General features: G+C 45.9%; 3 non-coding genes and 2 pseudogenes across 3 annotated transcripts; 3 read left to right on the top strand and 2 right to left on the bottom strand.

The window, feature by feature from the left end:
- Positions 1 to 27,859: 27,859 nt before the first annotated feature.
- On the top strand, positions 27,860 to 28,067 carry LOC125966035 (U2 spliceosomal RNA; annotated as a pseudogene).
- Positions 28,068 to 32,685: 4,618 nt separating this feature from the next.
- LOC125966039 (U5 spliceosomal RNA) lies at positions 32,686 to 32,770 on the bottom strand (annotated as a pseudogene).
- Positions 32,771 to 34,071: 1,301 nt separating this feature from the next.
- Positions 34,072 to 34,237, bottom strand: LOC125966056 (U1 spliceosomal RNA). The gene has a single exon (XR_007480034.1). It is a non-coding gene; the product is annotated as a U1 spliceosomal RNA (small nuclear RNA).
- Positions 34,238 to 53,380: 19,143 nt separating this feature from the next.
- Positions 53,381 to 53,490, top strand: LOC125966046 (U5 spliceosomal RNA). Its single transcript, XR_007480025.1, has one exon. It is a non-coding gene; the product is annotated as a U5 spliceosomal RNA (small nuclear RNA).
- Positions 53,491 to 60,214: 6,724 nt separating this feature from the next.
- On the top strand, positions 60,215 to 60,326 carry LOC125966055 (U5 spliceosomal RNA). The gene has a single exon (XR_007480033.1). It is a non-coding gene; the product is annotated as a U5 spliceosomal RNA (small nuclear RNA).
- Positions 60,327 to 72,089: the final 11,763 nt, after the last annotated feature.

Raw genomic sequence — 72,089 nt, 5'->3', positions numbered from 1 at the left:
TTTTCCCGCTTTGTTTGTGTGACAGCTGTTGTGAAAATTTTATACAAATAAAGTTGTATAGTACAGGTTTGGCCAAGCCGCAACTCCCGAACCGCATGCGGCTCTTTTATGTTCATATCAACATTTGTGTGTGTGGGGGGGGGTTGTGCGTGTTGGCTTCACTTGAGTTCAATTTGGTATTTTGGTCAAAAGCGCATGTGGTGAAATTCCACAAAGTAGGATGGGCAAACACATTTCTTTAAACTATGAGTGTCAATTGGGCTCTCGAAATGGCAGGGAAAAGATGCACAGCAAAACGAAAATACGTAGATGAACACAGGACGTTTTAATCAGAGTGGGAAAGTTTCTATTTTTTGTTGAACGTGATGGCAAACCATTCTGCCTGATATGTCAGACCTCAGCGCATTTCAAAGATTCAAATCTTCAGCGCCATGCGCTTCAGCTCACTCCATGCTAACATTGATCAGGCGTCGAACCCGCAACATCATGCTTAAGAGGTGGCCATGCTAACCAGTGCGCCATTATGTCAACGCATAATAACTAAGTCTACTGATCAAAACAGCGGTTACTATATGACGTCACTACGTCGTGGTCACGTGACGCAGACAAGACGTCAATGGACGTGGGCAGAGTTAACTTGTTTAAAAGGGAGTGGGCAGAAGAAATATTTAATTTATTTAAATCTATTTTGAGTGCACACCATTATGCCAATGCATAACAACTGTAAATCTACTAAACAAAACAGCGGTTGCTATATGACATCTGCCACGTCGTGGTCACGTGACATACGTGACGTCGATGGGCGTAACTTTCGCCGGAATTCAAATCCGCGGGGAGAGTTAACTTGTTTAAAAGAGAGTGGGCAGAAGAATTATTTAATTTATTTAAATCTATTTGGTGTGTGCGCCATTATGTCAATGCATAACAACTGTAAGTCTACTAAACAAAACAGCGGTTGCTATATGACGTCTGCCACGTCGTGGTCACGTGACGCGGACGTGACGTCGACGCCTACTTTACATCCCACCGATCACAGGACCCCTCGGCTGCATAACCGTGCCCCCTTCCCAACCAATCGGATTTGCTATACGCGAAAACGACGCCAATGGAAAGAGCTTCCGCCCAAATTTAAATCCGTGGGCGTGGCTCGCAGCAGGAAGTAGGAAAATGGCGGCGATGTTGACAAAGACACAGCGGATGGTAACATACGACTAACAAGAGAAATATTTTTATTTTCTGCTTGCAACTGGACCGTCCAGAGCGTACACGGTAAGTACAACTCATCGTTTTTAAAAAGAAGTACTTTTGTTGCCCTGAAAAGCGAGTGAGCGTGGCGTTTGTGGGGGACGTCGAATTTCGACGATTCTTTCTGGTCAACGGTTGTAAATGATTGTGTTGATTAAAAAAGAAAACTTGATGTAACTCTACTTTTAACTGCCGTTTCAGATAGATTTGGAATTGCATCACATCCAATTTTGCCTAGAGCGTACACGGTAAGTAACACTCGTTGTGTTTAAGGAGATTTACGTTTGTAATAGCAGAAGTGTAGCCGCGTTGCGTTGTACGTGTGAATGTTGGTCCAGGCGAAATGTTAATGTTTAATTTCATTCCTGTAGGTTCCACGGTGTTTGTTGGCTGCAAGTTTTCCACTGCAAGAAGAGGCTCATATCATTGACCAGGAGCGAGCTACAATGGTGAGTAGCCATAACATTTATGTTAAACACTTCCTATTTCATGTCTAACAGTACTTGATTTAACAAATAACCATAAATAAATACAGTGTGGGCACTGAAGTTAACATATGTGATTATACTGCCTAATCTGTCACCGAGTAGATTGTTGCAAAGTAATATAAGATCCAAAGTTGTAATTCAGAATAGTTTTCAAAAGAAGGCCATTAGAATTATATACAAGTCTGATTACCCTGAACAAGCTATTAATTAAATCACAAATTCTTCAATTCAAAGATTTGGTAGATTATCAGACAAATAATGTCTAACAGTAATTGATTTAACACATCACGATAAGTAGATTGAGTGTGGGCACTCTCAAATTAACATATATGATTATACTGCCTAATCTGTTACAGAGTATGTTGTTGCCAAGTAATGTAGAATAGATCCAAAGTAGTAATCCAGAATAGTTTTGAAGAGGCCATTAGAATAATAAACAAATCTGATTACCTTGAACATAATAACAAGCTAAGTGTTTAATATGTCCTATGAAGTCGAAATTGGGCACCGTCATGTGGTGAAATTTGGAATTGCATCACATCCAATTTTGCCTGGGAACAAACAGATTAAATAAATCTTAGTTTTGAATAAGCCACTCCTTCTCAAACAAGTAAACTCTGCCCATTTCGCGCAGTAGATGTTCTGTTAATATCTAGTATTTATACAAAGTCATAATTTAAATTGCTTTCAACCTTCATTCATCGGTTCAACCAACATTACTCGCTCTTACTACCAACTTGTATTGATTTAACTAAGCGTTTAATACTTCCTATCAGGTCTCAAGGCAAGATTTGGCAAAATACAGTTTCAGCAAATCCAATTTTGCCAGGGAACAAAAATAGATTAAATAAACTAAATAAGTCTTCTTCCCAATAAATAAATCAGAAAAGTCTGTCTTGTAACCAGTCCTCTTCAAACAAGTAAAGTCTGCCCATTTTGTGCCGTAGATTTTGTGTCCATGCCTAGTATTTAAACAAAATCATAATTTAAACGACTTCTTGCCTTCATTCACTTTGGAAATTTGGAATTGCAGCAAATCGAATTTTGCCAGGGAACAAAAATAGATCAATTAAACTAAGTCTTCTTCCCATTAAATAAATTAAAAAAGTCTGTCTTGTAACCAGTCCTTTTCAAACAAGTAAAGTCTGCCCATTTTGTGCCGTTGATTTTGTGTTAATGCCTAGTATTTATACAAAATCATAATTTAAAGGACTTCATTCCTTCATTCACTTTGGAAATTTGGAATTGCAGCACATCAAATTTTGCCTGGGAAGAAAAGTAGATTAAATAAATTTAATAAGTCTTACTACTTCCCATTAAATAAATTAAATACGTCTTACTTGTTCCCACTCCTTTTCAAAACAGTAGTTTAAAACGAGGGCCCTTCACTCAACCTTTAACCCTATTTATTCACCTTCTAGGCTAAGTGTTAAAGGCTAAGTGTTAAAGGCTAAGTGTTAAAGGCTAAGTGTTAAAGGCTAAGTGTTAAAGGCTAAGTGTTAGAGGCTAAGTGCCAGAGGCTAGGCGCCAGAGGCGAGTTTTTGTGGGCTGAAGTTTTAGTGGGGTTAGTGTGAATACAATCCAAAAGAATACAACAGAATACAATACAATAGAATATAATACATAGATTAAATTCAATAGCTCTTACTACCGTAATTTCCGGACTATAAGTCGCGCTTTTTTTCATAGTTTGGGTGGGGGGGCGACTTATACTCAGGAGCGACTTATATATGTTTTATTTCACAAATTTTTACTTGAGCATTAAGACATCACTTACTTACAAGTATAGTTGACCACTTCCCATGTTATTTTTAGTATAGTTGATGCTTTTATATCTTTATCTTTATTCAAAACATAAAAAAATGGAGAAAACATCAAATAAAGCTATTAACACTTTAAAGCACCATATCCAAGTCCACTGTCTGCTGTATGTACACTTGCTCTATTTTTGCTCCTCTTATATTTATTATTATTATTTATTATTATTTGGCCTGTTCTCAGCTCTTTGTTTGTGTTTGTCACGTTAGCATACCTATCGTTTAGCCTGTTGTTGCTATTTAATGAATTGGAGTGACACCGATGGTTTTATAAACATGTTATTCATGTAATAGTTGTCCTTAATCACTCTATATGTTACGTCAGGCCCGTTCTCAGCTCTTTGTTTGTATTTGTCACGTTAGCATACCTATCATTTAGCCTGTTGTTGCTATTGTTTAGCCTGTTGTTGCTCGTTCATGACTGTTTTTGGTGTGGGATTTTGTCGAATAAATTGCCCCCCAAAATGCGACTTATACTCCGGAGCGACTTATATATGTTTTTTTCACTTTTTGGGGCATTTTATGGCTGGTGCGACTTATACTCCGGAGCGACTTATAGTCCGGAAAATACGGTACTTCCCATTAAATAAATTAAATACGTCTTACTTGTTCCCAATCCTTTTCAAAAAAGTAGTTTAAAACGAGGGCCCTTCACTCAACCTTTAACCTCAACCCCGCACGTCACATTGTGTTGTATCTGTGAATGTTGGTTGTGGCCAAATGATAGTTTTCTTTCATTCGTTTAGGTTCCACGGTGTTTGTTGGCTATGTTTTCCACTGTCAGAAGGATGAAAATACAAAGTACAACGCTTGGACGTGGGCGAAGACGTCACCGGTGAGTCCTTCCTTCCTATTTATTTACCTTCTAGATGCTAGAGGCTAAGTGTTAGAGGCTAAGTGTTAGAGGCTAAGTGTTAAAGGCAACACAATACGAACAACACAACACAATACGAACAACTCAACACAATATGAACAACACAATATGAACAACACAACACAATACGAACAACACAACACAATACGAACAACACAACACAATACGAACAACACAACACATTACGAACAACACAACACAATACGAACAACACAACGATACTGCACTGAACAACACGATACCGCACTGAGAAACACGATACCGCACTGAACAACACGATACCGCACTGAACAACACCATGCCGCACTGAACACCATGCCACACTGAACAACACCATCCCGCACTGAACAACACCATGCCGCACTAAACAACACCATGCCGCACTGAACAACACCATGCCTCACTGAACGACACCATGCCGCACTGAAAGACACCATGCCGCACTGAACGACACCATGCCGCACTGAAAGACACCATGCCGCACTGAAAGACACCATGCCGCACTGAACAACACCATCCTGCACTGAACAACACCATCCCGCACTGAACAACACCATCCCGCACTGAACAACACCATGCCGCACTGAACAACATTATGCCGCACTGAACAACATTATGCCGCACTGAACATTATGCCGCACTGAACAACACCATGCCGCACTGAACAACACCATGCCGCACTGAACAACACCATGCCGCACTGAACAACACCATGCCGCACTGAACAACACCATGCCGCACTGAACAACACCATGCCGCACTGAACAACACCATGCCGCACTGAACAACATTATGCCGCACTGAACAACACCATGCCGCACTGAACAACACCATCCTGCACTGAACAACACCATTCCGCATTGAACACCATGCCGCACTGAACAACACCATCCCGCACTGAACAACACCATCCCGCACTGAACAACATTATGCCGCACTGAACAACATTATGCCGCACTGAACAACACCATGCCGCACTGAACAACACCATGCCGCACTGAACAACACCATGCCGCACTGAACAACATTATAACGCACTGAACAACACCATCCCGCACTGAACAACACCATGCCGCACTAAACAACATTATGCCGCACTGAACAACATTATGCCGAAATGAACAACACCATGCCGCACTAAACAACACCATGCCGCACTGAACAACACCATGCCGCACTGAACAACACCATGCCGCACTGAACAACACGATCCCGCATTGAACACCATCCCGCACTGAACAACACCATGCCGCACTGAACAACACCATGCCGCACTGAACAACACCATGCCGCACTGAACAACACCATGCCGCACTGAACAACACCATGCCGCACTGAACAACACCATTCCGCACTGAACAACACCATGCCGCACTGAACAACATTATGCTGCACTGAACAACACCATGCCGCACTGAACAACAACATGCCGCACTGAAAAACATTATGCCGCACTGAACAACACCATGCCGCACTGAACAACACCATCCCGAACTGAACAACACCATGCCGCATTGAACAACACCATGCCGCACTGAACAACACCATCCTGCACTGAACAACACCATCCCGCACTGAACAACACCATGCCGCACTGAACAACACCATGCCGCACTGAACAACACCATGCCGCAATGAACAACACCATCCCGCACTGAACAACATTATGCCGCACTGAACAACATTATGCCGCACTGAACAACATTATGCCGCACTGAACAACATTATGCCGCACTGAACAACATTATGCCGCACTGAACAACATTATGCCGCACTGAACAACACCATGCCGCACTGAACAACACCATGCCGCACTGAACAACACCATGCCGCACTGAACAACACCATGCCGCACTGAACAACACGATCCCGCATTGAACAACACCATGCCGCACTGAACAACACCATCCTGCACTGAACAACACCATCCCGCACTGAACAACACCATGCCGCACTGAACAACATTATGGCGCACTGAACAACATTATGCCGCACTGAACAACACCATGCCGCACTGAACAACACCATGCCGCACTGAACAACACCATGCCGCACTGAACAACACCATCCCGCACTGAACAACACCATGCCGCACTGAGCAACACCATGCCGCACTGAACAACACCATCCCGCACTGAACAACACCATGCCGCACTGAACAACACCATTCCGCACTGAACAACACCATGCCGCACTGAACAACATTACGCTGCACTGAACAACACCATACCGCACTGAACAACACCATGCCGCACTGAACAACACCATGCCGCATTGAACAACACCATGCCGCATTGAACAACACCATGCCGCACTGAACAACACCATCCTGCACTGAACAACACCATGCCGCATTGAACAACACCATGCCGCACTGAACAACACCATCCTGCACTGAACAACACCATCCCGCACTGAACAACACCATCCCGCATTGAACAACACCATCCTGCACTGAACAACACCATGCCGCACTGAACAACACCATGCCGCACTGAACAACACCATGCCGCACTGAACAACACCATTCCGCACTGAACAACACCATGCCGCACTGAACAACACCATCCTGCACTGAACAACACCATCCCGCACTGAACAACACCATGCCGCATTGAACAACACCATCCTGCACTGAACAACACCATCCTGCACTGAACAACACCATGCCGCACTGAACAACACCATGCCGCACTGAACAACACCATGCCGCACTGAAAAACACCATGCCGCACTGAACAACATTATGCCGCACTGAACAACATTATGTCGCACTGAACAACACCATGCCGCACTGAACAACACCATGCTGCACTGAACAACATTATGCCGCACTGAAAAACACCATGCCGCACTGAACAACACCATCCCGCACTGAACAACACCATGCCGCATTGAACAACACCATGCCGCACTGAACAACACCATGCTGCACTGAACAACACCATGCTGCACTGAACAACACGATCCTGCATTGAACAACACCATGCCGCACTGAACAACACCATCCTGCACTGAACAACACCATCCAAACAAGACACAGCGGTTAGTAACACGACGACTAACAAGACAAATATTTTTGTTTTCAGCTTGCAACTTGACCGTCTAGAGCGTACAGGTAATTACAACTCATTGTTTTGAAAAATATGTTTTTTTTGTGTAGCCCTGAAAAGCGAGGGAGTGTGGCGTTTGGGAGGAACGTCGAACTCGGCGTCTGCTTCCAGCCACAGACGCCAAATTTCGACGATTATTTCGACTGGTCAACGGTTGTAAATGATTGCGTTGATTAAAAACGTTAACTCTACTCTTAACTTTGCCGTTTCAGATATGCGGGTATTACACCGCGGAAATGATGTCAATAGGCTGAACTCTCGCCAAAATTCAAATCTGTGGGCGCAATGGCCTTGAGCGAGACAACAGATACAAACACGACGATTATCAACAGAAATATCTTTATTTTCTGCTTGCAAGTGGACCGTCTAGAGCGTACACGGTAAGTACAACTCATTGTGTTTAAAAATATTTACGTTTGTGAATGTTGGTTGAGGCTAAATGTTAATGTTTAATTTCATTCCTTTAGGTTCCATGGTGTTTGTTGGCTGTATGTTTTCCACTGCAAGAAGAGGCTCGTATCATTGACCAGCAGGAGCTACAATGGTGAGTACCCCTTTCGTCGTCCATTTATGTGAAACACTTCCTATTTCACGTCTAACAGTACTCGATTTAACAAATAACCATAAATAAATACAGTGTGGGCAGTCAAGTTAACATATGTGATTATCCTGCCTAATATGTTTATCACAAATATGTCACTAATCACTAAAATGTTTGTTTATCACAACACCTTTGGACCTTCAGCAATCGATTATTTCCCTTCATCTACATAGAGACAGAACGATGGTGTCATAAACATCTCATTCATTTCACCAAATAACTTCACGCAGGTGGATAACGGCCGTCTCGGTCACGCTATGTTGCGTGATGCAGTTTTGAAGAACTAAATGCATTTATTCAATGAATAAGTCAAGCTAGATCTATGTTTACGATGTTGTAAGTTACGGTACCGATTGAAGTTGAGTCCGAAGCCAGTGGAAAACAGCACTGCGTTTGTGCTCTCCAGGTACAAATGTTGTGATCTCTGACTGACGACCGGGCGAGACTCGAGTAAGAGATGTCCAAACGAGCTCCGGCAGGGCGGGCCGAGGCGGAGTGAACGGGCACCCTTCAGGCCGCCAATGACGAGCTGAGAGCCAAACTGATGGACGTCCAGTTAGAACTTCAGCAGGAGAAGAACAAGGTGAAAACCTCAACAGACAGACACTGCCTGCCTCCAGTGGCAGAGTTTACTTGTTTGAGAAGGAGTGGCTTATTCAAAACTAAGATTTATTTAATCTGTGTGTTCCCAGGCAAAATTGGATGTGATGCAATTCCAAATTTCACCACATGATGGTGCCCAATTTTGACTTCATAGGACATATTAAACACTTAGCTTGTTATTATGTTCAAGGTAATCATATTTGTTTATTATTCTAATGGCCTTTTCAAAACTATTCTGGATTACTACTTTGGATCTATTCTACATTACTCGGCAACAACATACTCTGTAACAGATTAGGCAGTATAATCACATATGTTAACTTGAGAGTGCCCACACTCAATCTACTTATCGTGATGTGTTAAATCAATTACTGTTAGACATTATTTGTCTGATAATCTACCAAATCTTTGAATTGAAGAATTTGTGATTTAATTAACGGCTTGCTATTATGTTCAGGGTAATCAGACTTGTATATAATTCTAATGGCCTTCTTTTGAAAACTATTCTGAATTACAACTTTGGATCTTATATTACTTTGCAACAATATACTCGGTGACAGATTAGGCAGTATAATCACATATGTTAACTTCAGTGCCCACACTGTATTTATTTATGGTTATTTGTTAAATCAAGTACTGTTAGACATGAAATAGGAAGTGTTTAAGATAAATGTTATGGTTACTCACAATTGTAGATTGCTCCTGGTCAATGATACGAGCCTCTTCTTGCAGTGGAAAACTTGCAGCCAACAAACACCGTGGAACCTAAAGGAATGAAATTAAACATTAACACTTCGCCTCGACCAATATTCACACGTACAACGCAACGCGGCTACACTTCTGCTAGGGTTAGCGCCTCAGCTACACGTTGCTATTACCGTGAACGCTAGCTACATCGACAACTTTAGTCAAACTACACAAACGTAAATCTCCTTAAACACAATGAGTGTTACTTACCGTGTACGCTCTAGACGGTCCAGTTGCAAGCAGAAAATAAAGATATTTCTGTTGATAATCGTCGTTGCTCAGTGGCTCACGGCCATCGCGCCAACAGATTTGAATTTTGGCGGAAGTTCCGCCAATTACGTCATATCCGCGGCACATGACTGCGACGTAATACCCGCTTATCTGAAACGGCAGTTAAAAGTAGAGTTACATCAAGTTTTCTTGGAACCTAAACGAATGAAAGAAAACTATCATTTGGCCACAACCAACATTCACAGATACAACACAATGTGACGTGCGGGGTTGAGGTTAAAGGTTGAGTGAAGGGCCCTCGTTTTAAACTACTTTTTTGAAAAGGAGTGGGAACAAGTAAGACATATTTAATTTATTTAATGGGAAGTAGTAAGACTTATTAAATTTATTTAATCTACTTTTCTTCCCAGGCAAAATTTTATGTGCTGCAATTCCAAATTTCCAAAGTGAATGAAGGAATGAAGTCCTTTAAATTATGATTTTGTATAAATACTAGGCATAAACACAAAATCTACGGCACAAAATGGGCAGACTTTACTTGTTTGAAAAGGACTGGTTACAAGACATACTTTTATAATTTATTTAATGGGAAGAAGACTTATTTAGTTTAATTGATCTATTTTTGTTCCCTGGCAAAATTCGATTTGCTGCAATTCCAAATTTCCAAAGTGAATGAAGGAAAGAAGTCGTTTAAATTATGATTTTTTATAAATACTAGGCATAGACACAAAATCTACGGCACAAAATGGGCAGACTTTACTTGTTTGAAGAGGACTGGTTACAAGACAAACTTTTCTGATGTATTTAATGGGAAGAAGACTTATTTAGTTTATTTAATCTATTTTTGTTCCCTGGCAAAATTGGATTTGCTGAAATTGTATTTTGCCAAATCTTGACTTGAGACCTGATAGGAAGTATTAAACGCTTAGTTAAATCGATACAAATTGGTAATAAGAGCGAGTAATGTTGGTTGAACCGATGAATGAAGGTTGAAAGCAATTTAAATTATGACTTTGTATAAATACTAGATATTAACAGAACATCTACTGCGCAAAATGGGCAGAGTTTACTTGTTTGAGAAGGAGTGGCTTATTCAAAACTAAGATTTATTTAATCTGTTTGTTCCCAGGCAAAATTGGATGTGATGCAATTCCAAATTTCACCACATGATGGTGCCCAATTTTGACTTCATAGGACATATTAAACACTTAGCTTGTTACTATGTTCAAGGTAATCAGATTTGTTTATTATTCTAATGGCCTTTTCAAAACTATTCTGGATTACTACTTTGGATCTATTCTACATTACTTGGCAACAACATACTCTGTAACAGATTAGGCAGTATAATCACATATGTTAACTTGAGAGTGCCCACACTCAATCTACTTATCGTGATGTGTTAAATCAATTACTGTTAGACATTATTTGTCTGATAATCTACCAAATCTTTGAGTTGAAGAATTTGTGATTTAATTAATAGCTTGTTATTATGTTCAGGGTAATCAGACTTGTATATAATTCTAATGGCCTTCTTTTGAAAACTATTCTGAATTACAACTTTGGATCTTTTATTACTTTGCAACAATATACTCGGTGACGGATTAGGCAGTATAATCACATATGTTAACTTCAGTGCCCACACTGTATTTATTTATGGTTATTTGTTAAATCAAGTACTGTTAGACATGAAATAGGAAGTGTTTAACATGAATGTTATGGCTACTCACCATTGTAGCTCGCTCCTGGTCAATGATACTTGTAGCTCGCTCCTGGTCAATGATACGAGCCTCTTCTTGCAGTGGAAAACTTACAGCCAACAAACACCGTGGAACCTAAAGGAAGGAAATTGAACATTAACATTTAGCCTCAACCAACATTCACAGATGTAACGCAACGCAAACTACACAAACGTAAATATTTTTAAACACAATGAGTTGTACTTACCGTAGAGTTGTAGACCAGGGGTGTCAAAGTCAAATGGACGGAGGGCCCAATAAAAAATTTAGCTACAAGCCGAGGGCCGGACTGATCGAATGTTCATTGAATTTTTTTTTTTAAATGACGCATGTAGTCTAGTGAACCTAATTGAACCTACTGAAAACCTAACAAATATATTCCAATATGATCAGATAAATAAAGCAATATTTTCTTATGGCTTTGTCAATAATCTTTAATTTTCAACAGACAGAAAAGACAAATTTCCTTTATATAAAAATCCCCATAACATGAACATTAAATGAAAGAAACCTGTATTATTCAAGGCACCACCAGTAACCTATATTTTCTATTTTAGCAAAAGTGAGCTAAATTTACTTCAAAGAAAAAAATAATAGCAATTTTCTATTATCCACTCAACTGAAATATTTTAAAAATATAATTGGATTGAAATACAATAAAATAAAGTGCAGAAATCTGTTAATCAAAAACAACACTTTCCTCAAGGATAAGTAACATGCAGTGAAAAAAATATTAAACTTTAACTTTTAAACTTGAACTGAGTAAAAACACAAACTTTAATCAGACAGTTTTTGATGAAATCCCCCTCCTTAAATGGCCGGGCTAATTTAGCGATCTCTTCTGCCAAAATAAAACTGGCCTTGACAGCAGCCTAGCCTTGTGTTTTGGCTTTTTAGAACAGAGCCTGTCGAGATTTGAGGCCTCGTTTTAATTCCTCGGCCTTCTGTAGCCTTTGTTCCATGTCTATATTCTTGTTTTTGTCCGCGTGTTCCGTTTCATAATGTCTCAGATAATACTCTTTCAGTACCGCCACACTTTCTCCACACAGAAGACACACAGATTTTCCAGCTACCTCCGCGAACATATACTCCGACTCCCACCTTGTTTGAAACCCCCGGTTCTCAGTGTCCACCTTCCTTTTTGCCATTTATGATGGGTATCTGAGGGTTAATTTTACAGTTATGCTGACGACTGCTTTGCTAATAAACACTGAAATCAAGCAGCCTACTGCTCGGTGCTTCAGCGTTGCATTGTGGGAAAATATAGTATTGGTGCGTGTGAAAGATCTGCGGGCTGCCGGCTTGCTGCGGTCTGCGGGCCGGTTCTAATAATAAATCAAGATCATCCCAGGGGCCGTACAAAACCTTCTCGCGGGCCGGATGTGGCCCGCGGGCCTTGACTCTGACATATGTGCTCTAGACGGTCCACTTGCAAGCAGAAAATAAAGATATTTCTGTTGATAGTCGTCGTGTTTGTATCCGTTGTCTCGCTCAAGGCCATTGCGCCCACAGATTTGAATTTTGGTGACAGTTCAGCCTATTGACGTCATTTCCGCGGTGTAATACCCGCATATCTGAAACGGCAAAGTTAAGAGTAGAGTTAAATAAAGTTTTTAATCAACGCAATCATTTACAACCGTTGACCAGTCGAAATAATCGTCGAAATTCGACGTTCCCCCCAAACGCCACACTCACTCGCTTTTCAGGGCAACAAAAGTACTTCTTTTTAAAAACGATGAGTTGTACTTACCGTGTACACTCTGGACGGTCCAGTTGCAAGCAGAAAATAAAAATATTTCTCTCGTTAGTCGTATGTTACCATCCGCTGTGTCTTTGTCAACATTTTCCTACTTCCTGTTGCGAGCCACGCCCACGGATTTAAATTCTGGCGGAAGAGCCCGCCCATTGGCGTCGTTTTCGCGTATAGCAAATCCGATTGGTTGGGAAGGGGGCGCGGTTATGCAGCCGAGGGGTCCTGTGATCGGTGGGATTTAAAGTAGGCGTCGACGTCACATCCGCGTCACGTGACCACGACGTGGCAGACGTCATATAGCAACCGCTGTTTTGTTTAGTAGACTTACAGTTGTTATGCATTGACATAATGGCGCACACTCCAAATGGATTTGAATAAATTAAATAATTCTTCTGCCCACTCCCTTTTAAACAAGTTAACTCTCCCCGCGGATTTGAATTCCGGCGGAAGTTTCGCCCATCGACGTCACGTCTGTCACGTGACCACAACGTGGCAGATGTCATATAGCAACCGCTGTTTTGTTTTCAAAGTCAAAGTCAAAGTCAGCTTTATTGTCAATTTCTCCACATGCCAAAGACACATAAAGAAACCGAAATTTCGTTCCCCCCTATCCCACGGTGACAAGACATGAAGAACAATGAACAGACAAACAAGTAAACAAGTATAACAAAAGCGTGCTGAATAAATAATGAATAAATAACACAACAATAAATAAATAAGTAAGAGGAGCAGAAAAAAAAGGAGCAAGTGCGCGTACAGCAGACATTCCATTTAGTAGATTTACAGTTGTTATGCATTGGCATAATGGTGTGCACTCAAAATAGATTTAAATAAATTAAATATTTCTTCTGCCCACTCCCTTTTAAACAAGTTAACTCTGCCCACGGATTCTAATTTCGGAGGAAGGTCCGTCCATTGATGTCTTGTCTGCGTCACTTGACCACGACGTAGCGACGTCATATAGTAACCGCTGTTTTGATCAGTAGACTTAGTTATTATGCGTTGACATAATGGCGCACTGGTTAGCATGTCCACCTCTTAAGCATGATGTTGCGGGTTCGACGCCTGATCAATGTTAGCCATGGAGTGAGCTGAAGTGCATGGCGCTGAAGATTTGAATCTTTGAAATGCGCTGAGGTCTGACATATCAGGCAGAATGGTTTGCCATCACGTTCAACAAAAAATAGAAACTTTCCCACTCTGATAAAAACGTCCTGTGTTCATCTACATATTTCCGTTTTGCTGTGCATCTTTTCCCTGCCATTTCGAGAGCCCAATTGACACTAATAGTTTACTGGAATGTGTTTGCCCATCCTACTTTGTGAAATTTCACCACATGCGCTTTTGACCAAAATACCAAATTGAACTCAAGTGAAGCCAACACGCACAACCCCCCCCCCCCCCCACACACACACACACACACAAACAAAGCGGGAAAAAACGAAGACGTGCGTGTTAGGGTTTTCCAGGTTATCTTTATCGTAGGATTATGTTGGAATGTAGACTGTAATGATTAAATCAATCTTGTCTTGCCCTCACAATGTAATGATTAAATCAATCACGTCTTGCCCTCACAATGCAGAGTAAGATGAAGTGGTTGCTTCCTCTGCTTGATTGACCAGCTGCAGGGGAAGCAATCAAAGTTGTTCTGTTTCCCACAACAGTGTAAAACACCCCCTGCTCTGATCTTATCAGAGCCCGGGGGTTCACCAAACCTGTCCACTCACCCCCACTCTGTTCCTCCTAATAAATATGCCCTTGCAGGGAGGAGATTTTTAGACTTCATTCGATAATCGCTGTTCAGACAGCGACGAATGGACTCTCCACCTGCAGGTGTCTAAAAGAACTTGCTTGTCTTCTGTTTGGTTCTTGCAAAATAAGTTGGAGTGAGCAAATCTCTAACATTTTGGTGCCGTGACCCGGGATCCTCATACCCACCATCTGACCGGCGAAGGAGGACGTGCTGCATTGTCGACAAGCCAGCGTCCATTAGGAGGACCTGGAAAAGAAAGTCCTGGGAAGAGAATTCTTCGCTGGGCCAGCATCTTAGGTCTGCCTTCGTCTGACAGAGGTGGATTGACGGGATCCGGCGGTGCAATGAACCAGGGGACAAGTAAGTTAAAGCGCTAAAGATACGGCTTTGGTTTGTCCGAGCTATGAGATTCGGCTTTGGTTTGTCCGAGCTATGAGATTCGGCTTTGGTTTGTCCGAGCTATGAGATTCGGCTTTGGTTTGTCCGAGCTATGAGATTCGGCTTTGGTTTGTCCGAGCTATGAGATTCGGCTTTGGTTTATCCGAGCTATGAGATACGGCTTTGGTTTGTCCGAGCCATGAGGCCTAAAAAAGCGCTGGAGTTAGTGTGATTGAGTGTGTGACTGGTAGGATAAATTGACTAAGAAGCAGTTCTAGCGTTGATCCATGGCAAAAAAACAGGCTAGTAATTTGTTGAAAGGTCAATTTAAACCTGCATTGAGGATCCTCAAAGCAATAGTTAAAGAAATAAATAAGTAATAATAGTAATAATAATAATAATAATATTTTTGAGACAAAGAGATTGTATAACCTAAAACTACTAGAATTAATATGGGAAATAAAAACGGTAAATCTCTTGCTCTGCTCTTCTTTAAAACGAGAAGTTCATGGCAAGTAGATTTCTTAATTGTATGCAATATATGCCGAAGTGGAAGAGAAAGTATGGAGTAGAAAGGAAGTTGAGAGTTCAAGTGGTAAAGAAATGCAACTTGCTTCTAGAAGATAAATAAATAAAATTAGAATGTGCTGTCCTCGTGTGCATGGGAGGGACCAGCTCATGATCGACCACAGGAAATGGCCAGCCTGTGACGAATCATTGGTGCTGGGAACTACCTTTTGCGTGCGAGAGCTGTGCATGTGTGTGCGTATGTTAAAATGATGAACATTGGCTAAAGTTTTAGTATAAAAAAAAAAAAAAAAAAAAAAAATTTTTGCTAGACTGTGGTCTATCCAATTTGCACCGCAGAACAGAAATGATTTTGAAAGATAAAAATGAGAGGAAAAAGAGAGAAATCTGTTTGCAAGCAGAAACTAATCCACATTAGTGCATGTTAAGTGTCGAGCCCACATGAGAAATTCGAAGAAAAAAAAAAAAAAAAAAAAAAAAAATGACAGAACATGCTTTCAGGAATTGGAAGAAGCTAAATTGTGAATTTAAGATTTTGCAACGCTACATTTAATAGGAATAATTGATTGGTTGTGTTATAAGATTATGCAAAATTCTAATTGCAAGCTAAATCTGAGAGATTGAGTTCTTCAAATTTAAAAACAAAGAAAAAATTCAGATTAATTTGCCAATTGTTTGTTTTAGTTAAGTTTTTTTGAATTGGTGGATTGTTCTACCAGGAAACCTGAGTTGAAAATGATATATGAATGTTGTGTGGTGAGCTTGGATGAATTGGGACCAATGTGATAGGAAGACTCCTTTTTGGAGACTGTGTGAGATACATATGATGAGCATTGATGAATGATTGCCTGAATGAAAGGTTGAATGGTTGAAGTCGTTGGCGACTACTATGGAAAATTAGTAGAACGACTTTGATGAAAGAATGATTTTGAGCAGGTTGAATGTTAGAAAGAAACACGTAACTTTTGGATTGATAATTAACTAGAAAAAAAATGGAGAACCAGTAACACATGTAGAAGATGTGTGAACTGAGAAATTAAGAAGCGTTTTGGAAAGAAAGTCAAACTAAATGATGATGAAATCATATGTAGTACTACAAAACTTTACTACATATGGATTCTCTAAATCATACAATTGAGTAAAATAAAACATACGTTTTGATTTGTATTCAAATTTCTAAGATTCTTGTGATAAACAATGAGAAAACGATTGAAAAGTAACTAAAGAAACTACAACAAAGTGAAAATGTCTAATCATTTGCTAGCTGAGTCGCTCCCCATTCGGGGAGGCCATCCATTTACTTGCTAAGCTAGTTGTCAAAACAGGGGCAAGATTAGAGAAGGGCATCTATAAATGACCTACCCTACCAAAGAACCTATGCAAATGGGCTGCAATATTGAGCCATGGTGCGCGTCACATGGCTCAAGAGGAGGGATAGTGGGGCAGGTCAGTCAGCTTTATACAACATATGGATTTGATTCATATTCAAAATATTTTCAAAACAAAACAAACATTTTTTTTTGTAGAGCTTGTTTCAAAAAAAAAAACAAAACAAAACAAAAAACAAACAAAAAAAAAAACAAAAAAAACAAAAAAAACTCCTGTTTGCCAGTTAAATGGGCACTACAATTGACTACGAGAGTTGCAAGCAACAGATGAAGAGCAGTCCTGGGCAGATTATCTAATCAGGACGCTCAAACTGAAAGATGTGTCCAATGCAAATTTACTGCCGCCTGATCTCTCCCCCTCACAGGTGGACAACCCTCAGGTTCACTGTGAGAGCTCACACACAGGAGGCGTGCTATGCGTGTTCGAAACTCCCCCCTTCCTCCACGCAAGTTCGCTTGGAGGCCAGAGCAATGAATGTCACTGAAGCGAAACGTATGGCATCCATGGGAGGAGTTGGATATCAACGCCGAGCAGTCACAATCAGTGATGCCGACCCATCCCACTCTGGACTTGCAGACGGTGCCTATGATGAACACTTCTGGGCAAATCTCAATGTGACTGTTAAAGGACGAACAATACCACAAGTGGCCTACACAGAGAGACCAGCTGGAGTGAATTACACATGTTACATCCAAGGTAACAAGACCCACGTCTGCATTAACGACGACTGCTCTCCAGGAGGAAACTGGATGGGAGCTCTGGACATCACCGATGAGTGTCAAGATAAGAGAGCCATTTCAGGTGGTCAGGGCTCTCCAACCAACATGGCTACACCATCAAACGGAACATACTTCATACAGAATGGCTGGTGGCTTTGTGGTCACAAGGTTTATCCGATGCTGCCCGCCAACTGGACAGGAGTGTGTGCACCAGTGTGGGTGACAGACCACACCTACAGGATATGGCATCATCAGCTGACAGGAGCACACAACTCTTCTGGACTCGACGCAGAGCAGTTGCAACCTTTGACCCTCATGACCCTGTCTGGGGTGCGAACGTTCCAGATGACCATAAAGTATGGTCCGTCGGAGACAAAGTTGTCCTTGCGCTCTTCCCTCAGATGTACTGTTTCTGTGTTTTTCTTTTTCTTTTTTATTGATAGCATTCTGGTCGCCTGTGGCAACGGGGCCGTGTAAGAATTTTCCTGCTAATGACATCTGGCCAGCAGGTTTTTCGCTTACACAATAAGTTTGATCTGGGGTATTGAGGTAATGCCTCATCTTCACTGGAAAGTGTTGCTATCATTGTTTGTTGTTTTTATTTTTACCATTCTACTTTCTTCATTATACGTGTATATATATATATATATATATATATATATATATATATATATGTGGTTTTTTTTTTCTTCTTGCTTATCGTTGTTGTTTGGGGTGGCATAATCATATGATAAAACAGGAGGGAGATGTTAGGGTTTTCCAGGTTATCTTTATCGTAGGATTATGTTGGAATGTAGACTGTAATGATTAAATCAATCTTGTCTTGCCCTCACAATGTAATGATTAAATCAATCACGTCTTGCCCTCACAATGCAGAGTAAGATGAAGTGGTTGCTTCCTCTGCTTGATTGACCAGCTGCAGGGGAAGCAATCAAAGTTGTTCTGTTTCCCACAACAGTGTAAAACACCCCCTGCTCTGATCTTATCAGAGCCCGGGGGTTCACCAAACCTGTCCACTCACCCCCACTCTGTTCCTCCTAATAAATATGCCCTTGCAGGGAGGAGATTTTTAGACTTCATTCGATAATCGCTGTTCAGACAGCGACGAATGGACTCTCCACCTGCAGGTGTCTAAAAGAACTTGCTTGTCTTCTGTTTGGTTCTTGCAAAATAAGTTGGAGTGAGCAAATCTCTAACAGTGCGTGTTCCGCCCACGCTGGATTTATTTGCACCTTTGAAAAGACACCGTATTGCCGCAGATGTGGCAAAGAGTACTTTTGGGCATCTGAGACGGAAGGATGTCCAAAGCATCACGTCACCTGCTCTGGTCGGCATGGTGGTGGGACGTTGAGGTCAACCGCTTTGGGGTTGGCTGAATCTTTGGTCGCAGGATGCCACACACTTGAAGACAGAAGCAGAAAAGCAGAGCTAAATGCAAAATGTACTCACCGGTGACTCCAATTTTTTTCCCCCCTGAAGAAATGGATGGACGGGTGGCCCCGGCTGGCCGGTGGGACTCTTGTTATTCTGACCCTTTTTAGTGCGCGTTTGGGGCAACAACCGTTTTTTGTGGCGCTCTCTTCTGGTTCAAGAGTGCCCTGCATGTGAATTTGCCTTTCCTGCCTTCTGATTGGATGAGCGCCGGTGTGACGCGGTGCCTCTGTCACTGTGGCGGGGGGTATACGTCGGCATCGGAGCGTCTGCCAACGTCTGAGACCGGCTGGCGGTGTATCGGAAGTGTCGAGTGCGGTGCCGCTGGAGCTCACTCACCAGCTGGTGTTAGGGCCACAGAATGAAGGCCAAGGAGAAGAATAGAAAGAGAAACAGAAACTTCTCCTCCAATTGTTTGATTTGTCTCTTCTGAGCTTCGATGAATTCTTTCAGCTCTTTGTTCCTCTAGGACGGAGAAATGGAAAGCGGCCTTCAAAAGCCAGTAAGCGTGCAAGTAAGTGCCGGGCTGGCTTTGGGCCCTTACCTGTTGCGCGCTGTGCAGCAGATCCATTCTCTCTTGGAGGATGCAAGCGTCGCGCTCCCTTAACTCGCACATCAGGGCTCGCTTCCATTGGTCCACGGCGCTCCTAAGCTCTTCTCTCTGATCCGGCGTCAGCACGTCATTCACGCCAGCGTGGCTGGCTTTTTCGCCGTCCGTGGCGGGCCAGTCCCGCTGCGGTAGCGCCTCGTACAATATGGCCTCCAGCTCCAGGATCCTCTGGGCCGCAATCCTTGTCCATCAGTGGTCCGGCGGGAGATTTGAGGGCGGCTTACCTTATGAGCCTGGTCCATGGAACGCTTCCTGAAGTCCAACTCTTCATCCAGGTAGCCCTTCTGCTTACAGAACATATCCTAGCACAGCTCAAGGTCAGAATTGTTGGGGCACATTGCCGGAGTTCCCCTTGGCTGATGTCGCGTGTCTGTCTACCTTCTCACTTTCAATGTCCAACATCTACTGTTGAAGTGCTGACTTGGTCACTTTGATGTATTCTAACCACTGAGGAAAGGCTGCTGTCACATAAGCAGAATGCGAGAGCGTGCGTGGACGTGCCCGTTACCTTCTCGGCTAGGGTGAGAAGGGTCCTGGCGTGAATCACGACCACCTGCTCCTCGTTGGTGAGATTCTGCAAGAGCCCAAAGGCACAGCGTCAACAAGCTTCTTTCAGCGCAAAGCCTTCCAAAAGTCACATTTGAGCCGCCGAGTCTCGTGGAGTGCGAACATAAGGAGTTCGACATACACTTACGGCGTTATCGCCCAGGATGTCCAGCTTCTTCATCAGATCACTGATGACGATGTCCGGGGGAAAGGCGCAAGGAGCAATGTAAGGTGTTCTGGGACCTCGGGTTAAGGTTAGGGTTGCGAGGGACGCCTTACGTACGCTCACGCCCTCGGCCTCGCAGTAGATCTGCAAAGGACTGAGGCTGTCTGGGAAACGGACTTGCAGAAACTTCAAGACGGGGGAGCGCCATTCCCTCTCCTGAAAGGCAGAGGCATGCATCCGTCCGTCCGTCCGTCTGTCACATCTCTGGCCTCAACACGCTTGTGCGAGTCTTCCCACCTCCAGCTCCAGGATGCGGAACTCAAGCAGTTCGTTTTGGTCTCGGATATCCTGGATGTGCTCTTTCAGACGCGCTTCTTCCGCCTCCATCCGCCTGACCTGAAAAGACAGTCAGACCTCATCTGCGGGGCTTCCCGACGGGTGTGACGCCAAGCGACTCCGCCCAGCGCCTTTCTTTCCGTCACCTTTTCGGCCAACTGCTGATTGCTCTGACGCAGCAGCTGCTTCTCCTCCACCCACTTGACATTCTAGAAGAGACAAACGCGTGGACAGCTTTGGAATGTTGTGTCATTTTCATCCACAAATTCTTTGTTTGACTGGAAAATGACATTTGCTTTTCTCCGCATTTTCCCAGCCACGTTCAGGGAGGGGTTGGTCCAGTAATGCCAGACGAATGAATGACTGAAGAATGTAGCTATTTTGTCTGAGAAAAAGGTGTGCTCATTGATGAGCTTACCTGTCCTTGTTGCTTCAGCGCTGACTCCAGATCTGCTACTCTGCTTTGATAGTGACCCATTTCTACCACCAGCTTTTCTCTGGTCTGAAAGGAGGAGGAGGGAGGCTCCTCCTCCTCCTTTCAGACCAGAGAACACCCGAGGCTGGGTGAGAACGGGGAGGCTGCGACCCGGCCGGGGGTTGCGGGAAGGGGCGCCACCTTGATCTCCTTCTCGGCGTCGTAGTCCCCTCCGCTGGTCTGGGCGAGAAGCGCGTAGGCTCGTTGCAGCGCTTGATATTCTTGCGTCAGCTGGCGGTAGCGAAGCTCCGCCTCCTCATGCACACACCAATGCAACACAGCACTAGTGTTAGGGTTTTCCAGGTTATCTTTATCGTAGGATTATGTTGGAACGCAACAGGTAATAAATACCTTACCTTGTCCTCCTTATCTCAAGGTCGTAAAACATCCCCTGACATGTTTAGACTAGAGGACAAGGGCTTTAGCCAGCCTACCCATACCCCCACTCTGTTTCTCTTAATAAATATCCACGTGCAGGAAGGAGGGCAGATTTCATTCCTGAAGCGAGTGATCTCTCCACCTGCAGGTGTCTAAAAGAACTTGCCTTGTCTCCTGTGTGGTTCTTGCAAAATAAGTTGGAGTGAGCAAATCTCTAACATTTTGGTGCCGAAACCCGGGATCCTCATACCCACCATCTGACCGGCGAAGGAAGACGTGCTGCATTGTCGACAAGCCAGCGTCCATTAGGAGGACCTGGAAGAGAAAGTCCTGGGAAGAGAATTCTTCGCTGGGCCAGCATCTTAGGTCTGCCTTCGTCTGACAGAGGTGGATTGACGGGACCCGGCAGTGCAACGAACCAGGGGACAAGTAAGTTAAAGGCCTGAAGTTGTGTGATTGTGTTGTTGCTTGTGAAACGCGTAAAAAGGAAGAAGTGCACAGGAATAAGTTTTGTGGAAGGAGGGGGTGTTGTAGAGTCCCCCTCTGGATGAGGTGTCTCTTTTGGAGCAGTGGTTCTCAAACTGTTTTAAAATCTCAGTACCTCCGTGAATCATTATTTGACGACCACTGTTCTAGGGAGTACAACCTCGCGTTGGCAGGGCTGGGGACAAGGACTTTTGTCTTTAGTTCCCAGGGAAGGTGGGGGGTGTTGTAGAGTCCCCTCACTGGATGAAGCAGCTCCTTTTTTTAAAAAAAAAGGAGGACTTCGCGTTGGCAGGGCTGGGGACAAGGACTTTTGTCTTTAGTTCCCAGGGAAGGTGGGGGGTGTTGTAGAGTCCCCTCACTGGATGAAGCAGCTCCTTTTTTTTTTAAAAGGAGGACTTCGCGTAGGCAGGGATAACTTGCGTGATTGAGTGTGTGACTGGTAGGATAAATTGACTAAGAAGCAGTTCTAGCGTTGATCCACGGCAATAAAACAGGCTAGTAATCTGTCGAAAGGTCAATTTAAACCTGCATTGAGGATCCTCAAAGAAAAAAAATTGGAAAAAAAATGTAAAACCTTAAACTACTGAAATTAAGATGGGAAAAAAGAACGGTAAATCTCTTGCTCTGCTCTTCTTTAAAACGAGAAGTTCATGGCAAGTAGATTTCTTAATTGTATGGAATACATGCTGAAGTGGTAGAAGTGCTAGAGTGTGGTTGAAATCTTCACAAAGAGATGAGAACGAATTCAAGAGACAAAAGCTAGAAAGATGAAAACTGATGTGGTCACAAGTGTTTGTCAGACCAGGAGACAATAAGGCCCCTGTGAGCAGGTGCAAGGCCGCAGCTCAAGCCGCGGCTCAAGCAAGGGGCAAGAGGAGTTTCCGGTCCTATGCAAATCATGTATCGAAATTTAAAAGATCTGAAACCTCTCCCATATGACAGCAAAACATGTCATTGTCAGGTTATCAAAAATCGTTTTAGATTGTTAGAGCCCCTGTCCACACAAGAAGTATGACAATGCTGTTTGTAGGCCCAATTACAAATGAATAGGGATCAAATTGTGTTACACTGAAGTTAAAATATGCAAATCAAGTGGTAAAGAAATGCAACTTGCTTCTAGAAGATAAATAAATAAAAGTAGAATGTGCTGTCCTCGTGTGCATGGGAGGGACCAGCTCATGATCGACCACAGGAAATGGCCAGCCTGTGACGAATCATTGGTGCTGGGAACTACCTTTTGCATGCGAGAGCTGTGCATGTGTGTGCGTATATGTTAAAATGATGAACATTGGCTAAAGTTTTAGTATAAAAAAATTTGCTAGACTGTGGTCTATTCAATTTACACCGCAGAACAGAAACAATTTTGACAGATAAAAATGAAAGAAAAAGAGAGAAATCTGTTTGCGAACAGAAACTAATCCACACTAGTGCATGTTAGTGTCAAGCCCTCATGAGAAATTCTGAGTTAACAAAACAACAGAACATGCTTTCAGGAATTGGGAGAAGTTAAATTGTGAATTTAAGATTTTGCAATGCTACATTTAATAGGAATAATTGATTGGTTGTGTTATAAGATTATGCAAACTTTTAAATGCAAGCTAAATCTGAGAGATTGAGTTCTTCAAATTTAAAAACAAAGAAAAGAAATTCAGATTAATTTGCCAATTGTTTGTTTTAGTTAAGTTTTTTTGAATTGGTGGATTGTTCTACCAGGAAACCTGAGTTGAAAATGATATATGAATGTTGTGTGGTGAGCTTGGATGAATTGGGACCAATGTGATAGAAAGACTCCTTTTTGGAGACTGCGTGTGAGATGCAAATGAACATTGATGAATGATAGCCTGAATGAAAAGAAATTACAGGTTGAATGGTTGAAGTCGTTGGCGACTACTATAGAAAATTAGTAGAGCGACTTCGATGAAAGAGTGATTTTGAGCAGGTTGAATGTTAGAAAGAAACACATAGCTTTTGGATTGATAATTAACTAGAAGAAAAAATACTGGAGAACCAGTAACACATGCAGAAGATGTGTGAACTGAGAAATTGAGAAGCGTTTTGGAAAGAAAGTCAACTTAAATGATGATGGAATCGTATGTAGTAAAGAACGCATTCTCCCAAAAAGTTTGTCAAGGTGTGAGGCATGGGCGTTGCCAAGCCTCAAAAAGGGGGGAGTGAGTAGGACAGATAGTGGAAGATAGTAATAATACAACACGTTATGACAATGAATTTTCAAATACATTTGGTGTTATATTGTGGTAATTTTTTTGTTCTGGTGTAGATAGGTTAGCAACACGAGAGATTTAGAGGTTCAAAAGAAAGACAGTTAAAAGAAAACATTTTTGATTTGGACAATTGCAGGCTAACAGGAACATGAGAACGATAAGAACTACGAGGTGGGATCCAATTTCATTGGGGAGATTGAGAATTCACAGCACCATACTCTAAGTCACATTTTTGAGCAAGCATGACAATAACATGTGAGAGGTCAAGACATACAGATCAGGGCTTGATGTGGAAAGCAGACCTCGATGAGTTGATTTTCAATAATGATACTGAAGACAACATACTGTCCGATTAAATTGGAACTATAGATAAAATGTAGCTCAAAAATAGGATGAGTTGCAGGATTTACGATATAAAACCGAGACCGCTGTTATTAGGAGAATTTGAAGTTTGGTAAATAAACGTTACCAGCAAATTGATGGAAGCAGCTACATTTGGAAATAGTCTTACAAGTTTGATGTCCCAGCCTGTCATTCTCAGTGTCAGAGTCCCTGAAACCCAATCCGAGACTTCGCCTGCAGCCGTGAACAACTACAAAATGGTGCCTGGCTCTGAAGCACCTTTGACCTTTGGCGAAGGACAAGAAAAGACTGCTGTTGTGCTTGGAGGAGGACAAGTACACTCCGGAGGACAGACAACATCCTCGGGGACGAGAAAAGACAGTGAAAAGCGGAGGAACTCACAATGATGAAAATTGACTCATTTGAACAATGGACTCATTCAAGAGTGATGGATGGGGTCGCTCTGAAGCAACAACAAAAGAACACCAACTTGAGAGGGTGAAGTGCGGCAAAAAGATATGGACTTGGAGTGTCCGACAACCAAATCGCACTCCTTGCTACGGCGTTCCCAAATTTGGTGAAGCTTGGTTCAAAGTGGAAGGGAGGTTCATTGTGCACTGAGTTTGACAGAACTGAGGAGATTTGATAAATAAATAAATAAAAATTTGAAAAATACGTAGGGCTACAGATTATAATCAGAGATTGAACAGATTTGGATAAAACAAATAGGCTAAAACGGTAGGAAACAAGAGCAAGATCTGATATTTTGGCTCATCAAGCTTAAAACGTAGAGGTCGAGTTATATAAATTCAATGACCCCCGCCTCCCCCGGGACGTGGGAAAAGCTCTGCCGGAGGTGGGAGTTGAAGCTCTTCCTGACAGGAGATTCTGCCAGACGTTCCCAGCAGACCCTCACAGAGTGTTTGGGTCTTCCAGGTCGGACCAGCATCTTCCCCCACCATCGGAGCCAACCCACCAACAGGTGGTGATCAGTTGACAGCTCCGCCCCTCTTTTCTCCCGAGTGTCCAAAACATGCGGCCGCAAATCTGATGACACAACTACAAAGTCCTGGTGCCATTGCCCACGTGAGCATTGAAGTCACCCAGTAGAACGATGGAGTCCCCAGAAGGAGCGCTCTCCAGCACTTCCTCCAGGGACTCCAAGAAGGGTGGGCATAGACACAAACAACAGTCAGGACCCGTCCCCCCACCTGAAGGCGGAGGGAAGCTACCCTCTCGTTCACCGGGGTGAACCCCAATGTGCAGACGCCCAGCCGGGGGGGCAATAAGTATACCCACCACATCTGCTCGACACATCTCACCGTGGGCAACTCCAGAGTGGAAGAGAGTCTAGCCCCTCTCGAGAGGGCTTCTACCGGAACCCAAACTGTGCGTGGAGGCTAGTCCGACTATATCTAGTCAGAATTTTTCTGCCTCGCACACCAGCTCGGGCTCCTTTCCAGCCAGAGAGGTGATATTCCATGTCCCAAGAGCTAGCTTCTGCAGCCGGGGATCAGACCGCCAAGGTCCCTGCCTTTGGCCACCGCCCAGCTCACACTGCACTCGACCCCTTTGGCCCCTCGCACAGGTGGTGAGCCCATGGGAAGGGGGACCAACGTTTCCTTTTCGGGTTGTGCCCGGCCGGGCCCCATGGGCGAAGGCCCGGCCACCAGACGCTCGCCTTCGAGCCCTGCCTCCAGGTGCAGCACAACCAACGTGTGGAAAAGATAATGCGCACGACATTTTTTCTCAAAAGCATGACTTGAAAGAAGGTCCAAACCAGACAAACAGCAGAGGATGGTTTTGATCTATCCACCTCTGGGTTATGGGCCCAGCACGCTCCCGCTGCGCCACTCTGCTGCTCAGTGCTAGCAATTCATCAAGTCCTCTAATCGGCTAACAAGCATTCGGTTCCAACTCGTAACTGGATTCTGACTGTCACTCATTACATTATGAACAAAGCTCAGTCGGGCAGCACTAACCTGGATGCTGGTGGAGAAACCAACTTTTTATCCACTTTCACATTTTATTAGAAATGTCAACAAAATTCAATGTTGAAACTGCAGTTGGTAGGTAGTGTCGCTGAAGCGCTGGATTTAGGCTCTCAGTCTCTACTAAGGCGTGCGTTCAAATCTTGTGTTAGTTCCGCTGTATTCTTCTGGCCTGACTCCTTTTGGCGCAGCCGTTGTACATATGATGACCCTGGAAAGTTCTTGGCAAATTCTCATTTGCCTTTCATGTTCATCGGGTCTACCATTTTAATAGGTATCTACACTGTGTATTTGGATAGAGACTGGTCAAAGGGGACACATATATGCCTCGTGAACTACTACATGCATTACTGCGGATGAAGAAGAGTGAACAAATAAGTCATCAGACAAGTTTGCCGATTTTTTAGTGCCCATTAGAGCAGCACTCTGTTCCGTACTGTAACCTGTTAGGTTTGTTCCCAGTTCTTTATCTTTAATGCTCGATATGCTAACAGTAATTACCAAGAGAAAGCCTTCACAGTTTAACTATTTAATGTATGCCAAAATGATTGATGCACAGCTGTGGAGCCCTTTCTGCGAGATGCAGAAGAAGGTTCCTCTCCCAGCGCCAAGGTTCCTGCTCTTATACTACTCTGGCCGCCTTCCTGCAAGGAGGCGACTGCCTAGCCTGTGTGATAATGTGTGACCTTGTCATCTTAACCGAGAGCGACTTCTACATATGTGCAAAGGGTTTCATAGAGTAGAGAAAGCTAATAAAGCAAGAGAAGTGTTACAGCGATATAATGGCATAGCTCAAGCTCCCTAGCTAATCACATGTGCCAAAGAGGCCTATTCTAACAAACCGTTGGTGAGAATGGGTAGACGGGGAAGCCTGTAAGCGAGTCCCTCACTCGCATACTCCATCGCTTCTCTGCCTTTTGGCTAAGATAAAGTGTAGTATCTGTTCTTGGGTTTGGGGGATTAAGAGAGCTGACCGTAGAAGAGAGAATTTTAACCATAAAAGTGGTGATTTTACCCTTGCTTTTACTAATCAGTTCTGTTTTCATCCCAGCAAGTAAGTTGCTTTTAGAATTGGACCGAGCCATTTTTTACTTCACCTGGAAATCCAAGTCAGAGGGACTGAAGAGGGACACCATGAAGAAAAAGAAAAAAAATAGAGGAGAAGGAGTCCCGAACTTAAAACTCTTCCTCGGAAGCAGATATGTTGCCCTGCACCTGCGAAGCGCGCTCGTTACACCAAATGCATCGAAAAGCCAAGCAATGACACGATTCTGGATGGGCTCATACTGTCACGGTTGGGTGGTGGAGCATGGAGCAGGACGACCAAGTGCAGCTCGGACCAGGGTTTATTGAAGCAACTCAAAATACAGACTCGGTAAACTGACATGACTTAAACAATAACTTGACTGACTGACCGGGACGTGGAACAAGAAGACAGCAGGACATGACGGCACCAAGACAGGACGACACACCGAACGACAGGAACCAAAACCAATGACCAAAACCAATGACCAAAACCAATGATCCGACAGGGAGAGAGGGGCAGACAGGACTTTTATACACGACAGGTAACGAGAGGCAGGTGGGAACAATCACACTGATCATGGGCACACAGGAGGGGAGGGGCGAGCACACAGACAGAAACCAAGACAGACACATAGTGGAGCAGGGCGAGACGTGACACATACCTCCGGAAACTAAAGCTAATACCCATCGACCAATGAATTCCTGTGTCTTTTAACGCGCCACCTTCTTATTTCTTCACCAAAAAGTTTTTGAAGAACTTTAAATTAGAGCAAGAAAATAGTGACATTTTAACAAGTCACAGATCTATGATCTCTGTCGTACAGCGGGAAGTGGTTTGTCCAGTGCTCGGACCCGCATTCGGCGAGCCCACAACAGTTTGGCACAACGTCAACCACCCCGCCCTCTCGAAACAAACTTGTTGGGACCTGTCGTGGATGGTGGCCCATGATGGCCTCCCAGTCAGGTCCGTTATGCACTCCCGGGGCATATCAGCGCTCTCAACGTGCCCCCGACCTGGCTGTGGCGCCCAGGAGTCAGTGTGGCACCTGCTCAGGTAGTTCATGGCTGCCGTATACCTGTGGGCGACCTGCAGTTCCCGGCAAGGGAAGTGTTGAATGCAGACATCAACATCTCAACAGACCCTTCGCACCCAGGTTGCAGCCTGTTTGAACTACTCCCCTCCGGACGCCGTTATAGAGCTCTGTACACTAAAACCAGCAGACACAGAGACAGCTTCTTCCCCCAGGCTGTCGCTCTGATGAACTCACACCACTCTTAGAGTCTCAGAGTCATTACTGTGCAATAACATCCCGCTTTCCACACCTTTTTTGTTTACACTGTTTGTACTATGTGTCCTCTCTGCATCCATTGCAGCCTGGTCATCCTCGAAGAGGGACCCTCCCATCTGTGGTCTCTTCTCAAGGTTTCTCATTTCCCCTAGCTGGAGTTATGAGTTTTTCCTTGCCCTCTTGGGAGTTTAAGATCAGTTTAAGATCAGGGGATGTTTGAGAATATCTTTCATTTTTCACATGTTGTTGTTAGTCACCTAAATGTTGAACAGAGGCTGTGATTTACCGAAGTCAAATTCCTTGTTTGGCACGCTCAAACATGGCGAATAAAAAACTCTTGAATCTTGAATCTTGAACCTTGTACTCTATGGGGTGAGCCCGTTGAAAATCAAGCAAGAAGACTTTACAAAGCAGTGGCTCACTTTTGCTGCCATCAAAGACGCCATGTGGACTTCCAGAAATTTGCTGGTAAGGAGGCACAGACAGACAAGGAAATGATGGAATTGGGCTAAAATGGTGCACGAAAACAGTGTGTATTCACCTTTATATTTTGCTTCATGTAGCCTTATCAAAATGAATAAAACTTCTCTCTGTATGTGCATTCACGTGTAACATTGAAGGAGGTAGATATTTTGTTTCAATATTTAAATAAATACCATCATTGTCTATTAAGACACTAAAAGTTGATGGAACATTTTTTGTAGGGCTGCTGTGTTTTAACAAGGAAAGACTCATGTGCTTATGGATGAAGACGACTTGTACTTGTGATTGTGCTTGTGAACAGTAAAGAGGAGTGCTTGTGCAATTGACAGGGTTGGTTATTGTTTTTTATTTAAAAACAATATTTTTTGCCAAATTACAATAGACTGGCATGTGCCAATTCAAATGGGTCCCACCAGAAGTTAAACTGCATTGATAAACGAAGCCCCTTCGTTAGTCATCACTTTACCGTGGAGGAGGGGTTTGCACGCCCCAATGATCCTAGCAGCCATCTTGTCTGGGGCTTCATGCCCCTGGTAGGGTCATCCATGGCAAACGGATCCTAGGTGAAGGGCCAGACAAAGCACGGCTCTCACAAGCCCCTTATGAAGAAAAACATAAATGGATTTTGTTTTCCCTCGCCCGGACGCGGGTCACCGGGCCCCACATCTGGAGCCAGGCGTGGAGGTGGGGCTCGAAGGCGAGCGTCTGGTGGCCAGGCCTTCGCCCACGGGGCCCGGCTGGGCACAGCCCGAAAAGGAAACATGGGTCCCCCTTCCCATGGGCTCACCACCTGCCGGAGGGGCCAAAGGGGTCGGGTGCAGTGCAAAATGGGCGGCGGAAAAAGGCAGGGACCTTGGCGGACCGATCCCTGGCTGCAGAAGCTGACTCTTGGGACATGGAATATCGCCTCTCTGACTGAAAAGGAGCCCGAGCTGGGCGTGGGAGGAGTTTGGCGAGGCCATGGAGAATGACTTCCGGATGGCTTCGAGGAAATTCTGGTCCACCATCCGGCGTCTCAGGAGGGGGAACCAGTGCACCGTCAACACTGTTTACACTGGAGATGACGTGCTGCTGACCTCGACACGGGACGTCGTGAGTCGGTGGGGAGAGTACTTTGAAGACCTCCTCAATTCCACCGACACGCCTTCCATTGTGGAAACAGGGCCTGGAGACTCTGAGGTGGACTCTCCAATCTCTGGGGTCGAACTCACTGAGGTAATCAAAAAAGTCCTCTGGGGCATGGCCCCGGGGGTGGATGAGATCCGCCCAGAGTTTTTAAAGGCTCTGGATGTTGTGGGACTATCATGGCTGACACGCCTCTACAGCATTGCGTGGACATCGGGGACGGTGCCTCTGGATTGGCAGACTGGGGTGGTGGTTCCCCTCTTTAAGACGGGAGACCGGAGGTTGTGTTCCAACTATAGGGGAATCACACTCCTCAGCCTCCCTGGTAAGGTCTATTCAGGGGTGCTGGAGATGATGGTCTGTCGGGAGGTCGAACCTCGGATTAAGGAGGAGCAGTGTGGCTTTTGTCCTGGCCATGGAACAGTGGACCAGCTCTACACCCTGGGCAGGATCCTCGAGGGGGCATGGGAGTTCGCCCAACCTGTCCACATGTGTTTTGTGGACTTGGAGAAGGGGTTCAATCGTGTCCTTCGGGAAGTTTTGTGGAGGGTGCTTCGGGAGTACGGGGTGCTGAGCCAACTGATAAGGGCGGTTTGGTCCCTGTATCACCAATACCAGAGTTTGGTCCGCATTTCTGGCAGTAAGTCAGATTCTTTCCCAGTGAGGGCTGGACTCTGCCAAGGCTGCCCTTTGTCACCGATTCTGTTCATAATGGTTATGGACAGAATTTCTACACGCAGCCAAGGCGTTGAGGGGGTCCAGTTCTGGGACCTCAGCATTGCGTCTCTGCTTTTTGCAGATGACGTGGTGCTGTTGGCTTCTTCAAGCCGTGATCTCCAGCTCTCACTGGGGTGGTTCGCAGCCGAGTGTGAAGTGGTCGGGATGAGGGTCAGCACCTCCAAATCCGAGGCCATGGTCCTCGGTCGGAAAAGGGTGGGATGCCCTCTCCGGATCGGGGATGAGATCCTGCCCCAAGTGGAGGAGTTCAAGTATCTTTGGGTCTTGTTCACGAGTGAGAGCAGGATGGAGCGCGAGATCGACAGGCGGTTTGGTGCAGCGTCGGCAGTAATGCGAACTCTGTACTAATCCGTCGTGGTGAAGAGAGAGCTGAGACAAAAGGCAAAGCTCTCAATTTACCGGTCGATCTACGCTCCTACCCTCAACTATGGTCACGAGCTTTGGGTCGTGACCGAAAGAACGAGATCCAGAATACAAGCGGCCGAAATGAGTTTCCTCTGCAGGGTGTCCGGGCTCTCCCTTGAGAAGCTTGGTCATCCGGGAGGGACTCGGAGTAGAGCCGCTGCTCTTCTACGGTGAGAGGAGCCAGATGAGGTGGCTCAGGCATCTCATCAGGATGCCTCCTGGACGCCTCCCTTTGGAAGTGTTCCGGACATGTCCCACCGGTAGGAGACCTCGCGGGCGATCCAGGACGTGCTGGAAAGACTATGTCTCTCGGCTGGCCTGGGAACGCCTTGGGATTCCCCGGGTTGAGTTGGATGAAGTGGCTGGGGAGAGGGAAGCCTGGGAGTCCCTCCTAAAGCTGTCTCCCCCTCGACCCAACCCGGATAAGCGGAATAGGATGGATAAATGGATGGATGATAAACGAGGTTTTAAACGTGATTGTCTGTCTGCACTCGGCATAATTTCTCTGTTTATGTGAACATGTTCACACGTGCCGGTATAAATTATGTGAACGTATGATTGTTGCACGGAGTATGATATAGGCGGCTATCCGTTGCAATATTGATATTCTTTCGCAGAGCATCAACAAATTGAGATATACTCTTATTGTTCCTCTCCACGGAAATGGTATACTCTTTATTGTTCCTCTCCACAGAAATCTTTAGTAAAAGGCGAAAGATTTATTCGATCTGAAGAGAAACGAGTGATCTGAAAATCTGAGTCAAAACGGGCCACCCCACTGCTGGTCTCACTAAATTCACAGGCGGTCTCACACTCAAATTGCAGCAACCATTCCTTCTAATACAAACAATAGAAGTTGATGGATTTACTATACTTACAAGGACTCAAGCAAAATAGAATGTTTAAACGAGTATTTTGTGTTCATTAATGTCTCACTTACTTTAAACATTGTTGGCGCACAGGATTGTAGGTATCTGATCGAACACTGATGGCGCTCGTTCTTTCAATTATATTGGGCGTCTATTTTGATTATTGATGGTAAAAACAGTTGTATGTCTTGGTACGTGTACTTTTGGTCTGAGAGAACGGGAAATGATCCCATCCCTGTGTTTTATTTGAAAATTTGTAATTTCATAACTTTATTCAACACAAATCGGGAAACAAAATACGATCGTAATTTCTCAAATGATTTTTCAAACTTCGGAAATGCTCTATGTCTCCCTTGTGTCGCAAATAATTGAGGCTTTTGACGTTGCTGGCATGGTTTGGAGTGTAATTCACCTCCACTGCGTTGGTGGCGTTTGATATTTGACATTAGAAAATATTTCTGTCATTTTACTTTAGAAAGTAAAAGTTGTTTTCTAGAAATCCATACTTGTGATGTATGAGGAACAACAATCGGGCGCATTCTTAAAAAGACAGACCTACAGCCGACAAAAAGGTTTTGATACGTTCATATCATATGACGAGTCAGGAACGTGGTAATTACATATTATTTTGCATTTGCTAATTTGGTGAATACAGTTTAACGAGCAAATGCACAGTGTTAGAGATTCGCTCAGTCCAACTTATTTTGCAAGAACCACACGGGAGACGAGTAAGTCCCTTTAGACACCTGCAGGTGGAGAGTCCATTCGTCGCTGTGCGTACAGCGATGTTCGAATGGAGGTCTGACTCTCGCCTCCTGCAAGAGCATTTTTATTAAGAGAAACAGGGTGGGGGTAAGAGTGGACTGAATAGAGAAAGCCCTTGACCTCTAGTCAAAACATAGCAAGGGGTGTTTTACGACTTTGTGTAGGATGGGACACGCTAGGTGATTTATCACAGGTTGCATTCCAACATAAGCATAAAACTAATCTAGCTAGGTTATTTATTACAGGCTGCATTCCAACATAATCATACGATAAGAATAATCTGGAGAACCCTGACACACAGTTCCAGAGTACAGTTAATTACATAATCAAAAGCGTTCAGTGTGTCACAGCATCGCAGACTTAAACTCCATGTGCATACTACTGCGCTTAATTTTTGTTTTCATCAGAAAGACCAGAGGAGAGCGCGAACACAGTCCCCCACTACCAGAAATAATGCAGTCAAGATTCACACAGTAGGGGAATTTGCAGAGGTCAGCACAACCGTAGTGCAATGGCTGAGCCTCACATGGGGTGAACCACCTTCTTGATCATGGGCCGACGTCTTTACCGCACACGCCATTTTCAGTCACGGGCTTAATTGCTAAAAACGTGTGGCACACATACACACTCAGTGGATGAAACAGGATTCGTAGAACTGTTTAAGTCAAAGTCAAAGTCAGCTTTATTGTCAATTTGTCCACATGCCGAAGACATACAAAGAAACCGAAATTTCGTTCCCCCCTATCCCATGGTGACAAGACATGGCCCACAACAGACAAACAAGTAAACAAGTATAACAAAAGCGTGCTGAATAAATAATGAATAAATAACACAACAAATAAATAAATAAATAAGAGGAGCAAAAAAAGGAGCAAGTGTGCGTACAGCAGACATTCCAGAAAATAGCGCAACAGTGCCACACGCTACGCAGAAGGGGGTAGCGAGTTCAGGGCCCTAACAGCCTGGAGAAAGAAGCTGTTGGCGAGTCTGGTGGTGCGGGAGCGCAGGCTCCTATACCTCTTCCCAGAGGGCAGAAGGTCAAACAAAGAGTGAGCCGGGTGACTCACATCTCTGGCAATCGAGGTTGCCTTGCGGGCGAGATGGGAGGTGTAAATGTCCTTCAGGGAGGGGAGCGAAGCACCAATAATCTTACCAGCCGTATTCACTATGCGCTGCAGGGCCTTCAAGTTCTGTTCAGTGCAGTTACCACCCCAGACAGCGATGCAACTGGTGAGGACGCTCTCAATGGTGCCACGGTAGAATGTAGACAGGACTGCCTGAGGAGCACATGCACGCCTGAGCTTCCGCAGGAAGTACAGGCGGCGCTGAGCTTTCTTTGCCAGTGACGAGGTGTTTGCGGACCAGGAGAGGTCCTCACTGATGTGCACCCCCAGGAACTTGGTGCAGCTCACCCACTCCACCACAGCACCGTCGATGATCAGCGGCAGGTGTGTTGTGTGACCCTTCCGGAAGTCAACAACGATTTCCTTGGTCTTATTGACGTTCAGCAGGAGGTTGTTGTCCCTGCACCACATGGTCAGAAGGTCAACTTCCGACCTGTACCGAGTCTCGTCGCCCTTCGTGATGAGACCCACCAGAGTCGTGTCGTCAGCAAACTTCACTATGCGGTTGTCGCTGTAGGTCGCAGTGCAGTCATGCGTCAGCAGGGTGAAGAGCAATGGACTAAGCACGCAGCCCTGGGGGCCCCCGTGCATGCATTGCCTTTTTTAACCTGAGAACCCTAAAACTGTATGAATTTGTATTTATTGAAAACGTCCAACATTACCACTGAATAATATTTTTTTTCCTGAACAAGTTTTGAAAATGACAAATATATCAAATAACAATAACATAAACAGTTCACCGCCACACAGCCCCAAGCACCGGCATCGACTTCCAGGCGTGTGGCAGCGTGGACTTCCATCCCTGGAGGTGGCACTTCCAGCCACAGAGGTCGAAGAGAGCTCCATAGAATAGGACCGGGTGTGCGTGAAACATATAATAGTTTTTCAAACCTTCTGTGTCACTCCAAATCATTAAATCCTTCAAACTAGTGGTAGAGTGTCCGCCCTGAGACTGGAAGGTTGTGGGTTCAAACCCCGGCCGGGTCATACCTATAAAAATGGGACCCATTGCCTCCCTGCTTGGCACTCAACATTAAGGGGTGGAATTGGGTGTTAGATCACCAAATGATTCCCGAGCGCGGCACCGCTGCTGCTCACTGCTCCCCTCTCCCCCAGGGGATGGATCAAAATCACACGGGGATGGGTTGAATGCAGAGGACAAATCTCACCACACCCAGATGTGTGTGTGATGATCATTGGGAAAAAAAAACTCTCTGTCCTCTGTGTCACTTACAAGCAAAGCCACTAAAGATGCCGGTAGTACATGGGGCCCTTCGTCATCTTCGTCATCCCGTGATCGAATCCTTTGTCCTTTAAGTAAACAACCGCCGCGCCGCTGATGTCACTTGCAGTTCAAACTACAGTAATCCCTTGCTACATCACGGTTCGTTTATCCATTTTTCGTTTTTTTTTTTATTTTGAAAATTTGTGACAAAAAATCACGTATAAGTTGCTCCTCAGTATAAGTCGCCCCCCCACCCAAACTATGAAAAGAAACGTGACTTATAGTCCAGAAAATACGGTAATGACAACACACAATACAACAAAACACAACACAACAATACTTACCTTTCCTTTAAAATCTTTTTCTCTACCTAACACAGACAGATAATGGGAGAATGTGTCACAATGTGAAGGAGATGTATTGGGTAATGCAGAAACAAAATAAAAACTATTATTTAATGTTAGACACATTATCCACTAGGCTACTTTCCTCTTGACATTCATTAAATTGACAACGAAGGGACTTGAACCCCTTAATCTTCTGATCCAGTCAGTTAACTCCACTTGAATCTAGGCTGTAGATTTACTGTATATGCTCAAAAATCATTGCACTGCTATCACTTGTCAGAATTTCCTGTATGGCTATCTGGCCTAATGGATAAGATTTCAAATCTAAACAGGTATTCATGTCTAGTGTATCATCAAATTGAAAGAGGAAAATATGTCACGGTCGGGTGTGGAGCATGGAGCAGGACGACCAAGTGCAGCCCGGACCAGGGTCCACCGAAGCAACTCAAAATACAGACTCGGTAAACTGACATGACCTAAACAATAACTTGACTGACCAGGACGTGAAACAAGAAGACAGCAGGACACGACGGCACCAAGACAGCACGCCAACACCGAACGACAGCAACCAAAACCAAAACCAATGATCCGACAGGGAGAGAGGGGCAGACAGGACTTTTATACACGACAGGTAACGAGAGGCAGGTGGGAACAATCACACTGATCATGGGCACACAGGAGGGGAGGGGCGAGCACACAGACAGAAACCAAGACAGACACATAGTGGAGCAGTTGGGGGCGAGACGTGACAGAACCCCCCCCACAAGGGACGTCTCCCGACGTCCCAAAAAAAAAAAAAACTAGGGGAACCGAACCGCGCCGCACTCGGGCGGCGACTTGGGGAACCGAACCGCGCCGCACTCGGGCGGCGACTTGGGGAACCGAACCGCGCCGCACTCGGGCGGCGACTTGGGGAACCGAACCGCGCCGCACTCGGGCGGCGACTTGGGGAACCGAACCGCACCGCACTCGGGCGGCGACTTGGGGAACCGAACCGCACCGCACTCGGGCGGCGACTTGGGGAACCGAACCGCACCGCACTCGGGCGGCGACTTGGGGAACCGAACCGCACTCGAGCGGTGACTTGGGGGAACCGAACCGCACTCTGGCGGCGACTTCGGGGAACAGATCCGCACTCTGGCGGCGACTGCGGGGACAGATCCGCACTCTGGCGGCGACTGCGGGGACAGATCCGCACTCTGGCGGTGACTGCGGGGACAGATCCGCACTCTGGCGGCGACTGCGGGGACAGATCCGCACTCTGGCGGCGACTGCGGGGACAGATCCGCACTCTGGCGGCGACTGCGGGGACAGATCCGCACTCTGGCGGCGACTGCGGGGACAGATCCGCACTCTGGCGGCGACTGCGGGGACAGAACCGCACTCGGGCGGTGACTGCGGGGACAGATCCGCACTCGGGCGGTGACTGCGGGGACAGATCCGCACTCTGGCGGTGACCTAGGGGACAGAGCCGCACTCTGGCGGTGACCTAGGGGACAGAGCCGCACTCTGGCGGTGACTTCGGGAACAGAACCGCGCTCGGGCGGCGACTTGGGGAACACAACAGCACACGGGCGGCGACTTGGGGAAACAGAACCGCACTCCGCGGAAACTCGGGGAAACACAACCGCACTGGGGCGGCGCCTTGGGAAGTCTGTACCGCGATCGGCGGCCACTCACAAAGTCCGTACAGTGATCGGCGACATTCGGAAGGCGGGGCTGTGCGCGGCGGCAAGAGCCATCACGCGCCGCAGCAGAGGGAGCGGAGCCAGGGACGATCGCGGGTCCGACGCAGCTGGCTTGGATGTCTGGCGACGTTCGCGGGTCCTGCGACGCTGGGGTGGAGCCCGATGGCGGCCGTGAGTCTGATGACGCCGGGGGGGCACTCCGATAGCGGCCGCGGGTCCGGTGTCGCGGCAGCGAAGTCCGACGACGGTCGCAGAGCTGATGGCGCCGGGGGGGAATTCCGATGGCGGCCGTGAGCCCGGCGTCGCTGGAGCAAGATCCGATGGCGGCTGCAAGCCCATGGCGCTGGAACATGCTCGGATGTGGATCGGGCGTCGCAGCGGGAGCTGGTGGTGAAGGGTGGTCCAAGCGCTGGCCGCTGTGATGGTCGGATCATTCTGTCACGGTCGGGTGTGGAGCATGGAGCAGGACGACCAAGTGCAGCCCGGACCAGGGTCCACCGAAGCAACTCAAAATACAGACTCGGTAAACTGACATGACCTAAACAATAACTTGACTGACCGGGACGTGAAACAAGAAGACAGCAGGACACGACGGCACCAAGACAGCACGCCAACACCGAACGACAGCAACCAAAACCAAAACCAATGATCCGACAGGGAGAGAGGGGCAGACAGGACTTTTATACACGACAGGTAACGAGAGGCAGGTGGGAACAATCACACTGATCATGGGCACACAGGAGGGGAGGGGCGAGCACACAGACAGAAACCAAGACAGACACATAGTGGAGCAGTTGGGGGCGAGACGTGACAAAATATAGGTAAACTGTTTTTGTGCTGTTTTGATCTTTGTTGTGGTGACCCCAAATGTCAGTGACAAAAGCCAAAAGAAAGAGGCACATTTTTCATCTGATGTACAATTTTTAATTTGTTTCTCTTGACTCCAGTTGAGCAACCTGTGCTTGCTGATATTCACAATCCCTGCTTACTTTGCTGCCCTACCCCTTAAAAGAAGAAAAAGTTATTTTAGTCTGAGCAACCTGCTCCCTACTGAAAATAGGGTTTTCAACTAAGGTTTCCAACTAGGACTAGGGTTTCCAACTAGGGCTAGAGTTAGGGTTAGGGGTAGTTTGGACTAGGTATATAAAAAGTCTGCCCCACCTGAGGACCGAACTCTTGACCTTTAGATTGTGAGACTGGCATGCTAGCACCTGCATTAATGAGGCTGTGCATTTACAGTTTTACAATTCTTTTTTACTGTAAAATTGATCCAACCACCGGCCATTTCAATCAAACTGAACTTCACAGAAAGATAAAGTGACTTTTAGTCTGAGCATTCTGAAACTAGGGTTTCCAACTCGGGTTAGGGAAGCCAACTAAGGTTTCAAATTGTGGCCAGGGTTTCCAACTGGGGCTTCCAACGAGGATGAGGGTTTCCAATTCGGGCTAGAGTTAGGACTATATAAAAGTGTGCCCTGTGTGAGGGTTGAATTTACGACCTCCAGATTATGAGACTGACACACTACCACTTCCGCGAACGAGGCTATGCATTTGCAATTTGTGCAATTGTTTTTTACTGTAAAATTGATTCAACCACCGCCCATTTTGATCAAACTTAACTAGGCTAGGGCTAGGATTTCCAACTAGGACTAGGGTTTACAGGTAGGGCTAGATTTAGGGTTGGAATATATATAAATCATGCACCGTGTGAGGATCAAACTCTCGACTTTCAGATTACGACACTGACGCGCTACCGCCTGCGCCAACGAGAATTTGTGGCACCTGTCTTAAAATTCTATTTTACTGTAAAATTGATTCAACCACCGGCCATTTCCATCAAACTGAACTTCATCAAAAGAAAAAGGTACTTCTGTCTGACCATTCTCAAAGTTGGGTTTCCAACTGGGGCTAGGGTTTCCAACAAGGGCTCGAGTTAGGGTTAGGACTAAATAAGACATAGCCCCATGTGAGGGTTGAACTCACGACTTTCAGTTTACTAGACTGACGCGCTACCGCCTGCGCTACCGAGGCCATGAATAGTTGGTTTTACAGAGCTATTTTACTGTAAAATTGATTCAACCACTGGCCATTTCAATTAAACTCAACTTCACAGACAGTAAACCTTATTCTATGTATTATTTATTATTCTTTTCTATACTGTCAGAAAGGTTTTGGTTTCTGATTTCTTTTTTGTTGTGCTGACTCCCCCCCAATCTCCATTTTCAGTGCAACAAAGTGACAAAAACCAAAAGAAAAAATGCTTTCTCTATTGCACACTAGAGCCAGCATTTCCAACTAGGGCTAGGGTTTCCAACTAGGGTTCCAACTCCGGGTAGGGTTTCAAACTAGGAATTCCAACTGGGGCAAGGGTTTCCAATTAGGGTTTCCAACTCGGGCTGGGGTTTCCAACTAGAGACAACATTGGACAGCTGCCACTTGTTGGGAACCTTTAAATGTTTAGTCTTATCAACGAATGTGTTTCAGAGGCCAGATTTAAAACGTGGCTTCTGGTTTTCGTGAACCAAACCCATTAAAAAAAGTGAAAGAATGAAACAGTTCTTAATAGGAGAAGCCTGGTTAGCTCAGGTGGTAGAGCATGCAAGTCTTAATCTCAGGGTTGTGGGTTCTATCCCCATATTGGGCAGCCCACACTTGTCGGGAACCTTTGATTCTTTAGTCTTATCAATAGATGTGTTTCAGAGGCCACACTTAAAACATTTCTCTATTTCCCCTAACCCATTCAAAAAAAATGAAAAAATGAAACAATTCCAAGGTCGAAAAGCCTGGTTAGCTCAGTGGGGAGAACATGCGACTCTTAAACTCAGGGCCGTGGGTTCGGTTCCCACATTGGGCATCCTTGCTTGTTGGGAACCGTTAAACAGTCTTATCAAGGCCACACTGAAAACATGGAGTATTTCACATGGCGATGTGGCCTAATGGATAAGGCACCTGACTTCGGATCAGACGATCCCTTTCATAGTCAATTTAACGTGTCATGCTTTGAAATCAAAAACTTGACTTCAGTCTGAACCAACTCTTGACTGATTGATTGAACTTTATTCATCCCACAGCAGGGAAATTCACTTGTCACAGCAGCGCATATCAGTGCAATAATAATACGAGTGCAAGAATAAAACAAGTGCCAGAATTACAAAAAAGGGTAAATAACAGACAAGGATAAACACAAGTGCTGCTAGTAGAGACGAAACACATTCATTTTATCAGGCGGCATGCATGTTGTAAAGTCTGACAGCAGAGGGAATGAAGGACCTGAGGAACCGTTCCTTCCTACACCGAGGGTGCAAAAGTCTGCCGCTAAAGGAGCTGCTCAGGAACCGCACACTCTCATGGAGGTGGTGAGAGGTGTTGTCCATGATGGATTTAAGCTTAATCAACGTCCTCCTCTCACCCACAACCTCAATGGAGTCCAGGGGACAGCCCAGAACAGAGCTCGCTCTTCTGAGCATCTTATTCAGTCCCCCCCTGTCCCGGTCACTACTGCCCCCACCCCAGCAGACCACAGCGTAGATGATGGCCGAGGCCACCATAGAGTCATAGAAGGTCCGGAGGAGAGCCCTGCACACACCGAAGGACCTCAGTCTCCTCAGCAGATGGAGGCGACTCTGGCCCTTTTTGTACAGGATATGGGTGTGATCAGTCCAGTCCAGTCCAGTTTGTTGTTAAGGCGAACACCCAGGAATTTGTAGTTCTCCACTACCTCACTGTCCGATCCCTGGATGTTCATTGGAGTGAAGATGGGTGCTGTCCTCCCGAAGCTCACAATCAACCCCTTCGTCTTGCTGGTGTTGTTCACCTGATGCTGGTTGAGCTCACACCAGCTGACAAAGTCCTTGATGACCAACCTATATTCCAGATCGTTCCCCTCTGCGACATTTCAAACAATGGCCATGTCGTCGGAGAACTTCTGGATTTGGCAGTGTGCGGTGTCGTGGGTAAAGTCTGACGTGAACAGGGTGAAAAGGAAAGGAGCACCCTACCCTGGGGGACACCAGTGCTGCAGTGCACCACGTCGGACTCACTGCGATGTAACCTCACAAACTGCGGCCGGTCGGTGAGGAAGTCCGTTGTCCATGCAGTCAGGCACTGGTCCACACCCGCCTTCTCCATCTTCACCCTAAGCAGTGACGGCTGGATGGTGTTAAAAGCGCTGAAGAAAACAAAGAACATGATCTTCCCAGTGCTCCTGTTGTCCTCCAGGTGAAGCAGTGTTCTGTGCAGTAAATAAATCAATGCATTGTCCACCCCAACACCAGGCAGGTAAGCAAACTGCAGGGGGTCCAGCTGCGCTCCCACTAGTGAACGCAGGTGACCCAGGATGATCCTCTTCATAGTCTTCATCAGGTGGGAAGTCAAGGCAATAGGCCTGAAGTGGTTAGGCTCCTTGGGGCATGGCACCTTTGGTACAGGGACCACGCAGGAGGTCTTCCACAGTACTGGGACCTTGTTCAGGCTCAGGCTTAGGTTGAACAGGTACCTGACCACACCACTCAGCTGGTCCGCACAATCCCTGAGCAGTCTCGGCCAGATGCCGTCTGGGCCCGGGGTCTTCCCTGCTTTGATCTTTCTGAAGTGAACCTGAAGATCTGTAAAGAAGAGGGGGATGTCGGAAGACCGGGGTGATGGAGTGGAGACAGGAGACAGAAGAGTGACTCCGGGGGAGGGGGTTGGTGAGCTGGCGGGGGGGCTGGAGTGTCGAAGGTGGTAGAAAAAGATGCGGAGCGAGGTGAAGGGGTGGGGGGGAGGCGGAATCAAATCTGTTGAAGAACAGATTGAGTTCATGCACCTGTTGGATTTTGTCCACAATTTAGGGAGTGCACTATCTGCGCCTCACGGCAAAAGTCATTGCCAATCACCAGTTATCCAATTTACTCACTGTGTGCTCGTTTGATTTCTTCAGATTTAGGAAAATGCTAAGACACTGAAGCAGAAATTAGACTTACACAGGTTGGTTGAGTTCAATCACAATTCTTGTTCAGAAAGCTCTGTCTTCAGGAAAGTACAATACAGCGCTGGGCCTTTCAAGAGCGCAAAGTCTCCATTCAGAAAAGGCCACCTTCAAGGTTCTTTGGTCAGCTTATATTCAGTCGGCCAGTGTGGGCCGAGTTTGATGGGTGATGAGTCTTTGGGGTGGGGCAAGTTCACAGGAGAGTTTGATTCCATGGGAGTGGGTGCTGGTTCGGTGAGAGCTGGTTCCGTGGGGTTGGGTGCTGATTATGGGAGATTCGATTTGTGGGGGCTGTTGTTGTCCTTTCCGTCTTTCAGCCTTGACGATCGTCTTTGGCTTGGCTGTCTCCCTCTGGCACCTGCTGGTTTTATCTCCAAGTGACCTTCCTGTAAACATTCTTGCACATATACTGTTCCACCTCATCCATTCATCATTCTTTCAATTTTGTCATTTTGTACGGAATTATGTGAGCTTTTGGCTGTGACATCATCTACCTATTTATTAATGTTCCCTGACCATGCAAAGTTTGTACTCACCACTTACCATGTTTTTGTTTGTTTGTTCTTTTGATCTCCATGTACTTGCTTACGTCATCATATTCTTAGTTTAATCATGCTTTCAACCATATCTTTTCTTTGTTAGGCAAAATATTTCCCTCTGTCCAGAACGTTCAGTAGTAATCGAAAACTGGTGTCTAGAATTAGTCAAAACATAAGATACAATCAAGTACTGAACATTTTTAGACGACTTTGGCAGTGTCCGTGATTTAGAAAATCATCAGGCATGCATTGAACAGTTCCTTAAGGGTCATTAAGCTATTCAGGCAATATATCAAAAAACATTTGTTATTTCAAAGTGCTCAGAAATATATATATCAGATCATAAAGTTATAAAAACCTTTCTCATTACCACTTATCAAAAATGTCTAGTTATGTCTGTAAGGGAACGGACAGTACAGCCAAGTGCGTAGCGACGGACTTTATTGGAGAAGGGGATGATGGGAACAGCGGGCGCTGGAGCGGCGATCGGGCTGGAGAGGACAAACGATTCTGCGGGGGTTCCAAGTAGTCAAGCGGGTCCGTAGCTTCGGGACTGATGAGCAAGGCAGCATCAAGGGACAGACTGACACTCAGGTCTGCGCTGGCGGCGCTGATATAGTGCTGTCCATGAGCCCGTGGCAGGTGACGGCGATTCCATTGACAGGGGGGCGTGGTCCTGTCGCCGGTGGCACCAGCACGTGACAGAACCCCCCCCACAAGGGACGGCTCCCGACGTCCCCAGGAACCAAAAACAAAAAAAAAAAAACAAAAAAGGAAGGCAATTCCCCGGGCGACCAGGTGGGGGGGTCAGCACACCGCCGAAACGGGAGCAGAAGACCCCGGTACCGGCGGGCAAGACCTCCCCTCGTCCCTCCTCGGGCGCCCGCGCCGAGGACCCGGTTGGTCCGGATGGCAGCGATGGAACTCCGTGATGAGCGAACGGTCGAGTATCCAGCGGCTCGGAACCCAGGAGCGGTGTGCGTCGTCATAACCCTCCCAGTCCACGAGGTATTGGAGACCACGACCGCGCCGCCGCGATCGGAGCAGGGAGCGGACAGCGTAAGCCGGGCCCCCCTCAACGAGCTGGGGCGGCGGCGGCGGAACGGGCGCCGGCGCCAACGCGCTCTCATGGATGGGCCGCACACGGGACACGTGGAACGTGGGGTGAACCTTCAGGGACTCTGGAAGGAGAAGACGGACTGCGGCCGGGCCAATCACCTTCTGAATAGGGAACGGTCCAACAAAGCGGGGCGCCAGTTTGCGGGATCCTGCTCGCAGCGGCAAATCCCGCGTCGAGAGCCACACACGCTGCCCCACTCTGTACTCCGGAGCCGGTGTCCGGTGCTTGTTCGCCTGGCGGGCGTAGCCTGAAACAGAGCGGAGAAGAGTGACCCGGGCCCTCGCCCAGGCGCGATGACAACGGCGGACACAAGCCTGGGCCGACGGGCACGCCGCACCACGCTCCTGGTGGGCGAACAAGGGTGGCTGGTACCCGAAGACGCAGTGGAAAGGCGAAAGTCCAGTAGCCGAGCTGGGGAGGGAATTGTGAGCGTACTCTACCCAGGGAAGCTGTTGGACCCACCCGCGCTGGTCCCCGGCGGCCATGCATCGGAGAGACCTGCCCAGTTCCTGGTTCAGGCGCTCCGCTTGACCGTTGGACTGAGGGTGAAACCCCGAGGAGAGGCTGGCCGTGGCGCCGAGGAGTCGGCAGAACTCCGTCCAGAAGGTGGAAGCGAATTGAGGTCCTCGGTCTGACACGATGTCCTGTGGGAGACCGTGGTGGCGAAACACCTCCCGCACCATGATGGACGCCGTCTGCTTCGCAGATGGGAGCTTAGGCAGAGGGATGAAATGCGTCATTTTGCTAAAACGGTCCACCACCGTGAGGACCACCGTGTTTCCCTCAGAGGGGGGGAGGCCCGTGACAAAGTCGATCGACAGGTGAGACCAGGGACGCTGGGGGACCGGCAAGGGTTGAAGCAGCCCGGCCGGAGGACGAGTAGACGTCTTGTAGCGGTTACAAATTGAGCAGGCTCTGACGTAATCGCTGGTGTCCACTTGCCAGGTGGGCCACCAGAAACGCTGTGCCACCACGTACCTCGTGCGTGCCGCGCCGGGATGACAGGCCAGGCGTGAGTCGTGCGCCCATTGCAGCACGGACGACCGCAGACCTTCAGGGACGAACAGGCGACCCTCCGGGCAGTTGCTGGGGCCGGGTTGATCGCGTGATGCGGCTTCCACTTGGCGTTCGATCTCCCATGTAAGAGCCGCCACCCGAACTGAGCTCGGGAGGATAGTGGGAGGCGGACCCTGTCCCTCCTCCCCCCCAGGAAACAAACGCGACAGGGCGTCCGCCTTCGCGTTACGGGAACCCGGTCTATAGGAAAGAGAGAACTCAAACCGGTCAAAGAACAGAGCCCACCGTGCTTGTCTTGCGTTCAGCCTCTTGGCCGATCGCAGATACTCCAAGTTGCGGTGGTCGGTCCAGACGATGAACGGAGTGGTGGCGCCCTCCAGCCAATGCCGCCACTCCTCCAAGGCCAACTTGACGGCGAGGAGCTCCCGATTCCCGATGTCATAGTTTCGTTCCGAGGCCGACAGACGGCGAGAAAAGAAGGCGCACGGGTGGAGGCGATCGTCTTGGTGGCTACGTTGAGACAGCACCGCCCCGACACCCACGTTCGAGGCGTCCACCTCTACCACGAACTGTCTGTCGGGATCGGGAACCCTGAGGATGGGAGCGGATGTGAACCTCCTCTTAAGCTCCTGAAATGCCCGTTCTGCCCGTTCCGTCCATTTGTACGGGGAGGCGGGGCTGGTAAGGGAGGTGAGGGGCGCGGCCACTGTGCTGTATCCACGGATAAAACGGCGATAAAAGTTCGCGAACCCTAAGAACTGTTGCAGTCGCTTGCGTGTTTCGGGAACAGGCCATGACGTGACCGCTTGCACCTTCCCAGGGTCCATCTCGATGGATCCCTCACGCACCACATAGCCGAGGAATCTGACAGAGGAGGCGTGGAACTCGCACTTCTCCGCCTTCACGTAGAGCGAATTCTCAAGGAGACGGCGCAGCACCGCCCGTACATGCTTGATGTGCTCAGGGAGCGAGCGTGAGAAAATGAGGATGTCGTCTAAATAAACGAACACAAATTTGTCCAGCATGTCTCGTAGCACGTCATTAATCAGTGACTGGAAAACCGCTGGGGCGTTGGTGAGCCCAAACGGAACCACCAAGTACTCGTAGTGTCCGCTCGGGGTGTTGAAAGCCGTCTTCCACTCGTCTCCCTCCCGGATGCGGATTAGGTGGTAGGCGTTGCGAAGATCCAGCTTGGTGAAAATGGTGGCTCCCTGAAGGCTCTCGAAGGCGGAAGACAGAAGAGGCAGAGGGTATCGGTTCTTCACAGTGATCTCGTTTAGTCCCCGGTAGTCGATACACGGGCGTAGCGTGCCCTCCTTCTTCTTCACGAAGAAGAACCCCGCTCCCGCAGGTGAAGAGGACGGTCGTATGATACCGGCTGCCAGGGACTCCCGGATGTATTCCTCCATAGCCCGGCGCTCAGGAGCGGACAGGGAGTAGACGCGTCCTTTGGGAGGGAAGGTGCCGGGTAACAGCTCGATAGCGCAGTCGTAGGACCGGTGTGGAGGAAGAGAAGTGGCCCTGGCTTTACTAAAAACCTCCTTGAGCTCGTGATAAAACGCTGGGACATTGGGGATGTCGGGACTGTACCTCGGCGGGGCTCTGCTGAGTGGGCTGGTGGCCGCCTTCAGGCACGCCTGATGGCAGCGTTCGCTCCACTGCCGAACAACCCCCACCTCCCAGTCCAGCACCGGGTTGTGCTGCCGCAACCAAGGGTGCCCCAGTATGAGCTGCTGTCCTGGGAGGGAGAGAAGAAAAAACTGGATGGTCTCGTGGTGATTGCCCGAGAGCAATAACTTAATTGGTTCCGTCACGAAAGCCACCTCGCCGATCAGACGGCCATCAATGGCACGTGCGGGAATAGACGGGCTCAGAGGGAGGAAGCCGACACCCCACTTGCGTGCCAGGCTAATGTCCATGATGTTCCCCTCCGCGCCGGAATCCACCAAGGCCGCCACGTTCTGGTCGCCCGCCGCGAGCTGGACGCGTGCCTGTAGCGTGAGCGTGCTGGGGCTGGGAGAGCCGGTGCTGGTCGAGCTCACGCGGATCCCCCGACGCCGCGTGAGCTCCGGCCTCTTTAACGGGCACCCCGCCACCCGATGGCCCCCCTCCCCACAGTAAAAACACAAGCCCAGTGAGGGGCGTCGACGGTGCTCCTCCGAGGGAACCCGAGCCCCTCCCAGATCCATGGGCTCGGCGGGTGGTGTGGTTGGCGGGTCCCCAGCAGACGGAGGAATGTGACCACACGGGTTTCGCGGGGACCTCCTCTCCCGATCGCGCCGCCGCGTCTGGATCCGCCGGTCTACTCGGGCCGCCAAGTCCATCGCGCCCCTCAGGGTTCGCGGGCGATCGTACGCAACCAGTCCATCTTTCATGTACTCAGCGAGTCCGTTTAGGAAGGTGCTAACGAGCGCCGGCGTGTTCCATCCGCTGCTGCCGGCCAACGTCTGGAACTTAAGGGCGTACTCTGCGACCGATCGGCTACCTTGACGCAGCGTCGCCAGTTCCTCGGCGGCGTCCTCGGCGGCGGATCCCAGGTCGAACAGGCGGAGCAATTCCTCCGCGAAGGCGTCGAAGGAATCGCAAGCCGGGGCCATCCTTTCATATTCGGCCAGGCCCCACAGCCGCGCCTCGCCCGTGAGGTGGGTTAGGACGAACCCGACCTTGGCTGATTCCGACGAAAACGTGATTGGCTGGAGGCTGAACATTATGCGGCAGTTCATCACGAATGCCCTCACGTGCTTGGGATCGCCGTTAAACTTCTCGATGTTGCCAAGGCGGGGCTCCGGGACGTCCACGAGCGTCCTGGCCTCGGCAGACGAGCGGTGCGGGGGTACCGTGACAGCCGGGGACGCAGCCACCGACAGTCTCTGGAGGGCTTGGGCCATCTCCTGCTGCTGTAGCTGTTGCTGCTGACCAACCTTGATCAGGTGCCGGATGTCGGCAGACAGGCTGCTGACGGCGGTCTCGGCTCGCTCCAGTCGACTCAATGCCGTCTCGTCGTTCGCTGGCTGCATAGCGTTGGTCAGTCTGTACTGTAAGGGAACGGACAGTACAGCCAAGTGCGTAGCGACGGACTTTATTGGAGAAGGGGATGATGGGAACAGCGGGCGCTGGAGCGGCGATCGGGCTGGAGAGGACAAACGATTCTGCGGGGGTTCCAAGTAGTCAAGCGGGTCCGTAGCTTCGGGACTGATGAGCAAGGCAGCATCAAGGGACAGACTGACACTCAGGTCTGCGCTGGCGGCGCTGATATAGTGCTGTCCATGAGCCCGTGGCAGGTGACGGCGATTCCATTGACAGGGGGGCGTGGTCCTGTCGCCGGTGGCACCAGCACGTGACAATGTCTTCTTTATTGATTTGGTGTGTAGGTATAATTATATGTTTAAAATGTTTCTTTTATTTATTTAATATGTGAATATACTTGTCTGCTTATGTACTTTATTCAATGAGGTTTGAGCCAGGGCTGTGGACTCGGTCGGATTTTTGCACCGAGTCCGGCCTCTTGACCACCGAGTCCGAGTCCGGGTCCCAGTCCGGCTGTCAATTTTTTCCGTTAATTCATGTGACTGCTTCGTCTTTAGTCAAGGCTAATTTAGATCAAAATCTATCAGAACGAACGCAACTGCTTTCACACTGGCTGGTTCGGCTTATATAGGATCCCTTGCTGAGAGGGCGGACGTAAAAGTGAGGCGACGTTCCAATCGGACGTCGGATCGATAACATTTTCCCTGCCCCACCGGAGTTGTGCTAGTTCATAACGTAGATCACTCGAGGCATAGTCATAAATGTACGGTTGACAATTTAACCGATAGAAGTGGATACATTGGAACATAACCTACACTCTAATATATTATTTGACATGGTATTAAATGCGTGGCTTTACAAAAATGGTCATTGAAGCCCACCCTTAGCCCTGAGTGCCATTGGCATGAGGCAAAACGCTTGAAAACACTCTTGCCCAATTAAATAACCATTCTGAAACACGGGACATGTAAGATAATATTTTTTAATCATTAATTACACCATTATAGCTCAGACATTTATCTAAACACAAATAATTAGTGACGACCCCACAACTATCGAAACACATCAATGATATAAGCTGGGTGACATAATCGTCCTTGACATTGGTACATAATGTAAACATTAGCCTAAGTGCAACTCAACGTGGCCGCATTGATCGTAAGCAGGGCTGTGGACAGTATTCCTACTCGCATTCTGAGCAGCATGATGAAAATAAAATTGAACGTGATTTTTTTATTGTCGGACTCGGTGGACTCGGTCAAAATCAGCACCGAGTCTGAGTCCGAGTCCGGCAAAAATGACAGAGTCCGACCGAGTCCAAGTCCAGGAATATAGGTACGTTTTGTGTGCCAAATCTTCATTACAGCCAATAGCAGATTTCTGATTAAAGGTACAAAAAGAAAAGCAATGACTATGTGTGTCCGCTGGTTCTTCTCTGCAACACAGGAAGTTTGCATTCACTACAGTTGTGCCCATCGGCAAAAGGCAGCCCCCAACTACCACATGAGTAGCCGACAGGCCTGTTCTAAAACAACTCACTGATGAGGACGTATTATTTTCAAGGAATGTTCTAGAAGTAATCGTTGTTAAAAAAAAAAACACATGATGGTGGTTCTTGGAGATCACTGTTTATATATACACACACAAATATATATATTGAGTCTAGGGAGACAAATACACCGCAAACTGTGGGTAGGTGTCAGGTGATGAGCCACAGAAAAAAATCACAGTTGCCACAGAAAGATGACAAGCCTCATTTTGAAGCAGAGCTAAACATCAGGGATGAGAACGGCAAATGAAAAAAAACACTGATATATTGATCAAAACCAGAGCACATTTCTTGGCTTGCTTATCCGAGTCGACAGCATAGACATGGAGACTTTCAAGGCAAGTTACCCCAAGTTGCGCAGCGGTCTGGGTTAGCTACAACAAACATACACCATAAAGGTCAAGCCAGGTGCCGTGCCATATTCAGTAAAAAAAACCAGGAGGATTCCACTACCACTGGTGGGTGAAGTCAAGAGAGAGCTCCAGCGCATGGAAGCTCTGGGCGTCATTAGTCGGGTGAAGGAGCCAACTGATTGGTGTGCCGGCATGGTGGTCGTGCCCCAAAAGGACAAAAGCAGCATTTGAAGACCTAAAGAAAGCTCTGTCCTCTCCTCCGGTGCTGGCTATGTATGACCCGGGCAGAGACACCAAAGTATCTGCTGATGCATCATCATATGGGTTGGGGGGCGTAATTCTTCAGAAATGAGGGGAAGGATGGAAGCCTGTGTCTTACGCATCACGGTCACTCACTCCAACTGAGCAACGATACACACAGGTGGAGAAGGAAGCTCTGGGCCTCACATGGGCCTCACATGGGCCTGTGAACGGTTTCGGGATTTCCTCATTGGAAAGGAGTTTTGCCTGGAGACCGACCATAAACCCCTTCTCATCCTGCTTGGAGCCCAAGCACTGGATCTTTTGCCACAGAGAATCCAGGGTTTCAGGATGAGGGTGATGCGCTACTCATACTCCATCGTGCACGTACCAGGAAAGTCGCTTTGGACAGCAGACACACTTTCACGTGCAACCTGTAAAATGACGCATGTCCACTGATGACCAGGAGCTGATGGAGAGCACAAACATATTTGTGGACTGTGTCACTGAGAGTCTACCTGTCAGCTCATCATATACAGAAAACCTGAAAGAGCAGTTGAAAGCCGACAGTGTCTGCTCGCGTGTCATGACCATGTGCATGGAAGGATGGCCAGCACATGCAAAACAGGAACCAGCGCTAAAAAATGACTGGCCGGAGCGAGCCACATTAACAGTGAAAGATGCTAAAGGACACACGACTGGTAATACCTTCCGCAATGAGGAACGACGTGCTGTTCAAATTACACGAAGGACACTTAGGTGTCCTGGAATGTAAATCACGTGCACGTCAATCTGTGTGGTGGCCGGGACTCAGCCAGCAAGTGAACAAAATGGTACTGAACTGCAGGACATGCATACAAGAGCGACACAACCCAAAAGAGGCACTCGTGCCATCAGGGTGCCCTGAAAGACCTTGGCAAAAGTTAGGAACAGACCTTTCTACACAAGAGGCAGAATAATCCTCTAAGGCAGTGGTTCTTAACCTTTTTGGAGGTACCGAACCCCATCAGGTCCATATGTGCATTCAACAAACCCCTAATTGGGGGGCGAGTTAAACGAACCCCATCAGTTTCATGTGCACATTCACCGAACCCCTCTATATAGGGGGGGATGACATACCAGCAAATCAGTGTGACTTCTGCTGTTGCCTTTGCAAGAACAGTTCAGATATGCGTTATCACGAATTTACACGATATTCAGGTGTGTTCAGCCATCCGTGGGCGGGGGGGCGGGGGGGGGGGTAGCGGGGCGGGGGCGGGGCAATGACATACCAGCTCTGCCGAACCCCTGAAGCCGACTCACCTAACCCCTAGGGTTCGATCGAACCCAGGTTAAGAACCACTGCTCTAAGGTCTGACGAGACAAAGGCAGTCTACCCTATGATCCCTGGAAAAAGGGAGATGTGGTATTATCGTATGTTGAAACTATAATATTCTATAGTTTGTTATTGGAGGTCTCAAATAATGTTGACAGTTGGGGGCTCTGTGGTGCGCCAGGGGCATTGTACTGCTATGTAAGACATGAGTGGGGAGAAAATAAAAAGTTGCTGAATAAAGAAGTTGCATTCGTGTTCATCTCTACTCCGTATAAACACAACAGTCGTGGACTGCGTTCGCGCTCTCCCCTGGTCTTTCTGATTAAAACAAAAATCACACGCAGTCGTACGTACATGGAGTTTAGGTCTGCGGTGCTGTGACACACTGAATGCTTTTGAGCATGTTATTAACTGTACTATGGAACTGTGCATTTGCTTGCTAAACTGTATTAACCAAATTAGTCAATGCAAAATAATATGGAATTACCACGTTCCTGACTCGTCATATGATATGAACGTATCAAAACCTTTTTGTCGGCTGTAGGTCTGTCTTTTTAAGAATACGCCCGATTGTTGTTCCTCATACATCTCAGTATAGATTTCTAGAAAACAACATTTACTTTCTAAAGTAAATTGACAGATTTATATTCAAATGTCAAATATCGAACGCCACCATCACAGTGGAGGTAAATTACACTCCAAACCATGCCAGCAACGAGAAAAGCCTCAATTATTTGCGACACGAGAGATATAGAGCACTTCTGAAATTTGAGAAATCATTTGAGAAATTACGATCGTATTTTGTTTCCCGATTTGAATAAAGTTATGAAATCACACGTTTTCAAATAAAACACAGAGATGGGATCATTTCCCATTCTCTCATACCAAAAGTACACGTACCAAGACATACAACTGTTTTTACCTTCAATACTCATAATAGACGCCCAATCGATAGGTGACGCTGTTTGAAAGAAGGTTTGATCAGGTACCTACAATCCTGTGCGCCAAAGATGTTTAAAGTAAAAAAGACATTAATGAAAACAAAATACTTGTTTAAACCTTCTATTTAGGTTGAGTCCTTGTAAGTATAGTAAATCTATCAACGTCTATTGTTTGTATTAGAAGGACTGGTTGCTACAATTTGAGTGTGAGACCGCCTGTGAATTTGGTGAGACCAGCAGTGACGTGGCCCGTTTTGACCCAGATTATCAGATCTCTCTTTCTTTTCAGATGGAATAAATCTTTCGCCTTTTACTAAAGATTTCCGTGGGGAGGAACAATAAGAGTCTATCTCTACCCATTCTCACCAACGGTTTGTTAGAATAGGCCTCTTTGGCACCACTTTTATGGTTAAAATTCTCTCTTCTATGATCAGCTCTCTTAATCCCTCAAACCCAAGAACCGAGACTACACTTGATTTTAGCCAAAAGGCCGAGAAGCGATGGAGTATGCGAGTGACGGACTCACTTACAGGCTTCCCCGTCTACCCATTCTCAGCAACGGTTTGTTAGAATAGGCCTCTTTGGCACATGTGATTAGCTGGGTAGCTTGAGCTATGCCGTTATATCGCTGCAACCCTTCTCTTGCTTTATTAGCTTTCTCTTCTCTATGACACCCTTTGCACATATGTAGAAGTCGCTCTCAGTTAAGACTACAAGGTCACACGTCATCACACAGGCTAGGCAGAGTCGCCTCCTTGCAGAAAGGCGGCCCAGAGTAGTATAAGAGCAGGAACCTTGGCGCTGGGAGAGGGACCTTCTTTCGCATCTCGCAGAAAGGGCTCCACAGCTGTGCATCGATCATTCTGGCATACATCAAATAGTTAAACTGTGAAGGCTGCCTCTTGGTAATTGCTGTTAGCATATCGAGCATTAAAGATAAAGAACTGGGATCAAACCTAACAGGTTACAGTACGGAACAGAGTGCTGCTCTTCTGGGCACTAATAAATCGGCAAACTTGTCTGATGACTTATTTGTTCACTCTTCTTCACCCGCAGTAATAAATATAGTTCACGAGGCATATATGCTTCCCCTTTCAGCAGTCTCTATCCAAATACACAGTGTAGATACCTATTAAAATGGTAGACCCGATGAACATGAAAGGCAAAGATGGATAATTCGCCAAGAACTTTCCAGGGTCATCATATGTACAACGGCTGCACCGAAAGAGTTGGGCCAGAATAGAGCGGAACTCATGCAGAAGTGCATGAACACCACCTTGCTGAAAGAATAAAACCAACACAATGCATGAATTCACGACAAATGACATACCACCAAATCGGTGTGACTTCTGCTATTGCCTTTGCGAGACCAGTTCAGATATGCTTTATCACGAATTTATAAATCTGGTGTGTTCGGACCTCCGCAGTGGAGGCTCTGCTGAACCCCTGAGACCGACTCACCGAACCCCTAGAGTTTGACCAAATCCAGGTTAAGAACCACTGGTTTAGAGGCAGTTATTTCTGTCACGTGCTGGTGCCACCTGCGACGGGACCACGCCCCCCTGTCAGTGGGATCACCGTCACCTGCCACGGGTTCATGGACAGCGCTATATCAGCGCTGCCAGCGCAGACCCGAGTGCCAGTCTGTCCCTTGATGCTGCTTCGCTCATCATTCCCGGAGAGAATTGACTCACTTGACTACTCGAAACCCTCGCAGAATCGTTGTCCTCTCCAGCCCGATCGCCGCTCCAGCGCCAGCTGTTCCCATCATCCCCTTCAAATAAAGTCCGTCGTTACGCACTTGGCTGTACTGTCCGATCCTTAACAATTTCTGCAAAAGGAGGATCTACTAAATATTGCTGTCATTTTTCTGTTGGAGTTTCCAAATGTATGCACCTGCCTACTTTTGTTTAAATAATGATTGCACCCTGTCTGCAAATCCTATAAACTTCATTTCACTTCTCAAATATCTGTGTTGATCACTGCCATCATCCGCCATGCATGGATTCGGGCCATCTGATTGGTTCCTTTGCCCCCCCATACACACAGGAATTGGTTAGGACTTGATTAGTAAATGCTAGGAATCGTTTTGCCTGTCTGTTCAGAGCAAGAAACAAGCCACTAGCCCCACGGGAAGTTGTCATTTTTTGTAAGCTTGTGTGTATGTAAATTTGTCATGGTCCAACGTAGGACTGTTTAGGGTGAATAAAAAATAACTGCAACAAGTTTATTCTGCTATTAACCAGATTCAAACTGGGGTTGCAGCCGCCTCATTGCTATATTATGGCCAATATGCAGTTGCATGTTTAGGGTCTTTTCTCTAGGAACTTCAGCCACGACACCCAGGCAGACCATGAAAGAATGTCGATGTTAAAATGTTGGTTGAACTATCCAATAACTACGCAGATCCGATGATTCCTAAGACTTGAGATCAGACAAAATTGGAAAGACTATTTTTTGATGGTGTCTGTGAGTTACTTCAACCCAAAAGTTCACATAAATTACACATAGCTAATGTTGACCACAAAATGGTATGTGAGCTGGCCAGGAGTCCTGGAATCTTTTGATTTGTAGACAGATGCGTTATCCATTGCTCCACGAGCCCCACAGGAATATGTGGCTTATAAACTTGTGTGTAACACTTTTGCAAAAATGAAAAACAAAAAAAAAATGGGTGACATTATTTGAATATGCCATGATGCTTTATCCATTGCGCCATTCGCCCTACAAGTTAAGGCTATCGACCGCAAACGTGAGGAAAATCGTCATTGTCCAAAAGATGGCTGTTCAGCAATAGTGAGCAAGGGACAAATTCCACATAGTTATTTGAGTATGCCATGACCCTGATTCGAACCAGGGTTGCTGCAGCCACAACACCGAGTACTAACCACTATATGATCATGGCCAATATGCGCAACTTATTTAACGCTACTGCATACAGGCCATGATCGTGTAGTGGTTAATGGTTGTGTTCCATTCGAATCCGGGTTATGGTATAATCAAATTACTTTGATGAATTTGTCTGCTGGTCACTGTTGCTAAGCAGCCTTCCTTTGGACAATGACAGTTTTCCACACAAGTTTACAGTCGATACAGTCTTGTAGGGTGAGTGGCGCAATGGATGACACATGACGGCAGATTCAAGTGATGAGAATCGAAACAACAGATTCAAGAGACCCAAGGTAAATGAACACAACCCGTTTCGTTTCAATTGACAGCCCATGTGACATGCACCTCAGATGAAATGGGGCTAGTTGATCAACAGCAATGTTTTAACAAAGGGATCATCTGGGAGTTAAACCCCAGACCTCTCACACCCAAAGCAAGATTCATACCCCTAGACCACTGGTGTCAAACTCGAGGCCCGGGGCCAGTTATGGCCCACCGTATCATTTTCTGTGGCCCGCAACGACAAATTGTGCATTAAATCTATGTCATACTAACATTGCAAATTGTCGGAACTTTTAAGAATCTTCTTAAAATTATTTTTGAAATATGTGAAAAGTTTCCACGAGTCTGATTTGAAAAAGCAATTATTTGTCAGTTTGTTTTGTAGCTTATACTGTATATAATATGAGGCGTTTATTTATTTGGGTTGACAGTCATAATGGCCCATCGAGGGAAACTTTGACTACAATGTGGCCCGCGACAAAAATGAGTTTGACACCCCTGCCCTAGACCAACGAGCCTCAAAGAAAGCTTGCAGACCATGGTACATTCTGTGTAACATTGGCCTGTCATATGAGAAAGGACTCATATGTGAGGTTGCTGTTTGTGGACTTCAGCTCTGCCTTCAACACCATTGTGCCGCAGCGACTCATCTGCAAACTCGATGAGCTGGGCCTCAGTACCTCCCTCTGCAACTGGATACTGGACTTCCTCTGTCAGAGGCCTCAGGTGGTGCGTGTTGGCGACAAAATCTCCGCCAGCATCACGCTGAGCACGGGGGCCCCCCAGGGCTGCGTGCTCAGTCCATTGCTCTTCACCCTGCTGACGCATGACTGCACTGCGACCTACAGCGACAACCACATAGTGAAGTTTGCTGACGACACGACTCTGGTGGGTCTCATCACGAAAGGCGACGAGACTCGGTACAGGTCGGAAGTTGACCTTCTGACCACGTGGTGCAGGGACAACAACCTCCTGCTGAACGTCAATAAGACCAAGGAAATCATTGTTGACTTCCGGAAGGGTCACACAACACACCTGCCGCTGATCATCGACGGTGCTGTGGTGGAGAGGGTGAGCTGCACCAAGTTCCTGGGGGTGCACATCAGTGAGGACCTCTCCTGGTCCGCAAACACCTCGTCACTGGCAAAGAAAGCTCAGCGCCGCCTGTACTTCCTGCGGAAGCTCAGGCGTGCATGTGCTCCTCAGGCAGTCCTGTCTACATTCTACCATGGCACCATTGAGAGCGTCCTCACCAGTTGCATCGCTGTCTGGGGTGGTAACTGCACTGAACAGAACTTGAAGGCCCTGCAGCGCATAGTGAATACGGCTGGTAAGACTATTGGTGCTTCGCTCCCCTCCCTGAAGGACATTTACACCTCCCATCTCGCCCGCAAGGCAACCTCGATTGCCAGAGATGTGAGTCACCCGGCTCACTCTTTGTTTGACCTTCTGCCCTCTGGGAAGAGGTACAGGAGCCTGCGCTCCCGCACCACCAGACTCGCCAACAGCTTCTTTCTCCAGGCTGTTAGGGCCCTGAACTCGCTACCCCCTTCTGCGTAGCGTGCGGCACTGTTGCGCTATTTTCGGGAATGTCTGCTGTACGCGCACTTGCTCCTTTTTTTTCTGCTCCTCTTATTTATTTATTTATTTATTTATTTATTTATTTATTTATTTATTTATTTATTATTGTTGTGTTATTTATTCATTATTTATTCAGCACGCTTTTGTTATACTTGTTTACTTGTTTGTCTGTTGTGAGCCATGTCTTGTCACCGTGGGATAGGGGGGAACGAAATTTCGGTTTCTTTGTGTGTCTTTGGCATGTGGAGAAATTGACAATAAAGCTGACTTTGACTTTGACTTTGACTCCACACAACGATAGACAACAGTGTTTCAAAGAAGAGCTCGTCCGGGAGTTTAACCCGGGCAATCAAAGAACCCTAGGCGAGAATCATTCCCCTGCACCAATGAGCCCCATAGTAGACCAGCTGACCCCATTACATTCCAGCAGAATTTCAAAGATTCTCCCAGAAGGTAAACTTAAAAACACATGGAAGAACACACACAGGTGAAAAAAATGTTTCCTGCTCAGCTTGTGGCCAAAGATTCTCAGAGAAAGGAAGCTTGAAAAGACACACAACAACCCACACTGGTAAGAACCCTTTTTCCTGCTCAGTTTGTGGCCAAAGATTCTCTCAGAAGGTAAATTTAGAAACACATGTAAGAACACACACAGGTGAAAAGCCTTTTTCTTACTCAGTTTGTGGCCAAAGATTCTCAGAGATGGGAAACTTCAAAAGACACACAAGAACCCACACTGGTGAGAAAAACCTTTTGCCTGCTCAGTTTGTGGTCAAAGATTCTCAGAGAAGCGACAGTTCAAAACACATACACAGGTAAGAACCCTCTTTCCTGTTTAGTTTGTGGCAAATATTCTCTCAAAGCAAGCCTTCGACAAGGATGGGATTTGAACCCATGCGTGCAGAGCACAACGAATTAGCAATCCATCGCCTTAACCTCTCGGCCACCTCGTCTTGTGTTGATAAGTCATGTTACGTATGTTGTGCCAAGATACTTTGGATGTGAATGTGAAACCGACGAGGATGTGATATGAAATGATGAGTGGAGAGCACAATGGAGTAGCAACCCATCGCCTAAATATTTCAGCGATCGCATCTCATGCATGAGTTGAATAGGCGACGTGATATGGTATGTACGGTGTAGTATAAGCCGCAAGGTAAAATGATACGATACTTTAGATGTGTAACGAAGAAAAGGTAAGCCACAAAATAAGTGACACTGTAAACAAAGCAAAACGTTTTTTCAATGTTGTCTCACCCCAAATCTTTGGGATCATCGGATCTGCACAGTTGGATAGTTCCACCGACATTTTAACATCAACATTCTTTCATGGGTGTCTTGGCTGAAGATCCTAAAGAAAAGACCCTAAACTTATTGTATGCGATTGCATATTGGTCATGATCGTATAGTGTTGTGGCCGTAGCATCACCGGAACGAATCTGGGTCATGGCGTCAGTAAATTACCTTGCTGAATTTGTCCGTTGTTCACTGTTGCCAAACAGCCTTCTGTTGAACGCAGGCTTCCAGACATTACGTCCACCTATGTTTTAACATCAACTTTATTTCATAAAGTTCTTCCAAATTCATCTTGGTGAAACTCCCTCCCTCAGGTGTTCCCATCTTTTTTTAGGCCTGGCTGCCACGAGGCAGCGGTAGAAACAAAATATGACCCTGAAAGGGCACGCCCAAACCGGCTATGATATTAATCAGAATTCGTTCATCACTAAAATGCAGTCCTCAGGTCCATGTCATATTCGCTACCAATCGGAATGTAACGGACAGATTTATATTCAAATGTCAAATCTCGAACGCCACCGTCGCAGTGGAGGTGAATTACACTCCAAATTCACCTCCACTGCAACGACAAAAGCCTCAATTATTTGCGACACGAGAGATATAGAGCACTTCTGAAATTTGAGAAATCATTTGAGAAATTACAATCGTATTTTCTTTCCCGATTTGTGTCGTTATGAAATCACATGTTTTCAAATAAAACACAGATATGGGATCATTTCCCATTCTCTGATATCAAAAGTACACGTACCAAGACATACAACTGTTTTTACCTTCAATACTCAAAATAGACGCCCAATCGCTGTTTGAAAGAATGTGTTCGATCAGGTACCTACAATCCTGTGCGCCAACAATGTTTTAAGTAAAAAAGACATTAATGAACACAAAATACTCGTTCGTTTAAACCTTCTATTTAGGTTGAGGCCTTCTAAGTATAGTAAATCTATGAACGTCTATTGTTTATATTAGAAGGAATGGTTGCTGCAATTTGAGTGTGAGACCGCCTGTGAATTTGGTGAGACCAGCAGTGGGGTGGCCCGTTTTCACCCAGATTATCAGCTCATTCTTTTTTCTCTTCAGATCGAATAAATCGTTCGCCTTTTACTAAAGATTTCCGTGGGGAGGAACAATAAGAGTCTATCTCTAGCCATTCTCACCAACGGTTTGTTAGAATAGGCCTCTTTGGCACATGTGTTTAGCTGGGTAGCTTGAGCTATGCCGTTATATCGCTGCAACCCTTCTCTTGCTTTATTAGCTTTCTCTTCTCTATGACACCCTTTGCACATATGTAGAATTCGCTCTCAGTTAAGACGACAAGGTCACACGTTATCATACAGATTAGGCAGAGTCGCCTCCTTGCAGGAAGGCGGCCCAGAGTAGTATAAGAGCAGGAACCTTGGCGCTGAGAGAGGGACCTTCTTTCGCATCTGGCAGAAAGGGCTCCACAGCTGTGCATCGATCATTCTGGCATACATTAAAGAGTTAAACTGTGAAGGCTGCCTCTTGGTAATTGCTGTTAGCATATCGAGCATTAAAGATAAAGAACCGGGAACAAACCTAGCAGGTTACAGTACGGAACAGAGTGCTGCTCTTCTGGGCACTAATAAATCGGCAAGCTTGTCTGCTGACTTATTTGTTCACTCTTCTTCACCCGCAGTAATGCATGTAGTTCACGAGGCATATATGTGTCCCCTTTCAGCAGTCTCTATCCAAATACACAGTGTAGGTACCTATTAAAAGGGTAGTCCCGATGAACATGAAAGGCAAAGATTGATCATTCGCAAAGAACTTTCCATGGTCATCATATGTACGAAAGAGTTGGGCCAGAAGACTAGAGCGGAACTTATGCAGAAGTGCATGGACACCACCTTGTTGAAAGAATAAAACCAACACAATGCATGAATTCACGACAAATGATATACCAGCAAATCAGTAGTACTTCTGCTGTTGCCTTTGCGAGACCAGTTCAGATATGCGTTATCACGAATTTATAAATCAGGTGTGTTCGGACCTCCGCAGTGGAGGGAGGCTCTGCTAAACCCCTGAGACCGACTCACCGAACCCCTAGAGTTTGACCGAATCCAGGTTAAGAACCACTGGTTCAAAGGCTGTTATTTCTGCAAAAGGAGGAACTACTAAATATTGATGTCATTTTTCTGTTGGGGTTTCCAAATGTATGCGCCTGCCTACTTTTGTTTAAATAATGATTGTACACTGTCTGCAAATCCTATAAACTTCATTTCAATTCTCAAATATCACTGTGTTGATCACTGCCGTCATCGGCCATGCATGGATTCGGGCCATCTGATTGGTTCCTTTGCCCCCCCCCCCCCCCCTCCCCCATACACACACAGGAATTGGTTAGGACTTAATTAGTAAGTGTTAGGAATCGTTTTGGCTGTCCGTTCAGAGCAAGGAACGAGCCACTAGCCCCACGGGAAGTTGTCATTTTCTGTAAGCTTGCGTGTATGTAAATTTGTCATGGTCCAACGTAAGACTGTTGAGGGTGAATAAAAAATAACTGCAACAAGTTCATTCGGCTATTAACCAGATTCAAACTGGGGTTGCAGCCGCCTCAATGCTATATTATGGCCAACATGCAGTTGCATGTTTAGGGTCTTTTCTCTAGGATCTTCAGCCACGACACTCAAGCAGACCATGAAAGATTGTTGATGTTAAAATGTTGGTGGAACTATCCAATAACTACGCAGATCCGAAGATCCCTAAGTCTCGAGATGAGACAAAATTGGAAAGACTATTGGTTGACAGTGTCTGTGAGTTACTTCAACCCAATAGTTCACAGAAATTACACATAGCTAATGTTGACCACAAAATGGCATGTGAGCTGGCCAGGAGTCCTGGAATCTTCTGATCTGTAGACAGATGCGTTCGTTATCCATTGCTCCACGAGCCCCACGGGAATATGTGGCTTGTAAGCTTTTGCAAAAAATGAAAATAAAAATAAAAAATGGGTGACATTATTTGAATACGCCATGATGCTTTATCCATTGCGCCACTCGCCCTACAAGTTAAGGCTATCGACCGCAAACGTGTGGAAAATCGTCATTGTCCAAAAGATGGCTGTTTAGCAATAGTAAGAAAGGGACAAATTCCACACAGTAATTGGAGTGTGCCATGACTCGGATTCGAACCGGGGTTGCTGCGGCCACAACGCAGAGTACTAACCACTATACGATCATGGCCAACATGTGCATCTTATTAACGCTACTGCGTACAGGCCATGATCGTGTAGTGGTTAATGCTCGATTCGAATCCGGGTTATGGTATAATCAAATGACCTTGTTGAATTTGTCTGCTGGTCACTGTTGCTAAACAGCCTTCCTTTGGACAATGACAGTTTTCCACACAAGTTTACAGTCGATACAGTCTTGTAGGGTGAGTGGCGCAATGGATGACACATGACGGCAGATGTTAGAGATTTGCTTACTCCAACTTATTTTGCAAGAACCACAAGGAGACAGGCAAGTTCTTTTAGACACCTGCAGGTGGAGAGTTCACTCGCTACAGGAATGAAGTCTAAAAGTCTCCTCCCTGCAAGGGCATATTTATTAGGAGGAACAGAGTGGGGGTGGGAGTGGACAGGTTTGGTGAACCCCCGGCCTCTGATAAGATCAGAGCAGGGGGTGTTTTACACTATTGTGGGAAACAGACTCTGCATTGTGAGGGCCAGACGTGATTGATTTAATTATTACATTGTGAGGGCCAGACAGGATTGATTTAATCATTACAGTCTACATTCCAACATAATCCTATGATAAAGATAACCTGGAAAACCCTAACATCTCCCTCCTGTTTTATCATATGATTATGCTACCCCAAACAACAAAGACAAGTAAGAAAAAAACACATATATATGTATAATGAAGAAAGAAGAATAGGAAAAATAAAAACAACAAACAATGATAGCAACACTTTCCAGTGAAGATGAGGCATTACCTTAATACCCCAGATCAAACTTATTGTGTAAGCGAAAAACCTGCTGGCCAGATGTTATTAGCAGGAAAATTCTTACACGGTCCCTTTGCCTAAGACGACCAGAATGCTATCAATAAAAAACAAAAACACAGAAACAGTACATCATTGTATCCATCACTTGCGAAGCATTTTCGATGGTCAAATCATCAAGTTTCTGTAAAACATGCTCAACAGAACAGCATCTACGCAATCCACGTCTCATTATCATTATCACGTCTGTCACGTCTAAGAAGTTGTATATGTGCTCGTGTTTTCGTCAGCTGATGATGTTCTAGTCTGTAGGTGAGGTCTGTCACACACACTGGCGCACACACTCTTGTCCAGTTGGCAGGCAGCATCGGACAACTCCTGTGACCACAAAACCATGATCCGTACTGAACAGGCACGTGCACTCATAGGATGCAGGTGGGGCAGTGCCTCTGAACTTCTGGCTGAAGTAGGTCCCGTCCGATGGTGCAGCCATGTTGGTAGTAGAGCCCTTACACCTTGAAAACAGCTCTCTCATCTTGGCACACAGCGGTGATGTCCAAAGCTCCCATCCAGTTTCCTCCTGGAGAGCAGTCGTCGTTAATGCATTTGTGGGTCCTGCAACCTTGGGTGCAACATGTGTAGTCAGCAAGACTTGGAATGGTCCCTCCCGTCGTGGCTGGCCCAGTTCCTTCCTTTGATGACCTCGATGTAGACCCAGTCTACTGGATTTATGGGGTTGTCGACCTGTGAGGAGGAAAGATCAAGCGGCAGTAAATTTGTCTTTGACACAGTTTGAGCGTCCTGATCATATAATCTGCCAAGGACTGCTCTTCATCTGTTGTTTGCAACTCTCGTAGTCAATTGTAGTGCCCATTTAACTGGCAAATAGGAATGTTTGCGGGAAGAGTTTGAACACTTCCTAATGATTCCCTTTAACCAAAAACTATTTATGACAGGGGCGTTCCCATTTATTGCCTCCTGGTTTAAAAGAGATTGTCTTATCCATGCCTTCTTTGTCCTCACACGCTCGCACCCACACAGGGTGTGAACACACACACACACACACACACACACACACACACACACACACACACACACACACACACACACACACACACACACACACACACACACACACACACACACACACACACACACACACACACACACACACACACACACACGCACCCACGCAGACAAAGAGATTCTAATCCATCTCTCATGTAGCTTCTCTTGATAGAATCTCCTGTTGGTAACTGTATAGCAGACGTTTTAGCATATAATCCCATACTCTGCTCTCTCACTTCTACTTTTTCATGTCGGTGCAGTCGTAGGTGGCCCCTATTGCAGTCATTGTCTTGTTAACTGTCGCCTTGTGACTCCTATGCATGACTGTGTGAATGTCAAAAATTGAACGTACCTAACTTTCTGACCATCCAACCTCCACTGTGGTATAAAAACCCTTACTATTGTATTGAGTAGGTACATTGAGCAACCTAGCTTCCTCCTGACTGCCAAATGTCCTGTTCTAAAATTTATATAACTCGACCTCTACGTCTTAAGCTTGATGAGCCAAAATATAAGATCTTGCTCTTGTTTCCTACCGTTTTAGCCTATTTGTTTTATCCAAATCCGTTCAATCTCTGATTATAATCTGTAGCCCTACGTATTTTTCAAATTTCTATTTATTTATTTATTTATCAAATCTCCTCAGTTCTGTCAAACTCAGTGCACAATGAACCTCCCTTCCACTTTGAACCAAGCTCCACCAAATTTGGGAACGCCGTAGCAAGGAGTGCGATTTGGTTGTCGGACACTCCAAGTCCATATCTTTTTGCCGCACTTCACCCTATCAAGTTGGTGTTCTTTTGTTGTTGCTTCAGAGCGACCCCATCCATCACTCTTGAATGAGTCCATTGTTCAAATGAGTCAATTTTCATCATTGTGAGTTCCTCCGCTTTTCACTGTCTTTTCTCGTCCCCGAGGATGTTGTATTTCCTCCAGAGTGTACTTGTCCTCCTCCAAGCACAACAGCAGTCTTTTCTTGTCCTTCGCCAAAGGTCAAAGGTGCTTCAGAGCCAGGCACCATTTTGTAGTTGTTCACGGCTGCAGGCGAAGACTCGGATTGGGTTTCAGGGGCCCTGACACTGAGAATGACAGGCTGGTTTGAACACTTGTAAGACTATCTCCAAATGTAGCTGCTTCCATCAATTTGCTGGTAATGTTTGTTTACCAAACTTCAAATTCTTCTAATAACAGAGGTCTCGTTTTTATATCGTAAATCCTGCAACTCATCCTATTTTTTTGAGCTACATTTTATCTATAGTTCCAATTTAATCAGACAGTATGTTGTCTTCTGTATCATTATTGAAAATCAACTCATCGAGGTCTGCTTTCCACATCAAGCCCTGATCTGTATGTCTTGACCTCTCACATGTTATTGTCATGCTTGCTCAAAAATGTGACTTAGAGTATGGTGCTGTGAATTCTCAATCTCCCCAATGAAATTGGATCCCACCTCATAGTTCTTATCTTTCTCATGTTCCTGTTAGCCTGCAATTGTCCAAATCAAAAATGTTTTCTTTTAACTGTCTTTCTTTTGAACCTCTAAATCTCTCGTGTTGCTAAACTATCTACACCAGAACAAAAAAATTACCACAATATAACACCAAATGTATTCGAAAATTCATCATAAAGTGTTGTCTTATTACTATCTTCCACTATCTGTCCTACTCGCTCCCCCCCCTTTTGAGGCTTGGCAACGCCCATGCCTCACACCTTGACAAACTTTTTGGGAGAATGCGTTCTTTACTACATACGATTCCATCATCATTTAATTTGACTTTCTTTCCAAAACGCTTCTCAATTTCTCAGTTCACACATCTTCTACATGTGTTACTGGTTCTCCAGTTTTTTTCTAGTTAATTATCAATCCAAAAGCTACGTGTTTCTTTCTAACATTCAACCTGTAATTTCTTTTCATTCAGGCTATCATTCATCAATGTTCATTTGCATCTCACACGCAGTCTCCAAAAAGGAGTCTTTCTATTACATTGGTCCCAATTCATCCAAGCTCACCACACAACATTCATATATCATTTTCAACTCAGGTTTCCTGGTAGAACAATCCACCAATTCAAAAAAACTTAACTATAACAACCAACTGGCAAATTAATCTGAATTTTTTCTTTGTTTTTAAATTTGAAGAACCCAATCTCTCAGATTTAGCTTGCATTTAGAATTTTGTATAATCTTATAACACAACCAATCAATTATTCCTATTAAATGTAGCATTGCAAAATCTTAAATTCACAATTTAGCTTCTTCCAATTCCTGAAAGCATGTTCTGTCATTTTTTTTTTTTTTCGAATTTCTCATGTGGGCTCGACTAGTGTGGATTAGTTTCTGCTTGCAAACAGATTTCTTTTTCCTCTCATTTTTATCTTTCAAAATCATTTCTGTTCTGCGGTGCAAATTGGATAGACCACAGTCTAGCAATTTTTTTTTTATACTAAAACTTTAGCCAATGTTCATCATTTTAACATATACGCACACACATGCACAGCTCTCGCATGCAAAAGGTAGTTCCCAGCAACAATGATTCGTCACAGGCTGGCCATTTCCTGTGGTCGATCATGAGCTGGTCCCTCCCATGCACACGAGGACAGCACATTCTAATTTTATTTATTTATCTTCTAGAAGCAAGTTGCATTTCTTTACCACTTGATTTGCATATTTTAACTTCAGTGTAACACAATTTGAGCTCTAGTCATTTGTAATTTGGGCATACAAACAGCATTGTCATACTTCTTGGATGGACAGGACTTCTAAAAATCTAAAAAAAATTCTAATAATCTGACAATGACATGTTTTGCTGTCATATGGGCATCTATTCTTTCTTTCTCTGTATGAGCATAAGCGGTCAAAGAGGAGGAAGCTTGTCATGCTAAAAATTTGGCTTCTCCTCTGCTATTTCCTCTACCCTTTGATTGATATTGTTTTGCAAAACGACACTCTCGTGCGAAGTGTCCTCGTCTCCCACAGTTCCAACAGTTGTCAGAATCTCGTGGGGGTTTTGAATTATATGGCGGCCTGCGACCTTGTTGGCCTCTACCTCTCCCTCTAACCTCCTGGGACCCTTGGAAGAAGACTGTTGTATCTTCATCTAGTTCATCATCATCATTATCTAGATGAAATACATCAGAACTTTTGCCTTTTTTGATCACTTTTTCAGCATGTCTGGCCCATTGCATAGTTGTTGTCACACTTGCAACATCCACTTCCACCAAATGTTTCCTCACCCAGTTGCCTATTTCAGGGCGGAAATTAGTGAGGAGCGCATTTTTAAGCTGTTGTTGATAAGCACTCTCAGCTGTATCATTGAATGGGATGCCACTATGCACCCTGAATTCTTTTTCAAATCTCAAACGAAAATCATCAGTATCTTCGCCAAGCTTCTGTTTTATTCCTGCCAAATGACCATAATTCGCTCGTCTTTGAAATATAGTTCGCACTCTTTGCACAAGACCATTCCATTGTGCTGCATACTCCCCTCCCAATTGATTTCCCTCAACGGGATAGGGAAAAGGCCCTTGATTATTTCTACCTGTATAATTTCCCCTAACCTTTGCCCAGTCTTTTCCCAAGGAGGACATTGCAGCTTCTCCTGCCTCATGTCCATTCAGTCTATAGGAATGTATAATTCCAGCCATGTCCTCTGCCCATATAGCTGGGTCTTCAGCAACAGGGGTAACCCCTTCAACAGCTTTTCTTGCCTCTTCCAAAGTCCATGGCCGGAAAACATATGTATGTGGGAGTTGGCCTTCCCCTACATTAGGGTTTGGCACCTGTATCATTGGGCACACATCAACCTTGTCCAAATTTTGAGAAAATCTAGCAGCAGTGGTCAAACTTCTTGTTTGTACAGGACTTCTAGTAATGTGACCCTGACTTCTTTTGTTGTTATATGGGGGGGGCTGCAGGTTTGTTAAGCTTGGATACAAGTTTTGTGTACGAGCGGAAGGCCCCTCTTGCTCCTCTGCTCGAGCTGCGCCTTCAGCGTCGGCGGGAGCCGTGGCCGCGGCAGTGCGCCTGCGCACTCCGGCCTCATTGTCTTCCGGCCTGACAAACATAGTCTCAGCCTCATCACCTTTCATCTTTCTATCTTTTGTCTTTTGGATTTGTTCTTTTCTCTCTTGTGAAGCTTTCAACCACACTTTAGCACAATCCAATTATCTTTCTTTTGTTTTCTTTTTCAGTCCATTTTTCTTTTTATCCACACTCTCTTCTAAAACATCAACTACTATCTTCCACACTTCAACTCTCAACTTCCCTTCTACTCCATACTTTTTCTTCCACTTCGGCATATATTGCATGCAATTAAGAAATCTACTCGCCATGTACTTCTCATCTCCGTCAAGAGGTAGAGATTTACCGTTTTTATTTCCCATCTTAATTTTAGTAGCTTAAGGTTTTACAATTTTTTTTTTTTTTCAATTTTTTTTTCTTTGAGGATCCTCAATGCAGGTTTAAATTGACCTTTCAACAAATTACTAGCCTGTTTTATTGCCATGGATCAACGCTAGAACTGCTTCTTAGTCAATTTATCCTACCAGTCACACACTCAATCACACAAACTCCAGCGCTTTTTTAGGCCTATCCAGGGATGGGTGTAAAACCCTCCCAAACAGCTTTGGAAAAACGGACAAAAGAAAAAATCTACGCCCTTCTTCAATTAAGAAAAAGAAGCTCTGTTTTTCTTAGCCCGTTTCTTCCACTGGGACTTGAACCCAAGCTATTCTTTGGCTTGGAAAAACATACAAAGAAAAATCTACGCCCTTCTTTGATTAACAAAAAAGAAGCTCCGTGTTTCTTAGCACGTTCCTTCCACTGGGACTTTAACCCAAGCCAGATCCCTCAGCTCGGAAAAACAGACAAAGAAGAGTCTACACACTTCTTCGATGAACGAAAAAGAAGCTCTGCCTTTCTTAGCCTGTTTCTTCCACTGGGACTTGAACCCAAGCTATCTCCCGTGCACCTCTATGTGTTACGCGTTTAACAACACAACACAATTTCAAGCCTTTAACTTACTTGTCCCCTGGTTCGTTGCACTGCCGGGTCCCGTCAATCCACCTCTGTCAGACGAAGGCAGACCTAAGATGCTGGCCCAGCGAAAAATTTCCTTCCCAGGTCTTTCTTTACCAGGTCCGGCTAGTGGACGCTGGCCCGTCGACGGTGTACAGCGCGTCGTCCTCCGTCAGCCAGATGATGGGTATGAGGGTCCCGGGTTTCGGCACCAAAATGTTAGAGATTTGCTTACTCCAACTTATTTTGCAAGAACCACAAGGAGACAGGCAAGTTCTTTTAGACACCTGCAGGTGGAGAGTTCACTCGCTACAGGAATGAAGTCTAAAAGTCTCCTCCCTGCAAGGGCATATTTATTAGGAGGAACAGAGTGGGGGTGGGAGTGGACAGGTTTGGTGAACCCCTGAAGATCAGAGCAGGGGGTGTTTTACACTATTGTGGGAAACAGACTCTGCATTGTGAGGGCCAGACGTGATTGATTTAATTATTACATTGTGAGGGCCAGACAGGATTGATTTAATCATTACAGTCTACATTCCAACATAATCCTATGATAAAGATAACCTGGAAAACCCTAACAGCAGATTCAAGTGATGAGAATCGAAACAACAGATTCAAGAGACCCAAGGTAAATGAACACAACCCGTTTCGTTTCAATTGACAGCCCATGTGACATGCACCTCAGATGAAATGGGGCTAGTTGATCAACAGCAATGTTTTAACGAAGGGATCATCTGGGAGTTAAACCCCAGACCTCTCACACCCAAAGCAAGATTCATACCCCTAGACCACTGGTGTCAAACTCGAGGCCCGGGGGCCAGTTATGGCCCACCGTATCATTTTCTGTGGCCCGCAACGACAAATTGTGCATTAAATCTATGTCATACTAACATTGCAAATTGTCGGAACTTTTAAGAATCTTCTTAAAATTATTTTTGAAATATGTGAAAAGTTTCCACGAGTCTGATTTGAAAAAGCAATTATTTGTCAGTTTGTTTTGTAGCTTATACTGTATATAATATGAGGCGTTTATTTATTTGGGTTGACAGTCATAATGGCCCGTCGAGGGAAACTTTGACTACAATGTGGCCCGCGACAAAAATGAGTTTGACACCCATGCCCTAGACCAACGAGCCTCAAAGAAAGCTTGCAGACCATGTTACATTCTGTGTAACATTGGCCTGTCAAACACTCCATACAACGATAGACAACAGTGTTTCAAAGAAGAGTCCGTCCGGGAGTTTTACCCGGGTAATCAAAGAACCCTAGGCAAGAATCATTCCCCTGCACCAATGAGCCCCATACTAGACCAGCTGACCCCATTATATTCCGATTGGTAGCCCATGTGACATGGACCTGAAGACTGAATGTCAGTGATTTAAGTCAAGTCAACAAGTCCGATGTCAGCGGCGCGTTGCAGTTCAAATTTTGCTACAGGCCCATATAACAATATATAAACTATGTATGAAATAACAAAAATATAAACAACTATTTTATCGAACCATGCATGTCACTCCAAATCAATAAATCCATCAGAATCTTCGTCTTCCGTGTCACTTGAGAAAAAAAAAAAGAAAAAAAATTGACGCCGGAAAGAATACGTGTGCCACGGACGTCAGACTAGATATATCAAATAAATGTAATATAAACATCAATTTTAACAAACCATCCGTGTCACTCCAAATCATTAAATCCACCGGAATATTCATCCTATGTGTAAAAAAACCCCCAAAATAAACAGCTGTCGATTCCGGACCTACGTGCGGCGCTGATGTCAGCCTCATTTTCAGTTGGCGGCTCCAATTATTCCACAGATCTACATATATAACTATATCGTAGCGTTACAGAAGTACCAGGCAAGACGTGGGTTTGGTAACAGGCCGGCTCTTTATTTCACAAATCAAGAGCGCAACATGTGAGCCAACACACGCAAGCGCCCAGGATCGCTCTTTCCGCCCCCCCCACGCCCTGCTGCCTTCACGGCCTCCCTAAAAAATCGGAAACTACTGAAGTCTAACAACATACACGTTGCTACTCTAAATAAACTACATATCAAATAACTATAAAATAAATAACAAGTTTATCGAATAATCTGTATAACTCCAAATCACTAAATCTCCCGACTTCGGAAGTCAGTAAATGGAACTCATTGTCAGTGAGGCTCCAATTATTCCACAGCCATAGTGCCCCCTCATGCGGTTAAAAAGTGAAAATAACATGTGAAGTGATCAACTATACTAGTAAATAAGTAAAGTGTTAATGATAAAGTAAAAATTTGTGAAAAAATTCACATATAAGTCGCTCCTGAGTAAAAGTCGCCCCCCCACCCAAAGTATGAAAAAAAACCTCGACTTATAGTCCGAAACATACGGTGTATAAATGTGTTATTTATTTATATAAAGGCCAGTCCACGAAAATATTTCTGACACGTAACCGGTCCGTGGCACAAAAGAGGTTGGGGACCACTGATTTAGTAGAAGGTGGCTACAGATGAACGTTTCAGTTCAATTTGAAAAACTTAAAGGTCACTCAAGTTCAGACGCACGCACAACCAATGCAGCTATATAATAACTCTGCTGCAAACATAGGTTAACGCACTTGGGTTGAAAAGCGAACCCCGGTCTTTCACGCAACAAGCAGAGATACTATTCACGATACTAACGAGGAACATGCCCTGTGTTGGGGCAAGATGCACTGCTTGGCGGAAGAAAGGAAAGGGAGGGGACAGAAAGGAGAACGCTCACGGAACACATGCGCATATACCTATTATGTGGATTTTAACCATCTGTAAAGGTTTCTAAAACAGTACTGAAATGGGACAATCTGCTGGTCTGGTTCATATATGCCTGCCTTCAAGTTTAGAGGGCACTACCTTTAGGGGGAGC

This window comes from Syngnathus scovelli, unplaced genomic scaffold (assembly GCF_024217435.2).
Source record: "Syngnathus scovelli strain Florida unplaced genomic scaffold, RoL_Ssco_1.2 HiC_scaffold_30, whole genome shotgun sequence".
Lineage (NCBI taxonomy): Eukaryota > Metazoa > Chordata > Actinopteri > Syngnathiformes > Syngnathidae > Syngnathus > Syngnathus scovelli.
This window is presented reverse-complemented; position numbering and strand designations above follow the sequence as displayed.